We start from the raw sequence: 70,678 nt of genomic DNA on the forward strand, positions 1-70,678 counted from the left end.
TGGACCTCTTCCCAGGAGAGGCGGGCGGGGTCTGCGGGACCCCACTCTGTGACCCGGGAGCAGGGACCCAGAGGGAACCGGGGCTCGGAGGAGAAGCAGGGATAATTGATCTTCCTAGTGACTAGTGCGACACTCTCAGCGTCACTGAGTGTGGGCTCCACAACCCCAGACCAAACTGAACCAGCAGGCACTACAAGCGATTGGTATTGGTGAGTAATATTGATGCTTTTCTACGAACAAATACGTTCTACCAGCACGCATCTTTGTAAACACAAGGGGTAATGGTTTTCTGCGGTGCTCCCCATGGGGGGATTTGGGGCAGGCCTCATTCCATAAACGTGGGTAACCTGGGAGCCTCGAAGGGGTGTGGACAGAAACGGGTTGCATGCGAAGGCAGTGTTCTCCGGGCCTGGGGGGGCTCTGGCTCAGGGGTTAAGAGTTGTGTGATATTGTGGGCTCCAGGCCCTTTCCCCCGACCCTTGATGCCCCCAAGCCTCTGAGAGGCCCTCAGCCCTCTGGTCACTTAGGGGCCTCAGCAGAAGCTTGGAAGTTGGAAATGCTTTATGGGAGCTGCCCAGGGCCAGCCCTCAGGGTGTGCAGATTAATTCTCTCCGGCAGGGTGAGGCCAAGCACATCCATGGGGACCGAGGGCTGTGGGAGAAAGCACTTACAGATGTGTAGACAGAAGGGATTGCAATGCTTCCATTCGTGTGAAAGAAAACATCTGTGGCTCCCGTGTCCAGTCCCCTTGTCACGCGTGAGTGCGGATGTCCCTGCCCACACGCTGCCTGTTCTGCTCAGAGGGGGGCTCCGAGATCATTTAGGCGCTCTTCGAGTCTCCCGGGGACCCTGGCCAGGACACGGGGCTCCCTCACTGCCGGACTCAGGGACTGGGGACCTACGGAAGGGGCTGGGGTCCCCGCTGGCCTCCTGGGGAGCACTGGAGGGTGGCGTTGGGGGGAATGCCGTCAGTAGTGGAGAACCTCCTCGAAGTGGCCAGGGAGGGCTTTGTGGGTCCTGCTTCTCGGATTCCGTTTTGCGGCTGGAAGCTCACCAAGCTGTGATTGTCTCACCTCCGTGTAGATGACAGAACTGTCCTGTGGGAGAGGCGGGTCGGGATCAGGAGGCAGATGTAACACAGAGGGTGGGGGGAGGGCAGGGGGCCCAGCTCACCTGAGTCCCCGAGGCTGAGGCAGCAGGCCCGGCTGTGGGGGAGAGAGAAACACTCAGGTTAGGGTGCCTGGCACATCCGCACCTGCAGCCCGCCTCCTCCACGCACGGACCAGCCCAGGGAGCGCTGCTCCCCCTTTTGTCTCTGGGGACCCCTCGTTCTTCATCCAAACACAGGAGGTCTGGGTCTTTCCACCTCAACCACAGCCCAGCCATGTGACTGCGGGCCAGCCATTCAGCCCTGGGACCTCAGCTTCCCCGGCCAGGGAGAAGGGAGGGGGTGGTCACAGGGATTATAAGGAGAAGAAAGAGAGATGAGCCTATCAAACGTGCCTTTAAAACAGCTACTTCATTAGACAGCTACCATGCACCAGGCAATCCTTCTGGTGTGAGCATTATATTTATTATATTAATCTCACACCAATCCTGCAAAGTAGCGATGATTGATTCCTTCTCCAATTGAGATGAGAAAACGGAGGCTCAGAGTGGCTGATACTCCCTGCGGTCATGTCTGTAAGAAGGGGAACTGTAGACAAATATCAAATCTTTGCATACGTGAAGCATTCTTCCAATGATAGAAGATCCAGCGTCCCCTTCCTGTGAATCTTGGAATACAATGGCCTTTCCTGACTCTGGGTTTCGGAACCCCTCGCCCTCCCATCAGGGAAAGCTTATCGTGAGCTGGGAGGAGGCCACCCGGCCCTGAATCATGCCTTCGCCTCATTGCCCTGCTGCGATTAAAACGGCCACATTTCCTTATTGCAGCCAGTGAAAACCATATTTGGAGGTTGGCTTCTTTTTTTGTCTCTCTCGTGTTCAAGTCCCCGTTGTGACTCTCCTCTGAAATGACCCGTGTCCACGTGCGTGTGCCTTCCCGTCTACCCGGCCATGCTAGGGTCCTGGGGAAACTGCCCCTGAGTCCAAGAGACTCCTTGTCTGTCCACTTCCCCTGGTGCCCTTTATGGGAAGGAGCAGGAACCCCAGGCTGATTCAAACCCATTGTACAGCCCAGGAATAGAAATAGCAGCAAAACAAGAACCAGAAGCTTCCTGGTTTTGAATACCTGTGGCACAGCAGATAACCTGTAAAGTGTCGAGAACCCCGGTTCCATTCCTAGTAATTTAAAATAGTCTTGCAAAATTAAGCGTTATCTCCATTTTTTTATACATTAGAGAGCTTAAGAGAGAGAGCTTAAGTAACTTGCCCTGTAGCAGCACAGTGAATACACAGAGCCCAGTTTCGAACTCAGACCCGACTGACTCAGAAACCCATATTCTCCCCATGACGCCATGTTGCTTTCCACCCCCGTTGGAGGGATGACTTAGCCTTTCCCTGTCCCTGCCATCTGATTCTGGTGTCGGTGGCCGGAGCTCAGGGTCTCGGCTCCTCTAAGAGCTGGGACTGTCCTGCTGAGACTTTTACTCTGGGGCAAAGGCACACTGTGTTATTCTCTCTCTCTCTTTTCTTTGTTCCTCCACGGTGCTGAGAAAAAGGCGGAAATACTCCCTAGTTAGGGTGGCAACGGTGACGGAGATGATGTGGAAGACAGTCATTATGGTGGACGTAGCGTTTTTTGGGGGGGATGGTGGTGATGGTGGGGGTGGTGATGGGGGGAGGAGGTGATGATGATAATCGTGGTCATGGCACAGCGGTAATGTTGGTAATGATACTTCACTCCAGGCCCCAAACTTCCCCTTTACATTGGCAAAAATGTCCAGTTTCATCCGAGAGTACTCACCTTTACTCTTCTGTGAGGTTGTGCACACTACAGAGTAATGATCATCTTCATTCTCATTCTGCCAACGAACTGAAAGAAGGAATGGGGCTCGAATAGGACCCACCTGCTCTCCCACCTCAAGACCCCCGTGTCCTGAAGACACCTATGGAGGGAAGCCAGTCGGGGGCTCTGTCATGGCAGTAGCTGGGAGTGGGTGGCAGCCATTAATGTGGGATACCCATCTTGGCAGAAGGTGCCCGCCCCCACAGCAGGTTCCAGTAGCTTCACCAGCCCCAACTAGAGGTTTAAACTCTTTTTCTGTAAAAAAGAGTCAACCCTTGAGGCTTTGCAGGCCATACGGTCTCTGTTGCCCTCACTCAGCTCTGTAGTGTGAAAGGAGCCATCACACAAAACATATGCAATGTTCTTCACAAATGCAAAATTGTGTGGTGAACTAGATTTGGCCCATGGGCCAGAGTTTGCTGACCATTGGTCTAACCTCTCCACGCCCTCTCTTCGGAGGCCGGGCTTTCCCTCCTACCTCCTTGTGCCTCCACCGGCTTCGCGGCACTGTCCCCTCTAGCTCTCCCCAGAAACCATCCGCTTCCTTCCCCGATGACTGATTCCTGAGACTTGGGGGCTCCCAGGGGGCTCATTCTTGCTCCCCTTCAGAGGCCCTCCTCTGCCTTCCGGGACAGACCATGCGTGGTCCTGCTGGAGGGACTTACCTTCGCCATACAGTAGGTCCTGCTCTCCACCGGGGGCTGGGGGTAGATTCTGAGATGGAAGGGACTCTGGGAGATACAAAAGCACAATTTGTTGAGTTCCCTGAGAAAGTGTGCTGGAAAGTAGGGGGTAGAGAGTCTGAGAGAAAGAAAGTCGGTGGAGGCTGCTGGAGGTCTGAGTCTGGTTTGTTTACGAGGGCTAATTCACAGGTCTGGACACGGTTAATTTTTATGGGATGTTTCCTTTGAAAAATACCCTAGAGGGTAGCATGGCCCCATGGGAATCACAGACCGGGAGGAAGTAGGGTCGCCAAGGATGGGTCACGTCCCCTGCATGGAGAGGGCCCAGATTCACCAGTCAGGCTGCTTTACAGAAGAAGGAGAAGCTGATAACTGTGACCACCCACTATGTGTGAGACACTGGGCCAGGGGGTTCAAACACGATGTCTACTTCATGGCACAGTGGCTAACCCCGTGCCCAGCACGTAGCTGGACGGCAAAAGAGCCTCCCTTCCTAACCCTTCGGGGTCTGAGAGTCTTTTTACAACCGTCTTGCAAAGGTCGACGCTATGATATCATAGCATCGTATGGAGTATTATGGAGGAGGTGACTGAGGCTGGGAGAGGCGACTTCTCCAAGGTCATACAAGGTGAGGGGTAGGGACAGAATCTCAATCTAGGTTTATATGCTTTTTCTCCACTGGCGTGCTGCCTCTGTGAAAGCGGGTGCTTCCAGAACCTTAAAGATTAGCTCCTGGGATAGGAATTGGGCCACATGTGGATTTTAGAGCACCTGCTCACACCTGGTGCCCAGGAAATGTCCATTAGCTCTGACAGCAAGAAGGCACCGGAATCGCGGGCAGGACTGCCGGAAACAGAGCCTCCCGTAGAACCAAGAGTGCATTTACGGAGACTCCGAGAAGCTCTTGGTTGTTAAGCATCCCCTAACGCTCCCTCGTCAGGGGCTGTGTTTCTGAGTCTCCATTCACTGAAGAACTCCAGGAATTCATTGGGCCTCTGTTTTACGGGAGGCGTGACAACAGGCGATAAAACGAATGCTCTTAAACAAACAAACCAGGGCTTGCACATCGAGGCAAGGGCTGCTTTGAAGTGGGCCCCTTGCACAATTGCATATGGTGCCAGGGACACCATCATCGGCCAACATGTTTTGAAAATTGCCTTGCGAGATGCAGCCCGTTGGGCATCTTTGGTGGCGGCATGGTTTTTGCTTGTCGAAGAAGTGGCTAGGTTATCTGGAGATGGTTAAGAATCTTCCAGAACGGGGTGTGGGGGATGAAGCTGTTGATCTACAGCTTTTCTCGGGGAGCTTTGGAACTGGGCCCGGAGGTGGTCTTCCGTGTGATACTCTAAACGCTTTGTGTCGCCGAGCTTCTGAGATAGGAGGACCACCACCCGAAGCCCTATTTTCTCTGGCGACAGGTTCCTTAATACAATAGAACCCAGCTGCTCCCGGGTTGGCAGTGGGGGTCAGGGGCAGGGGAAGCGTGGACCGTGCAGGGGCAGAACCTCCACGTGAAGAGGGAGGCTTCTTCCTCTTGAGGACCCCTCCCCAGCGACTCCCCCCGCCCCCCAACTGCACTGCTTTGTCTTTAATGTTCTGACCCAGAGATGAGCGGACAGAAACAGAAACACCCGTGTTACCGACACCAGGTAAATGGCCGGGCCCTTTGCAGAGGGCTTTGTTGTAGACCCAGGGATTCTAGAAGTCACACATGCAGTGTTGGTCCGCTTTTCCAGCTGCCTCCCCATCTAGCTCTGGGCCTGCCTCCACCTTTCTCCTACCATCCGGGTAGATATACCTTAAAGCAAGGTAGCCTGCATGGAACCTTGACTCAGGACTAGAGGGAATGTTCGTTGGACAAAGACTGATAAGTCAACAAGGGGAGAGGAAGTTGGAGGCTGGCCCGAGCCCTACCTGGGGTGCTGGTAAGGCAGGGGAGAGGGTCCAGGGCTAGGGAGAGGCCCTTTCAGGTATCCTGGCTGGTGCTCAGGGAGGAATGCTTTGAGTGTATGACTGGGTGGTCTTTCTCACGGAGTGGTCTGGCCCGCCTCCCGAAAAACTCATCGCGAATTCCTTAACAGAAGGAGCTGCCAACTTGAATAAGTAAACCCAGCTTTGGAGGTCTGTGGGAGCAATCGCGTTTTCCCTTGGCAAGTGGAAAATAAGAATGCTGTCCCTGGGGAGGAGGGGGTGGGGTGGATTTGAGTCTCAGTAGGTGGGTTTGAAGGCCTAGGAGGAAGCTGGGATCAAACAGCTTTGGCACCGATAGGCCTTCCCTTAAATGTGGCCTGAGGCGAAGAAAGATTAGAATAGGAATAAGTTTGGAGCCACCCAAGGTGATGGCTGTGGGGGCCCCCATTCCTGCTTCATCGTCACGACCGGACAGGAGAGGAGGAGGGTCTCCCAACATCAGTGGGCTCCCTGGAAATGCCATTTATCTGATTGCTTTCCCTTTTTCTCTCTATGGGCCCCACGGCATCTGAATTCTAACCACGCTTCTTATTTTCAGCGGTTCCCACGGGAGAGACTAGGGGACGTGTGGCAGGAGAAGGGGTGGTCTGGGGAATCTGCGTCGACTAGACGGAGAATGTACTGAGCGCCCACCAAGTGCCAGCCCAACACGTCACCTGTCAGGTAGCTGTCATCAGCCGAAATGCTCACAATAACCCCGGGAGGGAGACACTTCACGAACTGGCCCGAGGTCACGGAATTTGTAAATAGCGGTGTTGGGAGCGGGCCATTGCTTGGCCCTCTCCACTGTGTTGCCTTCGGATGACTGAATGTCCCCTGGGCACTCACCTCGGGCTCGGCGCTGGACAAGAGGGGTGTGTGCGCACAGGTGCACAGACACGCATCGGGCTTCTCATTCTTTCTCTCTCCTCTGCCGAGCTTAGTGACAGAGGGTTGGAGGTCTGGGGTTTCCCTGCTATATTTGCAGCCACAGATTATCTTTCGAAAGTGAAAGAATCTGATGGAGCTTGCGTTTGGCGGGTGAGAATTCCTCTGCTTGTGCCTCCATTCATGCTCAAGCGTGCAGTCGTGTGTTGTGCACATCCCTGGGTGACTGTGTGTGTGTGCGTTTTGGAAGCTGTAAGGGTCCCTCCGTGGACTACTTTGGGTGACATGTAAAGAGAAGTCCCTCCTCTCACCCAACACCCCGGAAAAGGAAGCAGCTGGCCCCGGCAGGCCTTCCAAAGGCTGGGTAATGCCCGGCATAGGGATTCAACCACCAAGAAAGTCAAAAAGGTTACTGACCAGCTTTTCTCCAGGGTCTGAAGCAAGCCAGAAGTGCAGTGGCGATGACCAGCACACCAAGCAGGCTCGCGGACAGCCCGGCAACCAGCCAGTGGGGGCTGTTGGGGGCAGACAAGCCCCAGGTAGGGGTGACCATGAGTGCTGAGGATGAAATTCAGAATTGTACCCCAGATGGACAGAAAGAGGGAGAATGGCTGGCATCAGGGGGGATGGCGTGGCCTGGGGAGCTTTGCAGATGGAATCAGGGATGGCCCCGAGGACGCCAACAAGGACGGGCAGCCGTCTCACCCACCCCCCACCAAGGATCTCCTGTTTTCCCTCCAGGTCCAGTGGACGGATACTCTGAGCAGCGTCCAGGCTCCGTCATGCAGTGCCTGTTACGGGCCCAGCTTCGTGCAGGGTGTGGGTAGGGGGCACACGGAGGGGTGGGACCTGCCCCCTGCCAGCTTGCTGGGGCTCAGAGCCCAGCTCGGGGACAAGACGTACCATCCAGGGAGAGTATCTTGGGCTCACTGGTCTCTCCGGAAACATAATTCTCTGCCCGGCAGGAGTATCTGGCATCCCTCTCTGACGTCACGGTGACCGGGAAGCAGGTGGCTCTTCCATAGGGAGATGAGATGTTCCCTAGGATCTTCCCGTCCAGGTAGAACAAGTACGAGATTGGAGGGGAGCCCTTCTGGGCCTCACAGAGGAGCTCCACCATGGCCCCCACAGCGAGGCCGGTGGGGCCAGGTCTCAGGGTGAGTAGAGGCTGGGACACAGGAACTGGGGCAGCACAGAGAGGGGAGGCTCAGCTGTGCCACCCAGGCTCCTGGCCCCTCCTCCCCTGGGGATCCCTCCCCATAGGCCCACGGGTCCCGTTGCCCAAAGCCCAGGCCCCTGGGGAGTGTCTCCCCTCCCTCCCCACTCACCCTGCACCCTGACCTCCAGCTGGGGGCTCTGCTTCTGGGCCACACCACCCTCAAGGGTGGCCCGGCACCAGTAAAGCCCAGAGTCTCTCTCCTGGGCTCCTGGGAGGTAGAGCTCCGTGTGGGGGCCCCGGTCCTGCAAGGTGCTGGCATCTCTGTGGAAGGAGAAGAGGAGCCTCGAGGCCGACTTCTGGGGGTGAAGGTTCGTCTGGCATCTCAGGGTCAGCGGGCTCCCCTCACGGAGCTCGGGAGAGGGGACAGCGCTCAGCACAGGAGGCGGGAACGGCTCTGGGGAGACGTGGGCCCAGGCTCAGGGGGGGCCTCCTGAACCCTGAGTCCCCAGAGGCCGGGTCCAAGCCAGAGCGTATCCCAGGTCACAGCCCCACTGCCCCCGGGAGACCCTGTCATTGTGTCCCAGGACCCGCTTCCCAGCTATGACCCACACCGCCAGAGCCTCTCTGGAGTCCCGAGCCAAAGCCAGAGGGCCGTAGGGGTCAGCTGGTCCCCAGAGGGGAAGAGTCTGGCCCAGGCTGGTTCAGGGCACTTCCTTCCCCTGGCTCTAGACGGGGGCCCTGTGGTCGCCCGGCATCAGGGGCAGCCAGAGGGACAGCTGCTGACCTCTAGAGACCAGATCCCTGAGCAGCATTCCAGCCCCACCCCCGACCCCCCTGAGCTGGTGACTCACCTTGGACTTGAACCTTGACCAGCTCTGAGGTTTGTCTGCCCAGGTATGGGACGTAGGCCACCTTCCCAGTGCAGCTGTACTGGCCGCTGCTTTCCAGGGTAGCTGTCCCCACGGACAGGGACCATCTGGTCTTCGGGGTTTGGAGTAATCTTCCGTCTTTGTAGAACTTCACCTGGGACAGGGCCTTGTTCGTCCATCCATAACATTGCAGAGTCAGGGCATCTCCCTCAAACACGGGGTCTGGCCAGGCTCGGAGGTACAGCCAGGCTGTGAGACACGGGAACAGGGTGGCCCCGGAGCCACACACTGCGTGGGCGTTTTCTCCCTCTGTCCCCACCACCCCCCCAAGCCCGCCTCAGGCCTCCCCCTGGGGACACAGGCTGCTGGATGGCACCTGCTGAGCCGCCCGACCGCCAGGCCTTCCTGCCAGACCTGGGCGGGGCCTCTGCTTTCCTCTCCCCTCCCCTCCTCCCCTCCTTCCTCTCCCCTGCCTCTTCTCTCTCTCTACTCCCCTCCCACCCTCTTTCCCCTGCCTCTTCTCTTTGGCCTTTATCCCTTGCACTTCCCCTCTGCTCCTTTTACTTCGCCCTTTTGATGTTGCCAAGCTTGGGTCCAGTTGAATTCCTTCCATCCATTGTCCTAACTCCTTCCTTCTCACCCAATCCTCACCTCCCTAGACTGGTTACTTGCCCCCTGGCTCCCCCAGTCAAGCCTTTCTGCAGCGTCCACCTCTGAGAACAGCTGGCCCCGGACCGCCAGCCAGAAGCCAGATGGATGGATGTAGGAAGTGCCCGCCAGGGCTCATCCCTCCTGCCTTCCTTCTCAGGCCCCTGGCCTCCACCTCCTCCCCCAGCAGGGAGTTTCATTTCCACCACGGTCGTGGGGAGGGATCTGTCCTGTCTGTCCTCATTCTTAAAACGCGTTCTATGGCCTGATGTGGACAAGAGAAGAGCTCCCGGGGACCCCAGCCTGGGTCTGTCCCCAGGTCATGCTTCTTTGACAAGTCAGACACCATTGGTCCCAGAGAGTCTCAGGAGCCAGGCCTGATAAACTGAGAACAATAATGAAGAATCAGATAGGGACTCGCGGTATATCCTGCCTTTGCCTCAGTCCTCAGGACCCGCCCCTGGAGCCTCACGGGGTGACTGAATGACGAGCCTTGCTTTTACTCCTGTTCTGTCGCGCAGCACTGAGCATGGCTTTGAGTTCTGCCCAGCAGCCCCCATTGCCTCCGGAACCATAGAACATGTCCTTGGAGGTGAAGATGTTCATAGGTCAGGCTTCTTGCTGCTTGATAGAAAGCCCCATGAAGGTCAGGATGGACTAGAAGGCAGAAGGAGCTGAGGGTCAAAGCTGCCTTCTCTGAACATACGAGGGATGGAAGGGAGTCCGGGGCCTTGCTGAGTGGAGACTACAGGAGCGCCAGAGCCACCCTGAGAGGGACAGAGGCCAGTGCCACTTACAAGGGAATAGGATGAGCCCCAGAGCCACTTGCTGGGGCTTGAGCCACCTAGAATTATCCTCAGCCTGAGAACAGTGGAGTCCCAGGTCTCATTTCTGCCCGGGTATCAGCCAAGGCTCCTGAGGAAGGGGCCTAGTATGCTGTGCTGAAGATGCCTCTGGGGGACCCAGTGGCCCATCAACTAAGTTTTGGTCCAGAGACACACTTGGAGATGGAAGGGACATACACAAGACTCACCACTTTGCCCAACACAGGGAACTGTAAGAGAACAGAGTGATAGAATTAGGGTAAATAATAGGACCTTTTCACAAAGAGGCCTGTCCCCTCAGGCATGGGTGCTCACGTCCATTCAATAAACCAACCACCCAGCCCCCTAAGCACCTACTCATCCAACTACCCAGCCACTCAACCACTCAGCTACCTAGCCATTCAACCACCCACCCAGCCACTCAGTCCCTCAGTCCCTCAACCATTCAGCCATCCAAGCACCAAACCACCTAGCTTTTACGTTGGACCCAGCGCCTGGAATCCTCTGCTCCCTGTCTCTTTCAAATGTCGCTTCCTTAGGTGATTCTGGGGCCCCCCATTGAAGGACTTCTCCTCAACCCTTATTATAACACCCCACTGTACTATCATCAGAGCACTTACCTCTATTTTAAATTATCTTATTCTTTAAATTGCCTACTTGTTATCAGCTGCCTCACTCTGGGACGTAAGCCCCACGAGGGTGGAGACTTGTTCACGGTCTTGTCACCTATGTCTCGGACCCGTGCCCGGAAGGGTCAGTGTTCAACAAGCATCTACTGAATAAATGCTTTCCTCTGTGTCCAGCCACGTGGGGCAGGGCACGCGACGTGGGAGACACAAGAGTGGACTCTTGCACTAGTGGGTCTGAACGCCTACGAAGAACTCAGAGAGCAGACCTGGCGTTTCCTGCAGCCAGATCTGTCTACGCGGCTCTGGAGAGTAGAGCCTGGAAGTGACAGCTGAGGGAGGTGAGGAATCCCCGGATGGGCGGGTCAGATGGGACGGGTGAGGGGATAACACACAGGCCAGTGCATCACGCACTATGCTTGGAACTTTATATGTGGTATAAATGCTTTTATTTATTTTTTTAAATGTTTATTTATTTTTGAGACAGAGAGAGACAAGAGCATGAACGGGGGAGGAGCAGAGAGAGAGAGGGAGACACAGAATCTGAGGCAGGCTCCAAGCTCCGAGCTGCCAGCACAGAGCCCGACGCGGGGCTCGAACTCATGGACCATGAGATCGTGACCTGAGCCGAAGTCGGACGCCTGAGCCACCCAGGCGCCCCATGGTATGAATGCTTTTAAATGAATGAATATTTGAGGAGCATAGGTGGCCCGGGAAGAGAGGCCAAACCACGAAGTGATGACAGATGAGGTTAGACAGGTATGAAAGGCACAGGGGATGGCATGGGGGGCGGGGGGCGGGGAGGCTCAGCTGGGCGTGACGTGGTGGAGAGTGTTCTAGACTGCGTGACAAGGGGTGAAGCAGTCAGTGGCATTGGGCGAGCGTGGTCGGGCCAGCCGTCCTCAGGCAGTTACTGTGTCCTTCACACTGACATGTCCTAGGTGCTGTGTAGACAGGGAGGAACGTGGGAATGGCCTTGGGAGGGGTGGGTGAAGACCCTCTCACCAGGGGCTTGAGGTGCGGCTGTTTGGTGTGTTGAATCACTCGGTGTCACCCTTGCTGTCCACGTGGCCTGGGACCCAGACGGAGGTTTTTAGCCTTAGTTCTCCGCTCAGCTCGGGGTTAGCTCAGCCACAGGATCAGTGTGTGCAGAATTATGAGTCTTTCTTATCAACCCTCTATCTCTCACTGGGTCCATCTAAACATATCTCTTGGAAACTTTTTTTTTTAAGTTTATTTATTTGAGACGGACGGACATAGGACGAGCTGGGAAGGGACCGAGAGAAGAGGAGAGAGAATCTCAAGCAGGCTCCACGCTGCCAGCGCAGAGCCCGACGCCGGGCTCAAACCCATGGAACCATGAGATCATGACCAGAGCTGAAACCAAGAGTCGTGACGCTTAACCGACTGAGCCCCTCAGGGCGCCCCTAAGCACATGTCCTCCCTGGGCTTAGTGCAGTGGGAAACAAGCAGGGTTCGGAGTCATGTGACCTGAACTGGACTCGTGATTCCACCTCTTTCTATGTGAACTTGGACAGATCATTGAAATTCCAATAGCCTTGAATTCCTGGTCCTGTCTACACAGTGGGAGCCGTCACAGCCATTTCTTCCCTGCGGACTGTTTGCGTAGATTATTGTGACCCACCACCTGGAAAAGCGGTTACCGCATTGACTGAAAGCAGAAAGGAGGCCTGACCTCAGAGTGACTAATACCTCGCAGTATAGTGATGTCCCTCTTCCTTTTCCCTCCTCACCCGCAAAACACCTCTGCAGCTTCAAAGTGATGAGTAAACAGGAGTGAGGGCACTGAAGCCCTACAACCAGAGAAGGGGCATCCAGAGAGCAGAGAGACACTTCAGATGAGCTTGTGTCCCCAGACCCCATGAGACCTGGGAGCTGTGCCCACAAAGCCAGTGCCTGTAACGAAGGCAGTGGGCAGCGGGACGCGCAGAGGGGCAGTGGCCACGTTACAGCACTTCCTACAAAGAGGGCCATGGGCTGAAGATGAGGCGACAACACAGCCAAGAGCCGCTGTTGAATAAGCTGCACAACAGAGTCCTGGACAATGGAGGCCATAGCCCCGCTGACCTTGGCACTACTCAGGCCATGGTGGGGGGCGGGGAGGGGAAGGCACAGGGTCTGGTCCACTGACAAAGGGCATCGAGCCCAAGCAGACCAGGCTGATGAACAACGCCAAGAAACCATTCCCCACTCGAGGAAGACACAGCCAAGCAGGGACACAGTAGGTCTCCAAATATTTGATGGGCTAAGTGTAAAAGAGGGAAGAGACTTTCAGGTAGAAGTGAGACTAATTCAGAGGAAATGAGAGAGACCAAGGAAGCAGATTTCAGCAAAGTGCGAGGGACTTTGTCACAATCGAGGTCTAGGACATTGGAACCCGCTGCTTTGCCAAGCTATGGCTTCCGTGGTGCTAGGGGTGGCCGTGATGTGGAAGCCCAGAGACACCTGTCACGGACGGTGTGTGTGTCTACGGGTGGTGGGTTCCAGTCCTGGGGCTGAACCTGGCTGATGCTCAGCTCAGAAGGAAATTAAGTCTCATCTCCTAAACTTCAAATTACCTTTAACGTACGGCCGTGTCCCAGCACGTTCAGGGCCAGGGGCCCCTCGCCTGTCGAGTCCCTGATGGCCAGTAAGAGTAACGGGCACCATTTACTGTGTGAACATGCCCCACCAGACACTTTAAATGAATTTTATTTTCCAGTCTTACGTGATTAGAACCCAACCAGAGTCCTGCCCGAGGCATCCGGGTGGGATGGAGAAAGCATGAGTCTGGCAACAAGTGGAGTTGGAGTTGTATTTCTGTTTTGCTCTTGTTGCCAGAGCAATTCTACACAAGTTTCTTAACCTTTTTGAACCTCAGTTTCCTCAATTGCTTAATAGGGACAAAAAATACCCACCCAATAAGATTCGAAAGGTTAGATGAGATAATATGTGTACTACTGAGCAGGGTGTTTTCTCTGTCTCTCTGCCCACATCTAAGAGGAAATAGCAGCTGTGCACGTATGGTAACTCTGTTCCTCCACATCTAGCCATGGGGTCTCCATTTTAGGCTGGTCTTCTGGGGTCCCCAAGCATCACGCATGACCCTGTCAAATCTGGGTCCTCCACCACTCTGTCCCCTAGTCAGTCAGCTTTTGACTCTCTCCTCTCTTGCTTTGGTCTTCCCCATCCAGATACTGGGTTCCAAGTTGGGAAACGCTTGGACTTTATCCAGTCAAGTCCAAGGGCTGTTCCTCTTACAAGGTGGTGATTTGCCCATGATAACCTTTCTTCTGGAATATATCCAGGCACTAGGCCATCCTGACCTTGTCCAGTATGACCATTAGACCTTTTCCCTTGTCCAAATGGCCATTTGTAAGCACACAGGGTAACAATGAGGTGGGAGAAGGAAGAGCATTGGGCGGAACAAGTGTTTCTTTACAGGGTCAAATGCCTGCAAATCCTGTCCAGGAAGAGATCACATTTAGGAATGGTTTGCTTTTCTGGTTCAATGAAAACAAACAAACAAACAAACAAACAAACAAACACAAACTATTGGGAACAAGTTTAAAATAAAAAGTAAGTCAACTCAGAAATTGTAACGTGAAACATATGCCCAGAATTGTTCCTTCTAAGTGTGGCAGGGTGATAGTGGCTGAGACTGAGTTGAGTTGGGGAGGTCCAGTGGCCCTCTCCCCACTCTCATAATCCTCTGCCCTTAGAGGACCAGTCCCTTCAGTCTCTGGTGAGGGTGACGGGTGGCCCCTGGGGAGGTAGCTCAAAGAGAGAGATATAGATCAGAGAGAATGGATTTGATTCTTCAAACCATCCCCAAGGACCAGTCAGACCTGAGACAGACCTCCCCACCACAATCCCCAATAGAGAGAGGCAGAAGGAGGATGGCCAGTTTGTAAAGGGCTTGAACACTCTGGGCAAAGCCTCTTAATCAGGTGAGCAGCCTGGACATTGTAGAGTGGTTCTAAAAAAATGCGGAGGTTTCATAAAAATTTATCTTTGATTTCTCCCAAAGTTTATTGATGTATTTTGAGAGAGGGAGAGAGAGAGAGAGTTCAAGTGGGGAGGGGGCAGAGAGAAGGAGAGAGAGAAGCCCAAGCAGGCTCCACACTGTGGGCTCAGAGCCCACATGGGGCTCGAGCTCATGAACCATGAGATCATGTCCTGAGCTGAAATCTAGAGTCAGATGCTTAGCCGACTGAGCTACCCAGGTGTCCCCCAAAATACTTTTTGTAAAATCCCACCTTCTACTGCTGAGCAAAATGCACAGAACTGCGTTTTCCCATTTCCCTGGTCCTCCAGCCCACCCCTGCCCAAAGCCTTCCTTCTTCCATAACTTCATTTTCCTTTTGAGGCAGCCCAATGAGTAACTTAACCTTATTTCATGGGGTAAACATGTGGGTGGGCCTCAGAAGGTGATTTTCTGCCTCCTTAGTTTAGCTCTGATACACTGAAGGCCTGCCTTACCAAGGACCCAGGAAAATGCAATGGGAAACATCAGGGAAGCCCCCCACCACACCCCATGTGCACACACTCATTTCAAGCTCCAGCCATAAAACCCACTTGAACCTGGAAAGGGGAAATTAGGATTCCCATAAATAATTTACAGTTTTTGGTGCCCAGGAAGTAAAGCCCATGCTCGGTGACTTACCGAAAAACAGCAGAACCCTGCAGAGCAGCATGGGGCCTGGCCTGGCACAGAGCGGGGATACAGGTCCAACCGAAGGCAGACGAGAAGTCGGGGTGGAGGGGAGAGCATCTGAGCCACAGGCCCAGGGGTGGGTGAGTGACCCCTGTGACGTAGGTGGTGTTACTGCTTCATAGCCTATATAGAGGAAGTGGGGAAGAAACTTCAAAAGTTCAAATTTCCTCTCTGGTTGAGGGGGTATTATTTAAGTGAACTTTCTTCACCATGAAGCATGAAGGAGTCAGGGAATTTACTAGTAAGCACTTTTGAACATTCTCCATGGCTTCGAAAAGCTCATGCTAGTGAACAGGATGGGACACGGCTATGGGAAGATCCAGAGACTACCAGAATTTGTGTGATTTCAGCATCACTTAGCTTGCAAGGCAGCACAGTTCTGGATACACTAAGATCTGTTCTCTACCTTGAGTGACCTCCAGTTCTCCAAGCTTCCCTCCTATCCAAGGAGAAATGTGTTTGGACACTGCAATGAGGTGGAAAAGAGGAATCCTGAAAATGGTCCACAAGACCATCAGAGGAGCTCAGAGATCGATGAGGTCAGAGTAGATCAGGCTAGAGTTCCTGAATCTGAGGTTTTAAGACTGTCAGGCTATTATTTTGAGAACTATGCCTTAAAAAGACACCATTGAGAGAGCAATTAGGCAAGCCACAGGGTGACAAGATATTTTCAATACATATGACTGAAAAAGGATCCATATCCAGAATATAAGACTTTCTACAAGTCAGTAAGAAAAAGACAGACAACCCACTAGGAAAATGGGCACGATAATTGGATAGGTAATTTACAAAAGCAGACACCTGAGCACCGAATAAACAGAAAACGAAGCTTGACTTCATAAATCACTGTAGAAATGCAGATTTAAACTAAATGAAAACACTACATTCCCCATAAGAATGGCTAACACTGTTAAGATAGACAGCCAAGTGCTGGTGAGGATGCAAAGCAGCCAGAACTCTTGTAGACCTCCGGTAGGAGTGTAAATTGGTACAACCACTTTGGAAAACTGCATGGCAAAATCTCCTAAATGGGTTATACGAATGCCCGATGACCCAGCATTTTTGCTTCTAGGTACATACTGAACAGAAATGCATATGTATTGGCACCAAAAGACATACACAGGACTGCTCACTGCAGCATAACTTTTAATAGATAAAAATCTGGAGGGGCCCCTGGGTGGCTCAGTCCATTAAGCATCCAACTTCAGCTCAGGTCATGATCTCATGATTTGTGAGTTCAAGCCCCACGTCGGGCTCTGTGCTGACAGCTCGGAGCCTGGAGCCTGCTTGGGATTCTGTGTCTCCCTCTCTCTCTGCTCTCCCCTGCTCGCATACTCTCTTTCTCTCTCTCTATCAAAAATAAATAAACATTAAAAAAATAGATAAAATCTGGAAGCTACTTAATGAGCCCTCAACAGAGAAGGAGGCCATGAACACTCATCTCCTCTAAAGACAGAACATGTGAGTTTAAACTGAAGCATGGAGGGCCGGGTTAAATACCAGGAAGCAGTTTCTGAGAGTAAGGTTTTTCTCAGAAGTCTTTAGGTGAGAAGTTCCATAGAGTCTGGAAAGAATTCAATGTGCTTATTGCCAAAGACAGGAATGGAGAGTGTGACCTTTCTAACTTTTTGTGTTCTAGATTTTCTGATTGACTGGAAATGGGAAACCAATCCGACAATGACAGGCAATTCTGTCATGACTCTGTTGATCGGGAGAGAGGTGCACTTAGCGAGGAAGTAATGTAGGAAACCGGTGTCTTATCCAGTCTCCCTAAGATGTTAACATTTATGCATTTCCCTTACTGTTCTCTTTCCACCAGATCTCTTGGCTTGAGTTGTCTCCACTCCACCTCTGCTCAGCTGCAGGTCCAGAGTGTGGGGCAGCAGCTCTGCAGGGCTGCAGCTAGGGTAGATGGGGCAACCGCAAATGGTCTAGCTTGCAAGCACTTACTGTGCTTTGCATGCAGAACAGTTGAGGCCTCTACCCTAGCTGCTTCTATTTTCGCCAGGTTCTAGCAGTTTGGGCATGTGAACTCTCCCTGACTTCTCACTCTACCCTTGAAGAGTGAGATGTTGCTGCAATTTTATTTTATTTTACCTTATTTTTATTTTTTTAATATTTATTTATTTTTCAGAGAGAGAGAGAGACAGAGAAAGACACACACACACACACACACACACACAGGGAGAGAGACAGCACAAGTGGGGGAGGGGCAGGGAGGGAGAGAGAGAGAGAGGGAGACACAGAATCTGAAGCAGGCTCCAGGCTCTGAGCTGTCAGCACAGAGCCCAACGTGGGGCTCGAACCCACTAACTGCAAGATCATAAACTGAGCCAAAGTTGGACACTTAACCAACTGAACCACCCAGGAGCCCCAGATGTTGCTGCAATTTTAAAGGTGTTAGTGGGATTTGCTCTCCAAGCTGAGCTGGCTGCATACCATTGCTTTGGGGATGAAGGTGGGCTGCTGCTAGGTTAGGAATTATCCAGAACCCAGACTGACCTTGAACTGAGATGGAAATGGGTTGGGAGAGGGATCAAAACCCATAATACTAAAACTCTAAGGGAAATTCGGGGTTAAAAGGAGGTGGGGAGGATAATGGGGGCGAGGGAATTCTCATCCAGATGGGTTTATAGACTTCATAGATACATATCAAGCATTGCATCCCCAAATGTCAGAATACACATTCTTTTCAGGTGTGCATGGAACATTCTCCAGGATAGGCCACATGTTAGGCCACAAAACACGTCTTAATAAATCTGAGAAGACTGAAATCATATCAAAAATCTTTTATGACCATAATGGTATGATATTAGGGATCAGTTGCAAGACAAAATTGGAAAAAAACATAAACATGGAGGCTAAACAACATGCAACTAAACAGTCAATGGGTCAATGAGGAAATCAAAGAGGAAATAAAAAATACACTGAGATAAATGAAAATGAAAACAACCTTCAAAAATCATTGGGATGCAGCAAAGGCAGTTCTAAAAGGGAAGTTCATAGCCATCATAGGCTTACCTCAAGAGACAAGGAAAATCTCAAATAAACAATCTAACCTTATACCCGAAGGAACTAGAAAAAGAATAAACAAAGCTCAAAGTTAGTAGAAGGATTGGGGATAATAAAGATCAGAGTGGAAAGAAATGAAACAGAGACAGAAACATAGAAAAGGTCAATGAAACTAAGAGCTGGTTCTTTGAAAAGAAAACAAAGTAGGTAAAACTTTAGCCAGACTCATCAAGAAAAAAAGGGAGGGGCCAAATAAATAAAATCAGAAGTTAAAGAGAAGTTACAATTGACACCATAGATATACAAAGGGTCATAAGAATGACCAATTATATGCCAACAAATGGGACAACGAGAAGGAATGGATTAATTCCTAGACACATATAATCTTCCAAAAATGAATCATGAAGAAATAGAAAATCTGAACAGACTGATTACTAGTAAGGAGATTGAATCAGTAATAAAAAAAAAAATTCCAACAAAGGTCCAGGACAAAACAGGTTCATGGGTGAATTCTACTGAACATTTAAAGAAGTATTAATACCTACTCTCAAGCTATTCCAAAAAAATTGAAGGGGAAGGAACATTTTGAAACTAATTTTATGATGCAAGGATTACCCTGATACCAAAACCAGACAGACACCACAAACACACACACACACACACACACACACATTACAGGCCAATATCTCTGATTAACATTAATATAAAAATCCTCAACAAAGTATTAGCAAGCCAAATTCAACAATATATTAAAAGGATCACTCATCATGATCTAGTGGGACTTATTCCAGGGATGCAAAGATGGTTCAATATACACAAATCAGTCAACATGATACATCACATAAGCAAGATGAAAGACAAAAATCATGATCATCTTGAGCTTGTTCAATAGTCACAAATCAGTCAACTGTGATACACCACATTAATAAAAGAAAGGATAAGATCCATATGATGCTCTCAATTGATGCAGAAAAAGCATTTGACAAAATATAGCATCGTTTCTTGATAAAAACCCTGAATAAGGTAGGGATAGAAGGAACATACCTCAACATCCTAAAGGCCATATACAAAAGACCCACAGCTAATATCATCCTCAATGGGGAAAAAGTGAGAGTTTTCCCTGTAAAGTCAGGAACATAACAGGGATGTCCATTCTCACCACTGTTGTTTAACATGGTACTGGAAGTCCTAGCTTCAGCAATTAGACAACAAAAAGAAAGAAAAGACATACAAATTGGCAGGGAGAAGTCAAACTTTCACTCTTCGCAGATGACGTGATACTCTATGTGGAAAACCTAGAGGACCCCACCAAAAACTGCTAGAACTGATACATGGATTCAATAAAGTCACAGGATCTAAAATCAACATACAGAAATCGGTTGCATTCCTATACACCAATAATGAAGGAGCAGAAAGAGAAGTCAAGGAATAGATCCCATTTACAATTGCACCAAAACCCATAAGGTATCTAGGAATAGGCCTAAGCAAAGAAATGAAAGATCTGTACACCGAGAACTATAGAAAGCTTAAGAAAGAAATGGAAGAAGACACAAAAAAATGGAAAAACATCCCATGCTCATGGATCGGAAGAACAAATATTGTTAAAATGTCTATACCACCCAAAGCAATCTACACATTTACTGCAATCCCTATCAAAATAACACCAGCATTCTGCACAGAGCTAGAACAAACAATTCTAAAATTTTTATGGAACCAGAAAAGACCCCAAATAGCTAAAGTTGAAAAAGAAAATCAAAGCTGGAGGCATCACAATTCCAGACTTCAAGCTGTGTTACAAAGCTGTGATCATCAGGACAATGTGGTACCGGCACAAAAACAGACATATAGATCAATGTAACAGAATAGAGAACCCAGAAATGGACCCACAAATGTATGGCCAACTAATCTTTGACAAAGCTGGAAAAAATATCTAATGGGAAAAAGACAGTCTCTTCAGCAAATTTTGTTGAGAAAACCGGACAACAACATGCAGAAGAATGGAACTGGAGTACTTTCTCACACCATACACGAAAACAAATTCAAAATGGATAAAAAACCTAAACATGAGACAGGAAATTATCAACCTCTTTGACCTTGGCCACAGCAACCACTTACTAGATATATTTCTGGAGGCAAGGGAAGCAAAAGCCTCCCTCACTGGGACCTGAAGATAAAAAGCTTCTGCACAGTGAAGGAAACAATCAGCAAAACAAAAAGGCAACTGATGGAATGGGAGAAGATATTTGCAAATGACATATCAGATAAAGGTTAGTATCCAAAATCTAAAGAAGTTATCAAACCAACACCCAAAAAACAAATAATCCAGTGAAGAAATGGGCAAAAGATATGAATAGACACATTTTCAGAGAAGACAATTCAGATGGTTAATAGACACATAAAAAGATGCTCAACATCACTCACGATCAGAGAAATACAAATCAAAACCACAACGGATACCACCTCACACCTGTCACAATAGCTAAAATTAACAACTCAGGAAACAACAGGTGTTGGCAAGGATGTGGAGAAAGGGGAACAGTTTGGTACTGCTGGTGGGAATGCAAACTGGTGCAGCCACTCTGGAAAACAGTACAGAGGTTCCTCGAAAAATTAAAAATAGAACTACCCTACAACCTAGCAATTGCACTACGAGGTATTTATCCAAAGAATACAAAAATGCTGATTTGAAGGGGCACATGCGCCCCAATGTTTATTGCAGTGCTATTACAAACAGCCAAATTATGGAAAGAGCCCAAATGTCCATTGACTGATGAATGGAAAAAGAAGATGTGATACATATATGCAGTGGAGTATTACCTGGTAATCAAAAAGAATGAAATCTTGCTATTTGGAACAATGTGGATAGAACTAGAGTGTATTATGCTAAGTGAAATAAGTCAGAGAAAGACAGATACCTTATGATTTCATTCACATGTGGAACTTAAGAAACAAAACAGAGAAGAGAAGGGAAGGAGAAGGAGAAGGGAAGGAAAAATAAGATAAAAACAGAGAGGGAGGCAAACCATAAAAGATTCTTAAATACAGAAAACAAAGTAGGGGTTGCTGGAGGGGTGTTGGGTGGGGCGATGGCCTAAATGGGTGATAGGCATTAATGAGTGAGGGCACTTGTTGGGATGAGAACTGGGTGTTATATGTAAGTGACGAATCACTAAGTTCTACTCTTGAAAACAATGCTACACTATATGTTAACTAACTTGAATTTAAAAAAATAAAAAGATAAGCAAAAAAATCATGATCATCTCAACAGATGCAGAAAAACCATTTGATAAAATTTAACATCCATTTATGATTAAAAAAATCTCAGCAAAGTGGGCATAGAGGGAAAATACCTCGAAATAATAAAGACCATTTATAAGCAACCCACAGCTAACATCATACTCAACAGTAAAAAGCTGAAAGCTTCTCCTCTAAGATCAGGAACAAGACAAGGATGCTCATTCTCACCATTTTTATTCAACGTATTATTGGAAGTCCCAGCAACAGCTATCAGACAAGACGGAGAAATAAAAGGCATCCAAATTAGAAAAGAAGCAACACTGTCACTATTTGCATAGATGTAGAAAATCCTAAAGATTCCACCAAAAAGCTATTAGCACTAATAAATGAATTCAGTAAAGTTGCAGAATACAAAATAAATACACACAAATCTGTTGCATTTCTATACACTAATAAGGAACTATCAGAAAGAGAAATTAAGAAACCAATCCTATTTATAATTACATCTAAAAGCATAAAATACCTAGGAATAAATTTAACCAAGGAGGCAAAAGACCTATACACTGCAGACTCTAAAACATTGATAAAAAGAACTGAAGAAGACACAAATAAATGGAAAGATGTATTGTGCTCATTGATTGTTAAAATGTCCATGCTACCCAAAGCAATCTAGAGATTTCGTGCAAGCCCTATCAAAATACTGATGGTGTTTTTCCCAGAACTCGAAAAAATAATGCTAAAATTTGTATGGAACCACAAAAGTCCCTGAAGAGCCAAAGCAAATTGAGGAAAAACAAAGTGAGAGACATAATGCTCACTGATTTCAAATGATACTACAAAGCTACAGTCATCAAAACAGTATAGTACTCGCACAAAAATAGACAGAGGGCAGTGGAAGAGAATAGAGAACCCAGAAATAAACCCACGCTTTGTCAAGTTAATCTTTGACTAAGGAGGCAAGAACATACAATGGGGAGAAGACAGTCTCTTTAATAAACCATGCTGGGAAACTGGACAGCTACCTGTAAAAGAATGAAACTGGACCACTTTCTTATACCATACACAAAAATAAACTCAAAATGGATTAAAGACTTAAATGTACAACCAGAAACCATAAAACTCCTAAAGGAAAACACAGGTAGTCAGCTCTGGGTCATTAGTTTCAGCAATGTTTTTTGGGGTGTGTCTAGAAAGCTACACAGCAAAGGAAACCATCAACAAAATGAAAAAGAAACCTACAGGGAGAAGATACTTGCAAATGATATAACTGATAAGTGGCGAATATGCAACATATATAAAGAACTCGTACAACTCAATACGTAAAAGATACAAACAATCTAATTTAAAAATGGGCAGAGGACCTGAACAGACATTTCTCCAGAGAAGACATCCCGATGGCCAACAGACACATGAAAAGATGCTCAGCATCACTCATCATCAGCGAAACGCAAATCAGAACCACAACGAGATACCACCTCACACCTGGTTGGAAGGGCCTTCTCAAAAAGAGAAGAAATAGCCAATGTTGGCGAAGACGCAGAGAAAAGGAAATCTTCACGTACGGTTGGTGGGAATGCAGACTGGTGCAGCCTCTGTGGATGACCTGTAGGATGACCATCCTCAAAAAATTGAAAATAGAAAGACCTTACAGTCCAGCAATTCCACTTCTGGGTATTTATCTGAAGACAACCCACACGTTAACTTGAAAAGATACATGCAACGCTATGTTTATTGCAGCATTATTTACAAGAGCCAAACTATGGAAGCAACCTAAGTGTCCACTGACAGACGAAGGGACAAAGAAGCTGTGGTATATATACCCACTGGAGTCTTACTCAGCCATAAAAAGAAGGGACTCTTGCCATTTGTGACAACATGGATGGACCTAGGGAGCATCATGCTAGATGAAATAAGTCAGAGAAAGGCAAACGCAGTGCGTTTTCACTTACGTTTGAAATCTGAAAACTGAAACAAATGAACAAGGACAACAACAAACCTGAAACAGAAAAAAACTCAGAAAGACAGAGAAGCGTCCGGTGGCCGCCAGAGGGGGAGGAGGTGGGCAAGATAGGGGAAGGGGACTAAAAGGCACACACTTGAGGTTATAAAATAAATACGACAGGGGTACCATGTGCAGCATGGGGGATCCAGTTAACAGGTTGTAACAACTCGGTGTGGCAACCACAGATGGCGATCACTTCATAATGTCTAGGACTGGTGACTCCCTAGGTCGTGCACCTGAAACTAATATAATTTTGTTTGTCAACTACTCTTCAATTTGTTAATTTATTTTTTGAGAGGGGGGCGGGTGGTGATGAGCAGGGGAGGGGCGGAGAGAGAGAGGGAGAGAGAGAGAATCTCCAGCAGGCTCTGTGCTGTCAGTGCAGAGGCCGACGGGGGGTTCCATCTCACGAACTGTGAGATCATGACCTGAGCCGAAGTCGAGAGTCAGACGCCCAACCGACTGAGCCATCCAGGCAATCCCACTTCAGTTTTAAAAGTGGTGGTGGGGGGTGCTTAAACCTCAGTGTCCCTATCACTCAGGGTCAGCTGTGAGGGACAGTGGGTGTTGAGGACCAGAAGGTCAGTCCCACTCATAGGAGGTTGGGGGGAAAGAACCACAGCCCAGATTAGGGGCAGCTCTGGGTGCAGAGACAGCGTGTTGGGCCCTGGAACTACCCATCTGAGCTTAAATCCTCGCTCTGGACCCCAACCCGCTGAGGGCCGGGCAGCGATCGCAACCTCTGTGCATCTCCGGGTCCTTACCTCCGGTGGATGCATGGTTACCCTTGCATCGTAGGGTTGTTGTGAAGGTTCCGTGAGACAAAAACGTGAGAGGCCCCTGGTGCTGCCAGAGCTTTCTGTGGCCGTGGAGCTGTTCTCTGGGCTGTCTGACCAGAGAGGGAGCCAGCCCGGAAGCCTTGAGCCCCCGACCCTGCCTCCCCCGTCGGCTTTTACTAGCGCGTCCCAGAGAGGTGGGGTGATGTGTGCGAAGGTACTCAGCCACGAAGGCTGCCAGGATCCGGGCCGCATCCCTGGCTGCGACCGGAGGCCCAAGGCAAGACCAGGAGCCATTTCCTGAGTCTGAAAAACAGCAAGCTGCAGAAAGGGGTCGAAAGCCTAGTCCTTAGGACAGACCTGGGTAGACCAGGAGTCGATGAGGATGGAACCGGACAGAGGACAGAGGTCCGAGCTGGTCTGTAGGGGGAGGACTCGCCGGGAGGCATCTGGTCACCACACTCTCCCTCCCCGCCTTGCTCTCCTTCCTTCTAGCAGCTGCTGGAGAGAGGCCGAGGGACCCGTGGAGAGAGCGTATCAGGTCTGCAGCGACCCCTTGTGGCCACATGGACAGCAGGGAATTCGTCCTGGAAGGTGGCTCGCCACCCACCCAGCTTTCTTTGTTCAGCTCTTGGTCAGTGCGCAGCCCAGCCCTGCCTGGGGAGCTCGGGAAGAGACGGGCTTATACTCGGTACAATCTTTGTACTTCTTTACCTTTTTTTTTTTTTTTAACGTTTATTTATTTTTTGAGAGACAGAGCGGGGGAGGGGCAGAGAGCTAGAGGGAGTCACAGATTCCGAAACAGGCTCCGGGCTCTGAGCTGTCAGCGCAGAGCCCGACGTGGGGCTCGAACCCACAAACTGCAAGATGGTGGCCTGAGCCGAAGTGGGGCTGAGCCACCAGGTGCCCCTTTCAGTAGTTCCTAAATGCCTCCATTATTCTATTTTGTCACAATGCATCATGATTGTTTCATTGCCTTTCTCGACTTCTAGGCCGTGACCTCCTCAGAGGCGAGGCTAAGTCTACTTCCTGTCGGTGTCTCCAGGCCGCGCACGCTATGAGCTTCTAGACACATCGAAGTGTAACCGTCAGGAGTTCTGGAATCAGAAAGATCCGGGCTCTAATCCAGATTCTGCCGCTTCTTAAGTAGGGGACCCCGGGCTGCGACTTAGTGTCACTGACCTCCGCTGTACAACCGGTCAGATTTCTAGTATCACGGGGGGGATTACATTTCCACACACGCAGCATCTGGACTCCCGTCCCTCCGCCTGAGAGTGAATTCCGCCCCCACGTGTTCTTAGGCGCCGTGGACTTCCAGGGCCACACTAACTCTCTGTCTAGGCCTATCTGGCGGGCAGGTTCCCGTTGTGTTTGCTTGTGTGCTCCCATTGTTACCGCAGACGACCCCGTCCCTCCTTAAACACGGGGCACGGGGACACCAGGACGCCTGTCCTGTTTTCCTCCCCATTCCCTGGCTTCTCCTTCCCGCGCTCTCAGCCTCCCTCCTCTGGGAGCTTTAGATGAGTTCTACAGACCCAGGCCCCAGGGCCCTTGCTCTCTCTATGTTCTCTCCCTATAGCACAGAATAGCACAGATGCTATTCTCATCTGTGACCATGGGTCTGAATGATGGCCTCTAAGGCAAGAGTCCCAAATGTGTCTTTCCAGAGAAGGCGGTAACCCCGCTTCGGGACATGAACCAACTTACCTGGGGGCTAAGCTGTCATGGGCGCGCAGGACTTGAAAAGTACGGACGTGCCGATGGGATTCACACGGAGGCGGATCTCGGGGTGGCGATTCAAAGGAGCAACGCAGGCTAAGTGGGCCTCCTGCCCAAGAAAGTGACCGTCCCCTCCCGTCACGGAGGAAGGAATACGGGTGGTGAATTATTTGGTTGTCAGGCTAACTCAGAGTCAACCAAGCGCCTTTATGTCGGAAAATCTCGCCTAAGATCCGCTAGCGTAGGAATACACACAGCGCCGTGCTTCCCAGTCCGTCTGGCTGTGTGGCACCTGGAGAAAATCACATTGCAACGGAACACCGGGTGACGGGATATCACGCGTGGGGGGCTCGGAGGCTCCTTAAACTCCGCGTGTCAAGACCGCACCCAGCCTCTGCCTCCCAGCCTGGCTCTTTCCTGATGCTTCCTGCGTTGGTCGGTCAGCAGCACCACTCACCACCCTGCTGTGCAAGTCAGAAACCTGCTGTCACCACTCTGATTTGCCCCAAAGTGCAAATTAGCTCAGCAAAAATGTTCCCATGAATGGCACCTTTGGGATAGCAGCTATCGTGTGTGTGTGTGTGTGTGTGTGTGTGTGTGTGTGGAGAGAGAGAGCACATGCTTTGTATTTCTGTTGTTCGTACTTTCCCCACCGCCTGCCCCCACTGCCAGTCTGGCTAAAATCCTGGTAACGTTCCAGATTTCAGTTTATAGAACATTCCCGCACAACCCCAGCCTGACCGCGGTGCCCCACCCAGCTGGGTCAGGTGCACACACATCCTGTCCCCGCTTTTAGCACGTCCATCCCGCATGCGTGGCCTCTCACACGCATGTCTCCAGGACTGCCGGCTTGCCAAGGGGACGGCCGTGTTTGTCTCGTGCTTTTCTGTACCCTCAGCGTCTGGCACGGCTGTGGGTGGAGACTGAGACGGGAAGCTGACCCCGGGGAGCCCTGCTCCTATGCAGGTGCGATGGGAGGGCTGCTAACTGGGGTCTCACGGGCTCTCCTTCAGGCCTTCCCACCCTCTCCTTCTCTTATTCCCAAATCAGTGGATCTTAGGTGAGATTCCCCGGCATAAGGGTGCTTGGCTGACCCTGAGTGAGCCTAGCATCCAAACAATTCAATACCTTTGCTCCTCGCTGGTGGTTCTGCCACTCAGTCTGCAGCTTCTGTCTCTGCTCTGCCGTCCGTCGTGTATGCCTGTGACATTCTTCCCTGCCCGTGTGGTCCTGGCAGCACGTGACTGGTGTTCAGGTGTGCTCCAGGGAGGACAGCCCGGACCCGAAGCCTCGGGTCACCAACAACAGACTTAGAAAGTAGGTCGGGCGCCTGGGTGGCTCAGTCCATTAAGCTTCCGACTCTTGATATCTGTTCAGGTCATGATCTCATGGTTTGTGACTTCAAGCCCCGCCTCTGGCTCTGCGATGGCCTGCTTGGGATTCTTGCACTCTCTCCCCTTCTCTCTCTGCTCCTCCCCCCTCCCAAAATAAATAAAAACAAAGAAAGTAGGGAGGAGCCCTGCCCAGAAGGGGCTGGGAATGGACGGAGCTGCATTCTTCCCTGGAGATGGGAGAAGAAAAGCATACATAATTCAAGTGATGAATTGGATTGTTTTGGGTTCTCTGTTTACCACTGTCAAACATAATCTATTTCACGCATTTATACAGAATGCATAAAATAGGTCAGACTTCATGTTTTGCGGTTTGCTCATTTTCTTCTCCAGTTCCCTGGGCCGACGTGGCCCCCACGTGGAAGCGGAAAGGCCGGAAGCCGTGTGTGCTTAGAGGCGGTGGATGAAGGATTTCACACGCTGGGCCCTGGGCTGGATGCCGGTGAGCAGGCACAAGCTGTCAAGAGGCCGGGAGATATTTGGGAAGGAGTGTGGCATTCGGGGTCAGACAGGAACCCCAGCTTGGCTGCATCCATAGAATTCGGATCTCATCCTCCTCCCTCCCGCCATCCGTCCCTCTCGGTGCTGATGTGCGGGGGCGCCCAGACGTCATCCCTGATGAGACAGCCTCTCCCTTGGCCTCACTCGCTCCTTCCAGCTCCCACCCCACCTCACTCCTCCCTTTGTTGCCCGGCTTCCCCAGGTGGCCCACATCTACCGCGTCCTCTGCTGGAGTCACTCCCCGTCCCGTCATGGAGGGTCTGGCTCCACTGGCCACACCTCTCAACTGACTGTGCCCCAGTCCCAAGGCTTTAAACAACGCATGGTGGCCCCCAAATCCCTGACCGACTGACCTCGCGGGTGGACTCGAGGCTGGAATATACGGGAAGGCTCTCTTCCTCCCCTTGGGTAGCTCTCGGACACCTGCTGCACCCTGTCCTTCTTGGTGGCAGTGGACCAAGACGCCCACCGCCCTTTGCAGCACCCCTGCCCCCCTCCTCCTCGGTGGCCTCGCCTCAGCAGACACTGCCAGCAATGACTCCAACAGAAACTCCGGGGTCACCTTGATCTCGCCCCCAGTTCCACTGGCTCCTCTCCAAAGTGTGCCTCAGACCCCCCTTTCTCTCCCCGTCCTCGCCGGCCCTGCCTCCGGGGACCCTCCACGGTTTTTGCCTACGCTGCTGTGAAAGCCTCTTAAATTCTCTTCCCGGACTCTGCTCTGGCCTCCCATGCGTGTCACACACAGAAGAAAGAAGTGACCTACTCAGAACATAAACAGACACAATGTCAACACGCCTCTGCTTAAAACTCCCACTGTGCCTCCACCTCCAGAGCATCAAACATACCCCTTTGTGTCATGCCCCGCAGGCTGGACCCTGTCTGCCTCTCAGGCCTCCTGTGAGGCCGCGGCCTTCTCTGTCTGTGCGTCCGTGTGGGGGGTGAGGGGTGTGTGTCCTTCAGTTCTTCGAGCAACTTCCAGCTCCTTCCTCCTCGGGGCCTCCTCTTTGCTCTTCCCCTCGCCTCTGGGCTCTGCCGTGTGTGTGCACAATGGCATCGAACATTCTGGAAGGCAGAGCAGGTGACACAGACACCTGGGTACCCACCATCCAGCTCTATTACTTTAAATACAGTAATACGGAATCAGCCGAGGCCCCGCCCCCACGCCCGCTGTGCCTTCCAGAAGTCACCCCTGAATTTGGTATCTGTCGTTGCCCTCTCTCTTTTTGTACTTTCACGACACGTATTTGTCCCTCAACTATATCTAGCACGTGTAAAGTTGACGCAAATGGTGTTTTATTGTGGGAGGATCGGGTATGGCTCGGGAGGTGGGTCCGCGCTGACGCACGTGGCTCTAGCTGTCACCGCCACCTTGGCCCTCATTTCATCGGATACCTACGTCTAACTTTATCGATTCTCCTAATGATGGATAGCGGTGACAGTTTTCGATTTTTGGCCATCTTAACCGCAGCTGCAAAGAACATTTGTACACGTCTCCTTTGGCACGTATTTGAGTTTCCCTAGGGTAGACCCTTAAAAGCAGCATTTCAGAAGAAAAGCGGACGCGCCCCTCCAGCTCGGCCAGGCGGCGCCAGGTGTTCATCCCCGCGGTTGCACCTGCCCGGGCCTGGGCGCCGTCGGGGCTGCCGCGCTCGGACGCGCCGCCAGGGGGCGCAACGACGCGCGCCGCCGCCTGGGCCGCGCCTGCACCTGCTGGTGCCCCACGGAGGGCCCGATCCCAGAGAAGCGACGGCGGGCGCTCTGTGGCCCCGGGTCGCTGAGGGGGGGGGGGGGATGTGGCCTTAATCCTTCTTTCAACCAACTCTTTTCGAAAGTGAAAGCAATACAGAACAAAAACTTCCCCACCTTGAACTAAAACTGTATATAAAGGACCGAGGATGTGAAAACACACATCTGTGTGTTTCACACCCGGAAAGTACAATGCTAGCATCTTAACGTATATATTTGCTTCAGATGTTTTCTTTTTAGGAAATTTAACATTCCAGAGTTTGCTTGGAGTTCTCCTCCCTAGTCCTTCACTTAAACTCTCCCCCACACCCCACCCCTCCAGCAGGCAGCTAAGCCCCTGGGTTTGAGCAGTGGCTTAGCCAAAGCATTAATTTCATAACACAGGTATGTATCCATAAGCAATTATATAGTAGTGTTTGCCTTTATTCACACAAATGGTTCTGTACCTAATATTCTGCAAGCTTCTTTCTTTTTTAAAAAAAATTTTTTAACGTTTATTTATTTTTGAGACAGAGAGAGACAGAGCATGAACGGGGGAGGGTCAGAGAGAGGGAGACACAGAATCCGAAACAGACTCCAGGCTCCGAGCTGTCAGCACAGAGCCCCACGCGGGGCTCAAACTCACGGACCGCGAGATCATGACCCGAGCCGAAGTCGGACGCTTAACCGACTGAGCCACCCAGGCGCCCCTGCAAGCTTCTTTCTTATACACCCAACACTGGTCCCACGGCATAGCCACGTCCACGCCTGTGTATTCAGTTCAGTGTTCATCTGTTCTCCTAACGACATCTTTTAAAAATGTTTTCAGGTTTTGGCCATTCAAACAATGCTGTATATACACTCCGTGAGGGTGGAGATTTTCGTGTTTTGTTCACACTCGGTTTTGAGCTCCTAGAAGTGTGCGATCTGCTAGGTGCTCAGCACATGTGTATCGAGATTAATGAATAAACGAACAGCCTCGCACATGTTTCTAGGCTCACATGTAGAATTTGCCCAGAATATACATACCGACGTGAAGTGGCTGGAATTTCCAGGTGAGCTGGCCACATGACTCTCTGAAGAGTATTGGAGCAATTTACATACCCCCCCAGCAACTTGCAAGCTCCCATTCTCCCAGCCGTGCTAACTCTGGTGCTTTGAGACTTTGGTGTATGTGTGTCCAGCTTGACCTATATAAACTCATATCTTATTGCCGCTTTAATTTGCACTCCCCTAATTCCTTTCCAACCACCCCCCCCCCTATGATTTCCTCTGTGGCTTCTGGGTTATCAGATGAGCAGAAGTGGATTGGGGCGGGTTGAAGGTCAGTCACCCTCAAGCTCTCAAGGGTGCAGCCGGACGCCTGCATCGTGGGCCTGGAGGTCTCTCCACGCATCCCCAGCCTCCTTCCCTTCCCAGAGGGTTTTAAGTGCACCTGCCAGGCCAGACCCAGGACCCGCAGGACCCAGGAGTAAAGTGTGCAGACTTAGGCTCCCGTGTGGGGCAGGAGAGGGCTCCCTGGGTGCCCGTGCTGGTCTGTTCTTCTCCAGGCCTCCAGGTGGGGCTCAGGGGTACTCTGGTGTTCACAGCTGCCTCAACTCCACTGAAAATCTGCGTGTTCCTGCGCTGGGGGCGGGGGCGGCCTTTGGAGCGCCCGGCACTGCCCCTCCTTGGCAAGCACGGTGCCCTGAACCTGTGGGAGAACATACCATCTGGTCTGTTTGCTCGTCTATACTTGACAAATTGACCACCACTTGACAAAAGGAAGAAAGTATGAAGGTCAGGGGACAGACATCACGGGAGGGGTGGGGAGCAGGGGAAAGTTTGAGCTCATGGGGCACCCTTGGCCTTGGGGCACTAGGGAGACACGCCAGGGCACTGGACTGAATGCAGAATTGGGGCCACCACCAATGCGGACCTTAGAATAGGGTCAGTTGGCTTAGGGCAGCGGCCCGAGATTTAAAACGCGACACCAGCGACTTGGCCAGGGCGGTGGCTGCGCGGGAGCGGGTGCCAGCCGCCGTGGGAAAGACGCGCACCTCTAGCACGCGGGCGCGACACTCCCTTGAGGTCCTTTGGCATTTGAAAAGCATTAAAAGTCATAACCCGCAAGCCCAGAGGCTGGAACAACCCCTTTACTTTCTCTGGCAACGCGTTAACGTCATTAACTTTCAGCAAGCGGGGAAAGCGGGTTCTTACTTAACTCGCATCTTCTGAAACGTCGTAAGGATCAGCAGCGGTGAGGCCTTGTCTCTCTTTGGCCGGCGTGAAATCACAAAGCACCGCAGCGCCGCCCGGCGACGGGACCCTGCTGTCGCGCGGAACTGAAGAAAAAACGCGGAGCCTGGCGGGGTGGCCTCTGCTCAGAGGCCTGCGGCGCCTGCGCACTGGCGATCGGATGCAACCCACCCAGACCCTCCGGCAGGAGTGTCTGCGGCCCCTTCACCGACCGAATCTACCCACGTGTGTTCCGCCGCCCGCTCGGGGAGGTTTTAGCTCCTCGGCGCCAGTCGGCTCCCTGTGCACCGCCCTGTGCCCATCTTTGCGTCACACTTCGGGTCACGCGTGCCACGGATCCGCCACTAGATTATATGCCCTGGATTATTCTTCCCGGTTCTGCGTCTCGGGGCAGGTACCCGGTCAGTCGGTTGCCACGTGTTTACGGAGCACCCGGGTTCCAGGCATTGTGCTGGGCGCCGGCAGCATGGGCGAGGTCCCGACACTCTAGTAGGAGAGAGAGACAATGAAAGGAATCATAGGTGAGCAAGGGCCCGTGAGGGAGAAGGACAGATGCTTCGGGAATATGTGTGAGCGTATGTGGGGGCGCTTGGAAACCTTTTCCCAAGAAACGGTTTTAAACCGAGACCAAGGGGGGGGGGCGGGGGCGGGTGTTGGGAGCTGGGCACAGTTGGGGACAAAGCCTCGCTGGCAGAGGGAACAGCACCCCCCAGGCTGTCACGGGCAGAGCGCGGGATACCTGGTCGTGCGCAAGACGGGGTCAGCTCAGCAGGCAGGGTGGCCCAAACCTTACGCTTTTCCAAGGTCGTCAGGCCTGCCCCTCAACTGGCTCCTGTGAGGTGATCTCTGAGCTCTTGAAACATCCTGCCTCATAAGGACGTCTTTGGGCACCTGAGACCCCGGGCCGGGCAGAGGGTGTGTGCTGACAACGTGACTGTGTGGACGCCAGGCTGCTTGGGGCCGGGCAGCCTCACTCTGCCCTCTGGGGCTGCAGACCGAGCGAGCGGCAAAGGTCAGTCACACCGGGGCTGCGTGCCTTTGTGAGTGCCCCCTGCAAAACCCCTGGGCACTACTAAGGCTCCGGTGAACCTCGCCGTCAGGCAGTATTTATGCATTTTCACAATTCCAGGGGAGATAAATGTGCCCGTGTGATGCCATTGGAAGCCCATGCCTGGTTTCCCCGGGCTCTGTCCCTTGTGCCTTCCTCCTGTGCTGATCGTCATTTGTGTCCTCTCTCTGCAATAATATAATTGGTAATGTAACAGTTTTGTTTGTGAGTCCTTCTAGCAAGAGTGGTTCTGGGGACCCCGAAAAGGACTGGATTCTTTGGGGCCTCGTAGGTCAGGGTCAAACGTAGCACTGTCCTCTCTGTGCACTTGATCCCAGTGTGGTTACTTTATTCAATTCTACTCCACGCCCCAGGCTGCACCCAGCTCCAACCAGCCCTCACAACAGGTGCCTAAACACGCAAATCGGTGAATTTGCTTGGCGTGGGCCTGGGGAGCCCAGCGGCACAGAAGACGCACTGCAGGAGGTGAGCAGTGCGACACGTGGGGCATCTACACTGGTTATTCCCCATCTGTCCCACCCTGGGTTTGGAGCAGGCTCACTACTCAGCACGCATCGCCGAGGAGGACACAGTGATGTCTTTAGTATAAAAGGCAGGGGGGACATCCCAGAACTGTTGGCGGTGCTGAGTCCCATACACCGAAAGCTCAGAGGTGACATTGCCACTTTGTTTCGTGATCACATGTCCAGGGTGACAGAGCGAGTCAAGGGAAAAATAGGGTGAGAGGGTGGCCGAAGCAATTCAGGGCATTTGTTGGCACAAAGGATTCGGTTATCAAGGTTGCAAATAAGTCATCAACTTGAGGCATAGACGTGCACCAAGTGTTTCTCAGATTTCTGCTTGCTTGCACAAGCACAGGCCTTCTCGAGAGTACGCCTCGAGTCCATAATAGCGGAGACAAATTTTTCAGTAATGGCAGAGGTGCTTATGTGACTCACTTCTAAATCAATAGGGGACTATATTTTTGATGGTGCAGCAGGCTTGAGGCGGAAGCCGGCTGGGGTGGCGGCTGGTCAGGCAGGTCAACACTCCCAGGACAGAGCGGTGGTGCCCGTGGAGGGGGGGGTGCATGATCCCAGAGCTCCACCGGGAGCCTGTCGGTCCAAATACTTTGTTTCTGGGGAAACGCGAGATATTGCTGTGTGTTTTCTAATGAGAACATGTCCCCTCTCCACCCCTGAGAGACAAGGCATTTACAGTTAGAGAAACCCAGGTTTGAGTCCTGGTCTAGCTATGTGACTGGGCATGTTATTCAAACTCTCTGGGCCTCAGTTTACTCATAACGTGCACTGGTCATTATCATGACCTTGTTCGTAGGGTCGCTCTGCGGATCGACTGCGATAATGTCTGTCGGGCACTTGGCATAGAGCCTGGCACGCATTAAGGGCTCCAATAACGACAACAAAGCCAGAAAGGAGATTCGAGTTTTCAATAAATCATCGGATATTTTCAAGGGCTCAGTGACATTCACACGTGCCTCCAGATCGTCCTGCTGGGCGAGGACATCACAAGCTCCGAGTCCTGTAGTAGCAGCTGTGACAGAGGTGACCTGATGACCGGCTTCCCTGTTCGGGACTTAAACGCTGGGGCTGCATTTTAAGGAACAGCCACAGCTCGGATGCATTGGCTTCAGCGTCAGGTGCAGTGTCTTCTCTGACCTCCTCGGAGGATGGACAGAGGGACGTCAGAGGTTGTGTGAACACGGCCCTCGAGGCCGAGCTCTGACCATGAAGACAGACTGCCACACGTGACTGGGGCTGGGGGGAGGTCGGGCAGCGGGAGCAGGGTCCCTGTTTGATCCCAGCTCGGTCGCTGCAAATGTGGGCAAGTTAGCCAGCTCTGCACGCCTCAGTTTATCTATAAAAAGGGAAAAATACCTGATTCGCAGAGCGGTTGTAAGGAGAAGATGGTATAACACGATGTGTGTAAAACAGCTGCTACGCGGTCGGTGCTTCATAAATGGGACGGTTCAGTCACGACGAAGCGTGAGATGCATTCGTGGTCACTGATGCTGTTTTGCGACGCAACAGTCCCGTGAGACCAAATTAGTTTCCTTCTTAGGAAAAATGGCAACGCAGACAGCAGAAGTTTTGGTCTGAGGCTCGGCGCAGGAGTGCGGTTCATTCTGGGAAATGGTTCGAGATCTGGATCAAATCCCTGGTCCCCGTGACGTGCTCATCATTCTCCTGGGGAGACCTGGGGGCCCGGGCACGAGGAGCGGACTTCCTTCACCAGGGGGAGGAGGGGCCGCCCCGTGGGACAGGTCCCTACGCGGTGGGTGCAGGATACATGATGCAGACGGATCTCTGCACAGGAGGACGCATGTCCCCCCCCCCCCCCCCCAGGGCGGGGACACATGGCCTGGGAAGAGCCCACGGAGAAGTACCCCTGTGGAGCTTGCGGCAGGCGAAGCGGAGGAGGAAGAACCAGGGAGGAGTGTCTCAGAGAGCGGCCCGTGCGCCTCCTGTCCCGATTCTGGTTGCTCGCGCATCCGAACAGCTTTCCGGGAGAGGAACCGAAACGGCGCCGGCCGCAGAACCCGAATGACGTGGACGGATGTCTTCCACTTAGAACGGCCTCCATCGGGCAGGGATGGCAAGCCACCTGCCGGACCGTAAACGTGAGCTTTAAAGACACGGGGGTGTGAGTCCACATCACTGCAGACGGTGAAAGTGAACGGTGTCTGTCACCATCTTGGAAAGCCACCCTGGGCAAGGGGGCGGGGCTGGGAGCGGGCAGCAGGAAGCGCTGCAAGACGGAAGCGTTTGATGGCGTCTGGCCCTTTCCCCCCCCTCGAGACGCGTGCGTCCACGGGAGAAATGCCCGAGCACGTTCCTATAGGGAACGAAAGCTCACGGTTGCCTCTGGTGCTTTGCTGGGCCGAGGCACTGGTTCCCAACTGGGGCCAATTTTGTCCTCCTGGGGGACATTTGGCAATGCCTGGAAGCATTCTCGAGGTCCCATTTTGTGGGGGGGGGGGTAGGCACGCTACCGGCATCTGGTGCGTGGAGAGGTCACGGATGTTGCTAAACACCATACGGCGCGCAGATGGCCTCGCAACCAAGAAGAAGCGTCAGCCCCAGATGCCAGCGGTGCTGCTGAGCTGGAGGGAGCCTGGTTTGAGGGGGGGGCACAGGCTGCGTGTCGGCGGGGGTGGCCCGTTCCTCACACCCGTCATCTCAGTGAAGGTGGGATGGGGAAGGGAGGCCTGTAGCCCCTCCTTGGTGGTCACAGGAGAGGCGAGCAGGCCTCTGCTCCCAATCCCCAAGTATCTGGGGGTGGAGGTGCGCCCAAAAGGCACCTCAGGCTAACCTCCCCAGGTAGGTGAAAGGATACGGGCAGAGTTTTTCATCTCAAGTCAACTCTTACTTATTTAAAAACCGATTTCCTTAAGCACATAATTATATGTTTATTTCCCCGAGGAACTCTTGAGGCAGCAGAGATCTGCTTAAATTATGGGGACGGAGGCTGCATAGGGGGCTCTAATGGGGTTAGAAAAATGTTCCGTCTCCTCTGAAGGAGCCCCGGGAGGAAGGGAAGGGCAGGCTCCCCTCCTGCCGTCCAGAGGACAGGATGCAGGGGGGTGGGAGCGGAGGGCAGGAGTGTGAGGACTGGCTGTTCGACAGGGCACGGCAGGATCAGAGCAGACGTGAACCCTGGGGTGCAGCCTCGAGCCCCCACTTCCCTGTTCCCATCCTGGTAGGTGGAGGGGAGGGGTCCGGGGAGCAAGCCATCCACAGGCTTGCTCCCTTCACGCACGTGTGCACACACACACGCACGCGCTCCCCTGTGGAAGGGGGCTCTGGTGCACGCACGCACGCACGCACGCACGCACACACACACTCCCCTGTGGAAGGGGGCTCTGGCACGCACACGCACGCACGCACACACTCCCCTGTGGAAGGGGGCTCTGGCACACGCACACACACACACGCACACACACTCCCCTGTGGAAGGGGGCTCTGGCACATGCACACACGCACACGCACACACACACTCCCCTGTGGAAAGGGGCTCTGGCACACGCACGCGCACACACACTCCCCTGTGGAAGGGGGCTCTGGCACACGCACGCGCACACACACTCCCCTGTGGAAGGGGGCTCTGGCACACGCACACACACACGCTCCCCTGTGGAAGGGGGCTCTGGTGCACGTGGGAGAAACAGGCCCAGGCCTCCAGTGAGGCGGCAGGTGGAACAGGTGGCCGGGCTTCGGTGCATCGGTCTCCGAGCCGCTTCCGGCTAGGCTGCAGCCGGAGTGCCTGCAACTGTGGGTGCCTCTCACGTGCGGCCTGGCCGGGCTGGTGGGGACCCAGGGGAGCAGGATGAAGGACCGATTACTCGGCTCTGATAGTCCTCAGCGGAGAGGGGCCCTTAGTTAGTCCGCTGTAGGACTGGAACTTAACGGCCTGTCTCCCTTCCGGGGACAGCGGCAAGACTCCAGCCGTAACACTGCGTGAGAGAGCAGAAAGATGGGTCAGGAGCGGGCGGCTTGGGCCTGCCTCTGGCCTAGGCTATACGGGACGGGGTCCGCGGTGGGGGGGCTGGCCTCCTTCCTCTGTGTCCACTGCATCTGGAAGGCAGGTCTGTCCCACTGCCCCTGTCCGTCCTGCGGCCCTGTCCGCGCCCGTCCCTGCAGGAGGTGGTGAGTCATCTCACTCAGCTGGAGCCTCCGCACCTGACAAGGCCAGGGACGCACAGCACTCAGGACGTGGTTCAGGACCAACCTCTGCCTCGTGCAGCCCGGCCTGCCGCACAACAGGGGACGGGGATTCAGACAGAAGTTACAATAAAGAGTCCGTGTGGCTGGTCTACCCCATTCATCCTGTGCCTCAAAGGCTCTGGGCCTTCTAGAATGGTCTCCAACCGGGAAGGGAAGGGAACATCAGAGAAACACGCTAAGAGTCATGGCCCCGCATCCCTTCATCTAACCATCAAATAGCCCTCTCCACACAACCGCCCAGGCTGGCTCGGTTCCAGCCTCCCTGGGCCTGGGGCTGGGGGACAGTGTCACAGGCAGGGGCTCACGGGGGAGCCCAGAAGCCCACGGCTGGTAAGAGACGCCTGGTCCTGGGGAACTGGCAATAGTAGTTATCTGTGTGCACAACACCCAGGCCTTCTCCGTCTCGAGAGGGTGGACAGGATGACACAGGAGGGGCATGCGGGTCCAGACTGAGGGGTTGTGTCCACAGGACGCTTCCGGCCTGTGAGCATCAGAGACCCCGGGCCCCTGGGGATCTGTGACCTTTTCGCTGACCGGCTCCCCGGGAGAGACATCAAAGATTGTCAGAGAACAGACACATAGCGTCTCAGCATCTTTCAGGGGCTGAAGATGTGTGCTGTGGTCCCGGCCCACCCTTCCACTTTCTAGAAGCCTGGCCTTGGGCCTGGGCCTGAGCTACCTCACCCAAAGAACAGCGATGGCCCTGCTATCATTCCTGGGTCACAGGGCTAGCGTGAGGCTCCAGTTAGTTGGCATGTGGGAATGCTTTGTAAACTGCACGGGGCTATACACTGCGAGCTGGCTCTTCGAAGTTATTTATTCGGGGAAGCAGCGGAGGCCCCCCCCCCCCGCCCCCCCTGCAGTGCAGCCCCAGCCCTCTCTTTGGTCAAGGCCTGCCTGCAGGGAATGGCCACTCAGTCTCTCGAGCCAGCGGGAGGGCCTGGTGCTTCCAGTGCAGGTCAGGGCATGGGCCAGGCAGATGGGTGCCGGGGGCCCTTATTTAGTCCGCTGGTAGAACTGGAAGACGGCTTTCTCCTGTTCGTAGGTCTCGATGGAGCCGGGTCGAAGGCGCCGGAGTTCAGCAATGGCATCTCCCGCGGCCAGGCCCCTCTCTTTCACCAGGTAACAGGCCAGCATGGTGCCAGTGCGGCCAAAGCCCAGGGCACAGTGCACTCCCACAGCCTGCGAAGAAGCAGCTTGGTCGGGTGGAGCCTGGTGCCCTACCCACCCCTGCCCTTCCCTTACACCCCTCCCTCTCCCTGCAGCTGCTGCTTCTGGGTGAGGCCCAGGACCTCACAGGTCGGCTCAGGCTCTCAGGGGCCGGAGAAGTGACATCAAAGTCAGGGAGGGCTGTCCAGTCCCTTGTGGTTTGGAGGCTGCCAATCACACCCCAAGTAGCTGGTTCAAGAGCCGGGTTCCTGGCCTGCCCGCCCACAACCCTCTACCTGCACTGACCAGTGATACCCCCACCCCCCTGCCCGCCTCCCCCCTGTCCCGCCCCCCGCGGAGGGCGGAGCCGCTGCTCATCCGGATTGAGATACGACATAAAGTACAACCAGGTTTTGAAGACATGGTACAAAAAAGTATTAAAATATCTCATGAGGAATTTATATTGATTATATGCTGAAATGGTAATATTTTTGACTTACTGGGTTAACCTACATCATCAAAACGAGTTTCCCCTCATTCTTCTTTACCTTTTCAAAATGTGGCTGCTAGAAACTTTAAAATTGCAAATGTGGTTCCGTTATATTTGGACTAAGTGTGGCTCGGGAGAGCGCTCACGAGCCACTGCCTTCCACCCGCATGTCGCCCCAGTGCGGCCACCCTTCTGCCTCTCAGCTCACAACACTCGTTGCTTCCTTGCGGGCCCTACCCGGCACTGCGCGCCTCCGCCCGTCTTCTCGTCCTGGCCCCTGGGCGCTCCCTCTGCTCCCCGAGTCCTGCGAAGTCCCTCCCTGCCCGGCCCCGCCCAGTCCCCCCGCAGGCTCCTCCCTGTCCCTCCCCCCCGCTCACCCCCTGTAGGCCCCTCCCTCCCCAGCCCCGCCCTGTCCCCGCCCAGTCCCCCGCGAGCTCCTCCCTGCCCGGCCCCGCCCTGCTCCCAGCTGACGCTTGCAGGCTCCTCGGTGCCCGGCCCCGCCCCGCCCCGCGCAGGCCCCTCCCAGCCCCCCGCTGACCCCCGCAGGCTCCTCCCCGCCCACTGACCTCCCCGCGCGCGTTGGCCTCGTCCACTATCCGCACGAAGCGGTCGATCTGCTCGGGGGCCGGTGGACAGAAGTCCGGGATGCGCAGCCGGTGCAGCGTGAGGCCGGGGCAGGTGTCGCTGTGCGGGGGCCCGCGCTCCGTCAGGGACACCAAGTGCCGCACGCCCCGGTCCAGCAGGAACTGGTAGTGAGCGGGCAGCCGCGGCAGCGCCAGACCCGCCAGTCGGCCCGGGAGCACCCACGAAAAGTTGGGGGGCTGCACCCCCATGGCGGCGGCAGGGCACGCGACCGCGCCAGCCCCTCGTCCCCCGCCCGCCCGCCCCCGGGGCCCGGCACCACCCACCCGCGCCCTGGTACCACGTGGGCTCCGCGCCCCGTCCGGCGACGCCCCGTCCCGGCGCGGGGATTGGCCCACCCGCCTCGGGGGCGGGGCTGGGGCGCCGGACCGACGAGACGGGCGCCGCGAGCCGGCCGCAGTCCGGAGCAGCGCGCTCGTTGATTGGTTGGGTAGCCGGTAATGGGCGGGATTGCCGCAGCGGTGCTCACGGGGATTGGTGGAGCTACTCAAACAGCCGGAGGCAAACCTAGAGGCCGGGATGAATTGCTTTCTGCGCACGACGCCACCCGGGGTCGGGCTCTGCTGCTCCCTGGCGGCCGGTGGCAGTTATTACACCAGTGTCCCCTGCCCCTGCAACCCCAGGGCCTGGCCTCATGGAGTCTTCCTTCACAGTGGACGCCCAGCAGATCTTCCGCCTCCGGGGAGGAACCCCTTCTATGATGACCGACTGGTCTCTCCAGTGACTTGGTGAACCCGTCCAGCTGGGACGATCACCGCTGCGGGGACTCTTCTCATTTTCTATCGCTGGAATTCTTCAAAAAACTACGGGGCTGCCATCTGGTGCCCTGAAATCTTACCCGGGTAGGAATTAGAGTCCAATGATAATAACAACCCACAGCGTAAGAATTACCGTTTATTGAGCATTTGCTACATGCCAGTGTTCTAAGCACTTTACCTGTAGGAACTGATTTAATTGCTGCCATAATCTTACGATGTGGATAATCTAATGCACTCTGCTTTACAGGTGAGAAAACTGAGGCTCCAGAGAGGTTCAGGAATGCCACCGATATGACTAATGTCCGGGGATTTGAAACCAGACAGCCTGGCGCCGGCATCTTTAACGCCCCAGTTTTGTTTGCTCAGGTTAAATGAAAGGATGCTGCCTCTTCATATAACCGTCCTCACACTCCCAAATCATCTGCGTGAAGCAAGTGCAGCACTTCTTAATTTCTTTTCATATTTCATGACTTCCAGGCTGAGTCACCCTCCGGTGGGGAGACCAGAGTTCATCAGCCTTGCTCGGAGAAGGTGGGGACCCAGCTCTGAGCACAGCGCCTTCCCTGTGATCTGACCCGCCCACATCCTCTTTTGGACAATGCGCTTGCTAGTGATGCAGACTAATTATAATCGTGAAAATATTTAACCCTCCTTGAATTTGCTCATGTGCCAGGCCCTGTGCCAGGCGCTTTCTGGAAGAACAACACGCGGACGGTATTTTTATGTCCCTCTTGTACGGGAGTAATCTGAGGCTTAGACAAGTTGGTTAACCTGGTCAAGGACACTCAACCAGTATGTGGCTGGGCTGGCTGAGCCGAGGCCTCCCTGAGCCCAAGCCCAGGGCACTTAGCCATAAAGATGCGCTTCCCTCCCCCTGTCCCTGCCAGCCCCTGATGCACACATTGGGCCATTGAAAGCTCTGGTTCCAGCAATATGGAAAGGAACTTTCTTCCCCCAAAGTTCAGAGGCTCTGCTGACCCTGCGGAAGATGCACTTACCGTTCACCCAGACAAGGCTGAACATTGCCTCCCCCTCGCTCGCTGGGTGCCAGGAGCTGAGCCATTTCCCCTTTCCCTGCCTTCCCTGCAACCTGAGCCTTGATGAGGCCCTTCCTTTTGGCACTCACATTTCCTACCAACCCCTGATCACTCTTCTTGCCTATCCCCATCCATCCATCCCCTCCTTGCCTGCTGTGGCTCCCCAGGGCTTCTGGCTGCACTGACTGTGGAGAGAAGTCTCCAGGGCTCCTGGGGTTGAACATTTCTTGGTCTCCCTGTCTTGCTCTCCCGTCTTTGCAGCCCTCACTCGTCAGAGGAAAACTTCCCACATCCCTCCCCGCCACCCGGTGCCCCTTCCTTGTCTCCTTGAGATCTACGTCAAAGCCTATCTTCTCCGGAGCTATTTCTGGGGAAGACAGAGATTCCCTTCTCCCTTGAGCCCCTAACAGTGACTCTCCCCTTGTGCATCCTTCCACCTGCCTGGGCCCCCTTATGGAGAGCCTGTAGGAACTCCTTTCTTCTCTACAGCTGTGCCCTTCCCTTCCAACAGAGCCCCGGTGAAAAGGGCCCAGGGTCCCTGCCTTGGGCTGTGTCCCATGGCCAGGGGTGCTGTTTAACTTTCTGTCTTGGGCCTCGGGAGTCTCAGACTGAAAGGAAGACCCCTCTGTGATGGTTTCCTGGCCCAGACCTTTGCCACTAACCACGTCAGTGCCTTGCACGCCCCGTATGATACTGGTTTTCCTTCAGGTGTTACCTGACGCTCAGGAAGATTTAGGCTTTTTTTTTTCTTTTTTCTGGGCTCGCCTCTCACCTTATATAAATATGTAGTCCCAGGCAACAGTTATTTTATTGCATTGTGGTTACCTCTTTGTGTTGAAGCCAAGGCTGCATCATTCCGTCTTTGAATTTCGTCTTTGAATTCCACAGATCTAACGTGGAGTCTGATACGCAGTGCTCAGAAGTGTGCAGTGAACCAACGAATGGGGGAGAAAAAAGAGTGCATAGGCCAGACTGAGAAGACACACTTCTCGGAGCATACATGAGTCTCCGGGACTCTGTGACAACGCGTGATCGCTTCTTAATCGCGTGGATTTGAGGACCGTATTGGGTGTCCTGTAACACCTTCTTACGGTGTGTTTTTTACCTGTCTGTGCTTTTAAGGAAAGAACACCTGTGTCGGTATGATCCTGGCTAAGTCTAATTACTAGTTTTGTTAAAGAGGATAAATAACCCTTGGTTTTTTTTTAGAGCTCCTCTCCTGTTGTGCGCGCGTGTGTGTGATTGCGTGTGTATGTGAGTGTGTTGGGGGGGGGACATATTTCCGGAGAACGTTCTGTTGACACTGATGGTGAGCTGAGTAAGAAGCTTAATTTCCCCGACTTGAAGGAATTTACAACATACTTGCGAGGATTTAGACTCAAATGTCATTGTTCTCATATAATGAAGCACTAAATTCCTCATCAAAGATAATCAGTTAATATATATTAAAACGTTAATTGTGTAGTAAAAATAACAAGCACAAAGAAGTCAGCAGGGGAAAGATAAGCCTGGGTTAGAATCACCAGAAAGTCCTGTGACCTTACATTTTGTTCCCTCCATTGCGAAATCCTACAAGTCACTTTTCATTGGACCACCTGGGTGGCTCAGTCGGTTGAGCGTCCGACTCCTGGTTTGGGCTCAGGTCATGATCTCGAGGTTTGTGAGTTCGAGTCCCATGTTGGGCTCTGCGCTGACGTTGGGAAGCCCCCTTGGGATTTTGTCTCCCTCTCTCTCCGCCCCTCCCCCACCCTCTCTCTCAAAAATAAATAAACATTAAAAAAAAACCAATAAAAATAAAAAATATATTAGAAGTAACTTTTCATCGACAAGCTCAACAGAACAGTTTGGGGGCATCCTGTACCATAGCTCCCCCTTCCCCAGTCCATACAAATGTTTTGACCTACTCTTACACGTTGTCTGGACTGCTTGGGCTGGGTCCCTGTGGCCCCTGGATTGCAGTCAGAATTCTCAGCATCTTAAGTATGCTGCTCTTCCTTTGTGTAAACGCATTTCATATCTGGAACCTGAGGATTTGGCGATTGGGCTTAAGAAGGGATGGTGTGATGCCGGCCTCCAAGGTGGCCCCCGTGAACCACCTCCTGCCTTGCCTCGTCCTTTCCCACAGTGACAGAAGTGTAGCCGGCAGGATTCTGTGGAAATGATGGCGGGTGACTTCTTAAGTCATGAAAGACATTGTGGTTTTGCCTTGGAGAATCCAGCTGCCATGTTGCGAGGACTCTCAATGAGCCTTATGCAGAGATGAGGTGAGGAACTGAGGCTTCATGGCCATATCACTCGAGGGAGCTAGCTGCTGAAAGTGGATTCTCCAGCCCCATCAAGACTTTAGATGGCCAGCATCTTGACAACCTCATGGATTCCCTGAGCCAGAACCACCCAGCTAAACTGTTCTCGAATTCCTACCCCATGGGAACCGGGAGATAATAACTATTTCCTATGCCATCAGATTTAGGTGTGATTTTTCTGCAGCAGCAGGTAACTAATACGAGGGGGGAATATCCAGATCGAATCAGATCGAATCAACTCAAGACGTAAAATAAAATCAGATTTGTTTTTACAAGAAAAAGTTATACCATAAACAGTTGTGGTCTAAGTGTGTCGTACGTGCATGTTTGTCGGGGCTGAGGTGCCATGGTAGATCAATGCCAATATCCCATTTAGAGAGCCGGGCTGTGTACAGGATCGAGGCTGAACAGCTTGAGTGTGGGTTGTGTGTGTGTGTGTGTGTGTGTGGTGTTGGAGGTATGGGGGTTTACGTGGTATCCGTATAGTTAGGGATGATATACAAATTATTTAATTACTGCCCATGGCAAAGGAAGCAAGCTATCAGAACAGACCCTCCACCAATCAGCTCCGTGGCTGTAAACAAAGAGTGAAGCCACCCTACTCTCTCTTGGATGCTCATCAGCACTGAGTGTGGAGGCTTCCACACGGTCTGGGTGTGGCCAGATTACCTTGGACATTTTAATACAGGTCTTTCCACAAGATGGCACTGATAGCTTTTCCTTGTTTTTCTTTGTCGTCTTGTTGAAAAATTTCTGACTCGTATACTGTTACAGAACGTTCCATGACTGGACCCTCCCAATTCACCAGTTGATGCCTTGTATTCCCGACAATTCCATCACCTTCATGACACTGTAAATTTTTCCTTTAGAGCATTCCAGAAGTTCACTGAGACTCTAGGTTGAGATGTTGGGGCACGGTGTCTTATACCAGAAGCTGTGATCAGGAGCGTTGGAGGTGGGCAAGGGCAGGGGATCGGGCTTTGGTCCTTGGCAAAGCTACCAACCCAGGCAGGTGAGAGAGCCGAGTCAGAGGAGTGGGAATGCTCACGTAGGTAAGAGCCACCTGCGGGATGGAAACCCTTTCGGTGAGCTCTCTCACATCTACGGTTCATGCTGCTACAGCCTTGGTTTTGCCTTGAATCTGAATGGAAGAGATTCCTGAAAACCTCCACGTTGCAGTTTTCATGGCATAAAGGTCAAAACTGGAAGGAAACTCAGAGCTCTCCTGGGTTTACCTCTCCATTTCTAGGTGAGGAAACTCATGGGTGGTCCAGACTGGGGACCCCATCCATTCTATCAGAAGTCACTGGGTCACAAAACTGTGTAGCTAGACCAAGTTACTTAACATTTCTAGGTCTCAGTCCCCTCGCCTACAAAATATAGATGTCTACAATAAAACTGATCATTAAGGATTATTGAGAAGGCTGAACATGCTAGGAACCTGTAAAGTACCTAAGCAAAGTGCCTGCACATCATTGGTGCTCAGAGCATGGAGGGTGATGCCACCATTATCCCAGGTGATTCAGAGCCTGATGAGAATAAGTGAAGTAATCACACTTATGCTGAAATAGCTCCAGTGTGGAACACACACTCGTGAGATGCTGTGGTGGGCAGAGTTCTAAGACAGGTCCAAAGGCCCACACCATTTGGCGAGAGGATGTGGCTCCCATGATTATGTTCGTTGCATGGCCAAAGGGGCGCACATGGCAAGGTGGCCTTGAGGAGCTGCGGCAAGGTCTCGGCTGATGGCTACTGAGAATGCAGGGACTTCAGTCCTACAGTTGCAAGGAAGTGAATCCCGTGTCTGAATGGTCTTGGAAGAGGACCCTGAGCCTCCAATGACAGTCACAGCCCGTCTGGCATCTCAATTTCAGCCCCATGAGACCCTGGGCAGAGGATCTAGCTAAGCTGTAATTGGATATCTCTTTAGCTCCCAAGTTTGTGGCGGTTAGTGATGTAGCAATAGACCACGAACGCAGATGCCCTAATTGACTTTCTTTCTTTTCTTATTGTTAGTATGCTGGTTGCAATAGTAGATCTTTGAGGCTTTGGAATTGCTGTCTTATTTCTTGTGTCTTGTCCCCTTGTTTTAAGTCTCCCAGTGTCCAAAACTGTAAACTGCACAGGTCCGTTGTCCAGTGCAGAGGCAGCAAACATAGTGAATCAATGGAACTCAGGACCTGTCAATATCTTCTTCCCTCTGGTCGCCTTACCAACCTCCTGGCCGTTCTTCTGAACGCTTTGGAACCAGTCCTTCTCAGAGTGGGGCCCACAGTTGCGTGTCACCTGGGGGGCTTTGAGAAGTACAGACCCAGGTCCCGCCCCAGACCTGTGGGATCCCCAGGTGGTTCATATGCACATCTTCGCCTAGAAGTCCCGGTGTAAGTCCGCTTTGTTCTGTGGCTCTGTGGACCTCTTCTGCTTGACAGTCATTGATAGCACCTAAAACATGGCTTGGTCACGAGGGGACATCTCTAGGTGTCTCCTCCCTGGAGCTGGGAAGCTTTGACCGAGCGGGTCTGTGGGCAGAGGAACCAACCAGTGCAGACAGAGGCCTCAAAGAGGCCCGACGGGCCTGGGTAGGAGCCCGAGGTCATTTAGTAACACCGAACAGTCCCTAATGGAAACAATCTATTGCTTTCTCTACAAGTTAGGCAGATGTCCAAGAAAAATATGCTTAGATGTACATTGTGGCTTTCCTGTTTTGTTTCAAGGAAGGGCTTGGTTCTCAGATTTCCTTTCTGGAGGCATTCTTGAAACATCATTTTCCACTCTCTCCACCTTAACAGCACATTCCAGGCATGACAGAAATTGCCTGATTTATCATCCCCCCCCCCCCAGCCTCCCTGCAATTTGGGGAAAAGGGGAAGAGAGCCACGGACCACCATCTGTCACATCCCGCAGCCCCCCAACAGACCCCTTCCCACCCAGACCCCGTCCCTCTGGCATCTTCTTAGGACCCATCAGCCCCGTGGCTGTCTGGACTGGCCTCCACCATTCCAGCCTCTACACGTTTCCCCTCTGTGCAGCTACAGTGACTTTCACAGAACAGAGATCTGACGTCTCCAGTTCTCCGAGAACGCCTGACTGCCTTCAAGACAAATCCCAATTGTGGACTGGCCTAGAAAGCTCTCTGGGATGAGGCCTCTTGCTTTTCTCTTCAGCCCCACCTTAACCTCACTCTCTGCAGCAATGTGTCCCTGTCAGGCTTCATAAAGTAAGGGTCACTGGAGAAGCAGAGCTCTCTCCCCGTCTGTGCACCTGCTGTTCCCATTAGCTGTCCTGCGCTCACCTTGCAACTCCTCACCTCCCTCAAGGTCCACTTTGGAACACAGCACCCTGTCTAGGATGCCTTCCCCGCACCCACACGATCGTGTTTTGTAGCTCTCTTTGAGCTTCTGCAGTTATCTCTATCAAAACTTTTATTATGTTACTTATCTAAAACATCTTGAAGCATTTATTGCTTTACCATACAAATGACATGTTTTTAGTCCAAAGGCATTAAAAATATATATGCACAAAAAAGAAAAGAAACGATCACCTCTTACCTAATTATATTAGTTGGTGTTCAAGGAGAAGCCGCTGTACGTTTTCCAAGTATAAAGGGAAGCAATACAAAGCCTCTAGAGGTTTACATACCTGTGGGATGGGATGTCGTCCCACATGATTGATCTTAGCCTGGGACATGTGCGTGAGAGGCTCTCAAAGACCTTGCCTGGAGGCCACTCTGCTATGAAGCTGAAGAATGTCTGGAAAATTCCCACCGATGATCTCAGTCTGCAGCACGAATGTGGAGAGTCTCAAGAGGTTCACCTGGATGCTGTGTGGACCCCTCCATGCATCTGCCCACCTCTGGAAAATAATGGCCTCTTCTCTCCTTTGGAAACATTGTTCCCAGCATCTCCTCTGTGGTGCAGAGGCTTTAATAATGAGGGGCATTGCTGGGAGGTTTACAACAGACAGTTCACCTAAAGATAACCACACTTTGGTGAACCACCTTTCACAGGTATTTGTGTGCGTGTGTATATAAGTGAATAATAGACATATAAAGCCCTCCCTTTACTGTGCTCTATCTGTGTATCTCTATACATTTCTCCCCTCTGGCTCCTTGAAGGTTTAATGAGCTTGCTTCTCTACTTTTTAGAGCAAGGATTCCCAGCACTGCTTTGATGACACCCTGGAGTGTCTTCATTTATCTCAGGGGGTGCCTTGAAATTCACAAAACAAGATTAATTTAAATTCATTTTCATTTAAAAAAAGTAAACAGACATTATATAGTAATTACAGGTACAAGTGTGTGTGTTGAAATCAAACTAATAAATGCTTGCCTTAGAGAGAAATCAGCAGGATGGGGGTAGGGTTGGAAGGGACCACAAAGGTGGTGTCGTTTGAATCTTTTTAAAACATCCCCTCCGATTACTTCCAGGTTGGTATTTCCTCCAATTAATCGTGTTTCTCCAAGTGGGAGTCACGGCTGTGGGGGCCGAGAGCTTCCGGAGTGCAGGTCTGTCTGTCTGTGCTGGCTCTGGGGCGGGGCATGTAGGAAATCCTCAGAAAAACATTTTGATTGATTGAGGAGGGCACCTGGCACTGGGGTCCCAGCTCTGGGTAGCAACTCCATTCAAGTCCCGGGAGACTGTAGACGGCCAGACAGCCCAAGGGAAAAGGACCCAGCCTGAGATTCACTGCCTAACGCGACCGGTGAGAGCTTCTGTAATCGTCTTTCTGTCAACCATTTGTGCGAATCAGGAAGTTGGGTCAACGAACATCATAAGCGTATAAATGTGACCTGCCGCCGAAGGGACGGTCCCCAAGGTCATGGATGCGGGAAGGAATTTTGGATTCTTGACAAGACTAGCATCTTTGAAGCCGAGGAGCTGGTGGTGGGTTCGAATCCTAGTGCTGCCATTTAAAGCTAAAGGCATAAACTGCTTTCCCCCCACAGCACCCTCCTCTATTAGGTGGAGATAATCATGGCACCTACCTCATAGGATTGTGAGGATTACACGGGTTAATCCACGCAAAGTGCTTTGAACGACATTGGGCACAGTGAGAAATCAATAAACGCCGGCTCTTGTTCTCATCATCATCACAGGAGGCTCTAGGTACTTACCAGGACTAATTGGTAGTAGGAATGATGTCCGTTCCCCTCCGCCCCCATCTGGTCCCAAAGAATAGGTTCAGGCACTCTCCCTGTTGTTCCCCAGATGGGCGTAGGAGCATCGTTTGCAGAGCTGGGGTCGGAAAAGTAGGCAGAGAGTTAATTACATAACAAGGACACAGACAAAAAATGAACACACACACAAATAAAACAAACAAACAAAAAAACCCACCCCAAAACAACAACAACAAAAAACAGAACAGAAAACCAGCACAGGCAAGTCTAATTCTCATGAATCCCTTCGTCACACTTTGAAGGGATATTCTGCTTCATGGGGAAAAACAGTGCAAACATACTTAGATTCTTAGAATCACAACTGGTAGCAAGGGAAGAATGTGTCTTTTAGCAGCATTTTATGACCTATCAATCCAGGAACGCAAGACATCATTAATCAAGAGGCAGTTTCAAAATGTGTTCATCATTACCCACTACTGTTGATGGAAACCTCAACCTATTCTAGAGAAAATGATTGATGGAAAGAGAGCTTGTGAGGCCATTGAGACACGTTCACTATTCTCTTTATTTTAGTGAAAAACTAAACATACCTTTTCCTTAGATGAGAAAGACAAATCAAGTCTCATGTCTGATCTTAGCAAAATTCAAATACTGGCTTTGAAATGCCAGTAATTGTATTCACTTCCTTTTCTCTTGTCCAAATACGGAGGAATAGACATTGTGTGATTATCGAGATGTTCAAACAGTTATGTAGGGTCAGAAATTTTTCAAATTCATATAGAATTCATTTCTAGGCTTGCCTCTGACCATTACAGAAACAAGGTCGACGAGTTATTTCTTTGAAATTCATGATACCCAAAGACCCTCAGCTAGAAAAGGTATCTGGTTCACAAGAATGTTGGAAAGATGGTGAGAAAAAGGTCTTGTGATGGTTACCATTGTTATATAATATTTTTGGACCTCCAAGGCTGTAGTAGCCCTAGCCTTTCTGGCCCTTGCATTTTGAAAACTCTGTGCTTCTTCAACTCAGTTATACAAACATATACCAAATATGCCTGGGTGCACAAAATATTGGGCTATATACTTAAATGACGATACAGAGAAAAACACAGAACTTACATTTTGGTGCTCTGCGCATCACAGCCACAAGTCCAGTGAAACTCACCTCCCAGTAGCCACACCCTTATGTATTCCTCTTCTGTGTTAAGACCGGGCTCAGCCACACGACTTGTTTGGCCCGTGACACATAGACAAGTGTGACAGAGGCAGAAGATTAATAAGCACTTTCACAACGAACCCTGTCCACCAGGAACCCTGAGATCACCGTACTATGAGGAAGCTTGGATTTCAATACCAGGTGTCAGGAAAGGGCTGTTGGGTCCAGCCCCCAAGAGTCCGTCAGCTGAACGCAGCTGCACGAGTGATCCAAGACGCGACCTGTGGAAGAGTGACCCAGCTAACTCACAGACTCATGACAAGTAATGAATTGTTGGGTCACTGCGTTTGGGGGTGGTTTATTACACAGAGATGGAAAGCAGCTCTAAAAATCGGTACCCAGAAGTGGCTTGTTGCTGTAATAAAAACCTACACTATGTGGAATTGGCTCTGGGACTGAGTGGCTGGCAGAGGCCGTAAGGGCAGCACGAGCAGACTTCTGGTGGAGCCCAGAGCAGCACGCTCACCGCCAGAGACCTGTAAGATAGAAAATGCACACCATGAAGTTGTGGCTGTTGCTTAAGGTTTCCATTTGGGAGGCTGAAGAGGTCAATTAACTTAAAAAGTTGTATTTAATAGGGTATGGGAAGAGAGAGATGTGCACTCAAGAAAGAACTGCTTTGTTCAAAAGCAGAATTTAAGTCAATATGCAGGGTCCAGGATATGCTGGGCTGGGAAATAAAACCACTTCACGTTTCCAGTCTCTGCAACTGGCAAAAGATTCTCAAAATGAGGAATGACCTCAGGGTATAGATCAAATCAAGAGTGGCTTTAAGACTTTGTGAGGACCACAGGAAGATGTAAAGTGATGTCCACTGCACTCTGTTAGCAAGACAAAAGGGCCTCTAAGAATCTTAAGGGCATTGTTTTTTTTCATAGCACCTTGACATGCTGACCAAAAGTAGTTGTTGGTATAGTCTTTGTGTAATGAAATGGACCACAGCTTGTAGAAAGCCCACAAAGTTTATAAGGGAATTGGATGAGCTTAGACTAAATGGTGCAGGGAGACAGCAGAGAAAATCAGTTAGCTGCAAGCTACAGGCTCTTTCTTATTACAAAGGAAGACCATTTCAGAGGGCAAGGTCAGACACCTCCAGGGAGCAGAACCAGCTCTATGCAAGAACGATTTCCTGCACTCAGAGTAGGAGGTCCTGCAACAATTGCCTGGCTAGATTTCAAAATCGCTATGGACCAGTGACTGCTATGTGGCTCCCCATTCCTCCCCCTTTAAAATGGGAGTGTCTATTGGGTGTTCCATCTTAAAATTGCATGCTGCTATGTCTGGAACACATTACATTTCTTTTAGTCCAGGGGTTCTGAGTGATGAGAAGTCACACCCAAGAAGCTGCAGGAAGAAATGCACCTCAGGAGCCTCAGGCACATCTGGACCTGAGACAGATCAGAAGAAGGAGATACTGGACTGGAAGCTTGACGCCATGATTGGATGAGATCTTTGGTGGTTTGGGAGGGGGAGTGCATTTTTCAAATGAGGGAAACGTGAATCACTGGGGCCAGAGGGGAGACCATGGCACATGTTACAGTGATAACCCTCAATGAGTTATGCCTTGTGGTATCCATGCTGTGTGTAGCCCCCTCCCACACTGGCTCTGGGCATGGCCACAAGTCTTGCTTTGGTCAATGGGACATCAGCACCTGTGATGCAGACAGGCTTGAAAAGCGCTTTCATTCTGGCCTTGTCCTCTTGAAACTGCCCTGAGATCACCATGCTGTGAAGAAGTCTGATGAAATACCACATAGGGATAGAGGCCCTGTCGCCCCAAACAGTCCTAGTTTAGCCCAGTACCTGGCTAACCCATCAGCTAAATGTGGCTTCGACTCACAGCATCACAAGATATCAAATATTGTTGTTTTAAGCCTCTCACTTTGGGATGGTGTATCATGCGGCAATAGATTAGTGATACAGGTGTCCCCTCTTAAGCTCCCAGTTACACCTAGGAAACGGTAGAATAGGAGGATGCTATCCACTTGGGACATAGGGCTTTCTGAAAGTCATTGATGTTCTCTTGGCAACTTTGTGTACAGAGGATTGATGATGGAGTGAGGGTAGGTGTTAAAAGTCTCAGTTGTAGGCAAAGATGCTGAATAATGGGTAGAGTGCCCGATGAACACAGGGTAGAAGGGAATGGAAGTGGTCTAGGAAACAGGGAGACCCAGTGCAATTGTAGTTCTGTGAGTTAACTTTGGGCAGGTTACTGAATTTCTGAGTCTTTGCTTCTGTGCCTGTGAAACAGGAATGTAGGTGATCGCTATCAAGATTAACTGTGATAATATGTACAGAAACATGTTTGCAGTGCCTTGGGCGTGGAAGGTGTGCACTGTATGGCGATCTCTTTCTTCTTGAGTTTTCTCTGTTCACCACACAGCATTTCATTGAGGAGTCCACTGGGACCTTGTCCTTGGGGATGATGGAACACTAACTCCAGGATGAGGGGAGCCGGGCCATGATGGCGGGATTGGGGATCTGCAAGCCAATCTAGGGACAGAGGAGAATTTCTGAGTTGACTTCAGGATTCTCTCACATGTGATGTTCTTGGTCTTCTTGACATTGTGCGCTGGCTCAGTCCCTGGAACTCTATTCCTCTCTCAGATGTCAAAATACTCTGTCCTCAGTCCCGCTTCCTTAGGGTCCTGCTGAAGTACCTCTTTGTCTTATAAATTACTGTCAAGATATGAATTCCATCTAGAAATAGAGTCAGTAGCACGTCTCTGATACAACCCATGGCATATAAAGGAAGATATCCCTTATATGAGACAATGAGGAGCTTACTTCTGGGTCTGGGTTGTGGTCAACCCAGGCAAGGGCAATGCTGCCATCTCAGATGAGCTGGTCCCCCAAAACCAAGCAGAAGACTCAGTTGGGCACTGCATTCAGGACATTTCTGGAATAAGGTGCCAGGGGAACCCCTGGCCAACTGGAAGAACACTGTGGTTACCAGTGGTTGTCGACTTCAGTCTAAATCCCCTTTTGACTCTGCTGGCCACCAAGAGAGTTTGTGCCAGCAAGAAATGATCACTCTGGCACAGTGGGGAAAAAGTGTTAATTGACTTCAAAACATAAAATGGTGGAAGAAGAAAAATGTTGCAGCCCTTCTGGGGCAGGGAATGAGAAAATTCCCTTAGATTACTATTCCTTACAGTCCCTTTGCGAAGGGAAATCATCAGGAAGGTCTTCAAAATGTACATAACAGTAGATGAGGGATACATTGTCAACCTATTCCTCCCCACCTTTTTTTCCCCTGATCTTGCTGATTTTTAGACTGGTATCAGGAAATAACTCTTTGGTTTCCTTTTGTTGGTTTTGTTTTTGAATTTCCATTTGTTGAACAAACTTAAATGCATTAGATATTGTACTAGGCATTTTACATGTGTTCTTTTCCTGAATCCTCATACCTACCCTACAGTGCAGGTATGATTTTCTCCACTTTATAAATGATATTGACTTGGAGAGATTTGAGGGCAGATCTGCCTGACTTTGGGGATCCTGTTCATTCACCGCAACATGGTGGTGGGGCATAGGGCAATAACAATGCCTTTTTTAAAAGTCTTTTATTTTAATTCCAGGATAGTTAACATATAGTGTTATATTAGTTTCAGGTGCACTGCCTTTTAAATTTTTTTAAATGTTTATTTACTTTAAGAGAGAGAGAGAGAGAGCGAGAGCGAGAGAGAGAGAGAGAGCGAGCGCACACACATGCATGAGTGGGGAAAGGGCAGAGAAAGAGTGAGAAAGAGAGAATCCCAAGCAGGCTCCATGCTGTCAGCACAGAGCCTGATGCAGGGATCAAACTCACGAACCATAAGATCATGACCTGAGCTGAAATCAAGAGTTACATGCTTAACCAACTGAACCACCCAGGTGCCCCTGAGGTGCACTGCCTTTAACTCAAGAAAGACTGCACTTATGTCTGGGAGAACGGGTCTCTTCACTGATTGGATTCTGGTTTTCCTTCGTCACATAAGTCCTGTTGATTGCAAAGTGCCTTCTGGAGACTTCTCACTACCAGAACTGCTCAAGTTCTGCTTTAATTCAGAGCCGATTTGTTTACTCTTATTAATGTTATCTGGTTGAAGCCTTCCTTGCTCTGCCTTTTTTTTTTTTTTAAAGGACAGTATTGTTCTATCAAATCATAGAACCATTATTTTGGGGGACTTCTCACTTAAATGTTGTGCTGGTGTTGTCTTTCATAAATTAGAGTCCTGGATTTTTTTCTGACTGATATTTTCTATGAGGAATGGGTTGGACTTAGGTATAATGTTCCATCATTAGCCATGTTACACTATCATGTGTTGGAAAATTTTGTCAGGAAATCCTTGAAGATTACTTATAAATGTAATCGACCTTGCCCTGGTCTTTGTGCATAAAGCTAGTAATGGACTAGCATATCAGGGCTTGTCAGGAAATAGCCCACACAAACCGGAAACTGAAGAGAGGTTAATAAAAGGGGCTCTCTACAAAGGTGTAAGCAAGGTTGAGGAAAACCCGCAGGGGTTGGTATGGAATCTTGGAAGCCATTGCATCTTGCGGCTCGGGATAAACTTGGCATTCAAAGAGTGCCACTCTGTGAAGACAAGAGCTGCAGCCTTGGTGGCCGGGCAGGGAGGGAGCTGGCGGACAGAGAACCTAACTTTTCTGTCCTCCCATCTTCAGTCTCCTGCGGGTATCACCCATTGGCTGAGTTCCAGAAGCCCGGGGGCAAGGGAGCCTGTTTACACAGCCCACAGGGCCAGCCTCCTGGGGCACAGAGCAGAGGTGGGCCTGGGGTATGGGGAGGCTGAACAGAAGACTTCCTGCACAGCTGGGGTGCAAGATCCAGACCCGACAACTAATGCTCATGTTCAACCTGAGCTTTAGACCAAGGAAAGCCTTCCTGAGAATGGCCTCCTAAAAGATCAGATAATAATTCCAGCCTTTAAAAATGGGACAGTGTTCCGCTTCGTCCGATGCTTCTTTCTAATTTGTTTCTTAATGATTTTAACAATTTGCGCATGATCTGGCTGTGCATACCCCTGTTATGCAGAGTCTAAAAATAATTATTCTCGATGCTGGGGAAATATTTTTATTGTCACTAACCAGAAAAGGCCCCTCCGCCTTACCGCAAGACAGAGCGGCTTCACTTCAACTTTTCTAAATCCCAGATCATCGTTTTGGCAGTTAGCATTTTCAATTTAATTGGCTTATCGCTGATGATTATATATAGCCGGCCAACTCTTTCAGCTACTAAGGGGTATATTTTGCAGCCATTTTTCTCTGGTGGTTTCACTAGAAAATTATGCTATTAAAAATAGATATTTCAGGGCGCCTGGGTGGCTCGGTCAGTTGAGCGTCCGACTTCGGCTCAAGTCATGATCTCACAGCTCGTGGGTTCGAGCCCCGCGTCAGGCTCTGGGCTGACAGCTCGGAGCCTGGAGCCTGCTTCGGATTCTGCTCCTCCCTCTCTCTCTGCCCCTACCCACTCTCATTCTGTCTCTGTCTCTCTCAAAAATAAATAAACATTAGAAAAACATTTTAAAGTAGATATTTCTTGGGTGCGTTATTGACGTTTGTTTGTTTGTTTGCGTGGCCTAGGACATTAATAAAATCTGTTTTGAAAATGTTCTCAGGTACACAGGGTAGCATCCACACGTGCTTGGTAAATGCTGGCTGAATGGGAGAGTGAGGGAACTCCCTCGTAGCTCGGATTGTATCTTTCTCTCCTCACTGACTTCAGGAGACGGTTTTTGGAAACGGTCTGGAGGAACGTTTTGGTCTTGCTGGCCTCTCCTGAAAACCCCCACTTGAAGGAGGGATGGCTAGCAATCTGGGTCTTGGCTAGGAGCTTTTATTTACTTTAAAGGGAGTGAAACTATCTTTTGTCCTATTGGCTTGCAAGCTGTGTGGGAGTCTCCTTCATCAGCGATACAGATTTCATGCAGTTCATACGCCTGTCAGATGTTAAAATTTGGACATTTCTGCTGCCCAAGGCCTACAGGCCCTTAATAAGAAGCATGAGCAATTCTGATTGGCGGCCAAAGGATGTACAGTTCTTTCGTTATTCCAGACCAGCAATATCCAGGAGAACTTTCTTCAGTGATGGGAACGCTCTATAAATGTGCCGTAAAGAATGACAGCGCTAGCCACCGTGGTCACCGAGCATTTGAAATGTGGCCATTAACACACAGAAGAATGGCATTTATGCTTTTTAACTTCATCTTAATTAATTTAAATGACCAGGTATGCCACTACCCCATTGGACAGTGCAACTCTCGATAGCCTAGATTTTATCCCTCGATTAAATCGGACCGTCTCTTCTTTGGCTTTCAAAAGAAAAGCATTTATCAGACTGCAGATTTCTGTTTTTGGGAGAGAGTGGGGGGGGGGGAGGGGCAGAGGGAGAGAAAGAGAATCCCAAGCAGACTCCTTGCGTGGAGCCAGACTCGGGGCTCAATCCTACGACCCTGGGATCATAACCTGAGCCCAAATTAAGAGTTGGACGCTTACTGACTGAGCCACCCAGGTGCCCCCGGGCTGAAGATTTCTACCGTGTAATTTATGGTGGTTTTAAAACATGTCCTCATATTCTTGGACACGCTTCCATGAAACTATGGAGACTCATCGCCCTTCCCTTGAGTGGGGACTGGCCCTAACGACTTGCGTCTGGCCCTCTCCCTCTCAGCCTGAGCTTCCCTGTAGGAATTCTGGCTGCTCAACGGCTACCATGCTGAAGTCTTGTGGAGACACCACCTACAGTATCTGAAGAGGCGCAGCTGTTCTAGCTCCTTCTTAGGCTCCAGATGATTCCAGACCCAGCTTTGTCTGACTGCGGCTCTGGAAGAGACCTTGAGTGAACACTGCTTGGCTGAGCCCAGTCAGTCCGCAGTGAGATAATAACAATAAATGATTGCTGTCATTTTATTCACTTGTTTTCTAGCTGCTATTTTTGGGGGTTGTGGCATAGCACTGGATCACTGGAGCACCCTTGCACAAAAGAATGAAGCAGGGAACTGTTCTATTAAAATCCTGGGCGTATTCATTGTTGGCTTGTTTTGAGGACAAAGTCTGCTGTATCACTTTCTCTTAGATCTCAGTATCAGCGAGAGCTGCCCTTTCTTGGACGACGAATATACTTTTACTTTAATACCTTTTTGCTTTGGTTGCTAGGAGGCTCAAAGGTGAATTCTTGCCCCACCTTTATAACTAAGCAGGGCTGTAGAGAATTTCTTTCTGTGTATTTACTTTTCCTTTGGCCTCATCTTATTATCCCCTTTCCCCTTGTTTCTTTTAAAAAATTGATTGATTGATTGATTGATATAATTTATTGTCAAATTGGCTAACATACAGTGTGTAAAGTGTAGTCTTGGTTTTGGGGGTAGATTCCCGTGGTTCATCGCTTACATACAACACCCAGTGCTCATCCCCACAAGTGCCCCCTTCAATGTGTCGGGCATTTGTTGAACCGACCTGAGCTCCAAGCTCAGCCCGTGGGTTAGTGATGATGGCGGGGAGGGCCCTGGGGGTTTATAACTCTCAGGCGGCCTTAGTTCCTAGGAAGGAAATGAGGGCCTGATGGCTGAGGCGTACGGGGCTGGTGGGCAGCAAAGCCTCAGCTCAGGTGAGGCTGTCTTACCACCCCGTCACCCACATGGCGCTCACGGTCAGACGCTGGTTCCTTACCAAGGGCCCGCTCTGGAGTTGGGACAGTGGTACAAAGATAAAGAAGACCTCCCTGAGGGATTGACCCTCAAGATTGTGCCTGGTGGGAAATAGCACACATGTGTAGACATAAAGTGACATGCCTCGTGAGGAAAGTATGGATTCAGAGTGGTGAGAGATCACTGGCAAGCAGGGGACCATGGGAGGCTCCACGAAAGAGCGCTAGGAGCCAGGCGGGGAACGGGGGTGTGACTCATGTGTAGATACCCGGGGAGAGGGTGGGGTGAAGGGCAGACAGGACTAGCGGCGGAGGGTTTAATGCTGGGAATTCGAGGCACTGCGGCATTTGGCAGGGAAGATATTTTGGGCAGCAGAGACGGTGACACATCTCACATTATGCTACGTGAGGACTTGCTTACTCTTGTGTTTACGAAACCAGCTCTGTCCAAGGGCATGCGACCTGCACACGTGGACGGGATGGACTCAGGGCGAGAGACAGATGCTAATTAAAGCTTCCACAGAGCTGAGTGCTCAGAAAACCCAACAAAAGCCATGGGACTTTGTTCTGAGGGAACTGCCTAAAACCTTTTATCAGCAAATAACATGTAGACTTCAAAATGGAGAGAAGGCTGGAAGAGATCCTCCAGCATTGAGTAACCCTGCAAACGGGACATTTCAGGACACGTCTGAGGAGTCCAATGGTGTGTGCTTGGCTGCTTCTTTGATTGCCCTTCGTTTCTTGGAGCCTCCTCGTGACCACGGGAGCCTGGTGTTCCGTGGGCAGGACGCCCAGCGAGGTTCCCAGTGGGGCTCCGTGGGGATGAGTCTGAAGTCCTTTCCTGTGCCTGATTGATGTGTTTCAACTAGTAATAGGCGGCTTTCCTGAAATTCCACAATTGCCTTTTGAAATAGGAAAACCCCGGGGTCAGATGGGTAGGAAGTTACTAATGGTGTGAAAACTTCTCCCGGCCATTATAACCAAGATCCTTCCCCCTGCCTACAAGTGAAAGTTTAAACAGACTTCCTTTCTTGGGTAGGGAAACGGCAAAAAAAAAAAAAACCCAATGTCTGATTACGGCAAAGTTGAATGCCATTCTGCCAGATTCTTCTGGGCACACAAAACCCTGAAAGGGCAGCGGTCCACAAGCGTCTGGACTCAGAATCCAAGTTCTTGGGGCGCTTTCCACAAAGTGCTTCCAACAGTGTTAAAGCATCAATAGTCGTAGAAGCTGTCTTCACTTTGCGCCGAGCCATACGGCCGGTAGATCATTTTCATACGCAGTATCTCATGTAATCCTGTTCGCAGCCCAGGGAGGGGAATATCACTCTTCTACTTTTGCAGAGGACAAAACTGAGGACCAGATGGTTTAAGAAAATTGTCCTAAATCTCAGGGCAGTATCAGCGGAGGGGTTTCTAGCTGGTCTCTGGGGTTGAAGTCTGTTTGTGTTCTTGAGCAGCGTCTGAAGATGAAAGGCAGGGCTGGAAAGAGCGTGTAGACGGGTGACTGCAGAAGTACGCCGGCCAAACACCCGATCACGTAAGGTTACGCTGTTTCCAGAAAGGGACAGCCTATGGCCAGCTTTCTCTCTGCCTGGGAATGTCACGTGCTGGGGTCACAGACCCCCAGATCCGGAAGTGACACAAGTTATCACGTAGTTCAAATCCTCTGTTTTTCAGGGACGGACTCAGAGGCCCCAGAGAACATAAGTATCTTGCAGAGACTTCCACAGCCAAGTGGTGAGAAGCTGGGATTGCTCCCCGGTTTTGCCGATCTTCTGTGGGACTTTCTCCTGCTTCGCCTTCCTGCCACAGTGTGTCCCTGGGACGACGTAGAAAGCTGTTTACGGTGGAAGGCAGTTGGGCATCCCCTTAGGCAAGTGAGCTCATATTAACAATCGCTGGGATTCATGAGTGTGCCGGATACTTGCACACGCCTGATTTGTAATCATCACAAGAACTCTGCAAAGTGTGCATCCTTGTGTCTGTGAGGAAATGAGGCCAGGGATGAGGAGGAGGGACTTCGCGGGGACAAGGCCGAGTTCATGCTCTTTCCGCTGCACAGTGTGGCCTCTGTAATGATTTATCTCTTGTTCTAGAAAACAGAAATGTTTGATTTTTTTTTTTATATGGCCAAGTATCGTTTTTGGGAAACCATTAAAATTCGAGTTGTCTGCGTTTAGTCCTAGAACTATATTTGATTAAAAAGGGAGATAAGGGAGACGAATCAGTTATCGCTTTCAGACAGTCCTTAGACGTCTTGATTTTTCTTTTTATTGTGAAGGAAAACCAACAACGTTTTAAAAAAGCTGTAATTCAAGTCATATGCTTACGTAATTCTTCTTCTTTTTTTAGAAGAGAGACTTTTTTTCTTTTTTGTTTAACCCATATTCATCTAGAGTGCTGGGGGCAGAGCCCCAGAGACTCTTCTGTATTAATTAGTTCTTCCCTTCATGTACGAATACCTTCAGGGGCACTAGGCATATTCATCATTTATACCTCAGTTAGAGTTTTCTCTGACACACCTGCTTCCCTCTTAGCATCTGTGACTTGCTTTCCAAGTTTAAAAAAAAAAAAAGCGGTTTTTTTTGTTTTTTGTTTTTTTTTTAACTTGGACAATGTTGAGGGATGGAGAGATGTGACTTCCATGCCTTCCAGGAAGAATTTGGAACCACAGTTGGGCAGCATGGATTCGCTGGAACCAGAGAACCAGCAGGGAAGGGAGCCAGAAGGTGGGGACACGGAACCGGTAGAGAGGGAGTTGGGACAGTGTCAGAGTGACATTTCTCAATTTCCATTCCACCCCCACCCCCCCGCCCCGACCCCTCATGGCTGTTCCTGGCCAGGGTGCCCCCAAATCCTGATACAACATTGTCAGCTGAACACTGTCTTTTTTTATTTTTTATTTTTTTTTAATTTTTTTTAACGTTTATTTATTTTTGAGACAGGGAGAGACAGAGCATGAACGGGGGAGGGTCAGAGAGAGGGAGACACAGAATCTGAAACAGGCTCCAGGCTCTGAGCTGTCAGCACAGAGGCCGAGGCGGGGCTCGAACTCACGGACTGCGAGATCATGACCTGAGCCGAAGTCGGCCGCTTAACCGACTGAGCAACCCAGGCGCCCCTGAACCCTGTCTTAACAGTCCCGACCGTCACCAGGCACTGCGCTGGGGGGGCGGGGGGGGTGGTTCACGACACATCTTTCAGTGTGATTCCACACACGTGCCTCTGTCGTTTCACTTCATCCCTTTTCACACGGACCCTCTGCCTTTACCTGCACGACCCAGAAGGGTCACATGCTAGATTGCCCCCACAGAACTGGGGCAGGTACCTCAGCGTCAAACCCGTCGTGAGGATGACTCTGAATCTGTTGACTTTTCACTTGGTTTCTGGCCCTTGGACTTGTATTGCCTGGCTCTGGTGGCTGTGGGTTTCTTGGTCCCTAACTGCTGGCTTCGTTTATAACCTACACGCTTAATCTTGACTCTTGATAGGCACGGGATGTCTGAGTGGTCATTTGGCTTCCGAGCCCTATTGGCTTTTCTGATGCCCAGCTCCTACCTGTAATTCTTAGATTTGTTTTTTTTTTCTGCCTGGCTTCCCACCCTGGTTCAGGATGCCTTCTCAGCAGCTATCCTGACCCAGTGGGGAGATTCGATATCATTGAACAGCTAGGTATACAAGAGGACCACGGAAGGGTCGACAACCTTCACGTTACCATCTCGCAACTGGCAGAATCATCACGGCCTTTTTGATGACGGAGCCGTTTTATATGTAACAAGAGTTCACAGACCGCTTGAACAGGAGAAATGTTTTGTAATCAAGGAGCAGTAATTGTTATTCTTTCCAGTTGTTGAGTTAGCTATGCCTCTATAAATTATAACGTAGTGTTCCAAATTTATATTGAGTTCCTGTGGTGTCCTGAAATTGGGGTCAGCCCACCTCTCCAAAGAAGACCAGACATGTTCCTGTGATGCGGGTTCATGAATGATAATTTCGATTGCTTCTTCCTCATTCTAAAAGCGAACAAAAGTCAGCGTCCCCACAGAGCCTAGATTTCCGAAGTAACTTTACCTGTGTGAAATCCCAACTTATCTCGATAGGATATTATCAAAGGAAGGGAAATTTCCCATCCAGGATAAGTAAAAACAAATCAAAACAAAACAAAACTCAATATCTGATTCCCAGCAAAGCTCTGGCACTTTGTCTCACAGGTTTGTTGAGAATTTATAACCATGGTTGATTTCTTGGGCGTTAATTTCTTACCACTTTCTGGGAATCTATTGAGGCAAATGCAAATTAGGATAGGGTGGGTCCTCAAATATGGATTCTTTCAGACTACTGTTCTTAAGAATTCACATTGAGCTTATTTCGAAACTTATAACATTATGACAGAGAGGTCAATGAGTCAACTCTGAGTTCGTGACGACTTTAAGGGCGTGCCATCGACCACATTTCCAACTCAAATCAAGCTGTTTTAGGTGTGGCTCTCAAAATCATCGCTCTCCGCAATGTCGCACTCGACTGCTCTTGTACCACGTTTTTGAGCTGCAGGGTCCCTGGGGCTGGAATGCTGGCCTCGGGAAGGACTCTGGACAGGGTTTTGCAATCTTGTGAACCACCAGGGTTCCTTCCCGCAATCAGCCTGGCATCGACTGGATCAACAGCAGAGCCCTATTCCCGGTCCATGTTGAAATTCTCTGTTGTCCTTTCAAATCCTAAGTAAAGGTTTCCTCCCATTGTGTAAATCGAGAAGCCTGACAGAGAATTGTGTTCGGCATTCTGTTTGTGGAAACCTCTCTCGCAGAGGCCACCCAGAGGTGTTCGAGAGTTACCCCAGTGATGGTCGGCGCTGATGATGCAACAGAGGCTACTAGCCAAGTCTGTGTGGCAATAAAACTCATCCTAGAGGTACAGAGGCAGAGATAAGCAGGGGCAAATCCAAGAAGGATGTAGCAACAGCTCAAAAGATCTATCACTCAGACAACCAAGGTTGTAGGGAGTAGAGCAGGAACAGCGAGCGAACAGTCCTGATAAACCAATGCGGTAATTGGAAGTGTTTCTGGTGATGTGAAGGAGGACTCTGGAGGCCTCCGGGGTGAGATAAGGCAAGCAATCAACATGTCAGGGTAATTTGCTGGCAGTTCTGGCTTTGGGTCAGGGGCATAAACCTGCCTGCTGTGATGTATGAAGCCTGCTAGCCTGAGGAACTTGGTCACAGAAGGACAATAGCAAAGTGGAGGCTGCTTGGGACTGACAAGAGGGGCCACCTGGCCCTGCGAATGTGACATCCAGGCTGAGGAAGGCGGACCTTGATGACAAACTGCTATTGTAGGGGGAGGGGAGGGCGTGGCCTCCCCCTAGGACGGCAGGGCCTGTCTCACAGCTACTGAGTGGTCCTTGAGGACGATGGTCTCAAAAAGCTGCAAGATGGGTAGAAAGGCTTTTGTGAAAGTTCCTCCATACGGGCCAAAGGGACTCTACGTCAGCTGTCTGACCACGCACCGACTTTGCACACCCTTCCCTCTCGAGAACCCACCCAGATTACGCACCGCTCCTCACTCTGTCGATCTCGCACCTGACTCTGCGCGCTTCCCACCGTCCTACGAAGTTCCCACCATCAGCGCACACCCCTCGCCACTTGGACGGCTTCGCTTCCCCTGGGCTCAGTTCAGATCCCATCACCCAGCCCACTGACGCCACACAGATTACGTATTGCCGTGAAACCACTTGCGTTTTGCCCAGTCGGTATCTATTCTTCCATTCTGCCTCGAAGTTAAACCCTGGTTCTATTTCCCAGCCTCCCTTGCTGCTACATTTGGCCATGTAACCAAATCTGGCCAATGGGATTTAGACAGAAGTCTTCAGGGGGGACATCTGGGAAGGGTCCTTGAAAGGGGGCAGAAGGCTGGGGCATAAACTTCTGCCCTTAGTCTTCATATTTTTCCCACCAGTTTTGAAAACAGATATGATGGCTCAGATCTCGTCAGTCATCTTGTGCTTTTGAGAACAGAAGCCAGCGAATACGAACGCTTGGTTCACAGGTTAGAGGGAACTTGGGTTCTTGATAACGTCGTGGGACTCGAATACCTCCTCTGCACCTTGTGTCTTTCATCGCTTTTGCATGACAAAACGAACCCTTCATGTCACTTAGGCTGCTGTATCCGGGTCTCCGTTACTACAGCTGAAGGTGATTTCTCCGGGCACGGTGCCCGCCGTGCTTCTGAGCCCACGCTGTGCACACACTCACTAGCCTCCTTGGCCAATGTGCGTCCTCTGCATGGTATCATCCGACTATGATGTTGCGTGAGTGGAACAACTAACTGTCTTTTTTTTGTTTTTAATGCCAAGAGGAGTCTGTGCATTTTCCTTTCGACTTCTCTAGTTGTATAGAGGAGAACGGATCAGACTCTCTGAGGTACACAAATCGCATTCTATAAATGTTCACGGGGCGGGGTTACCAGTGGCAAACGTTATCATTTCCTGGAGTAAAGCTGAGTCACGCCCACCACACTTCCCAAAGGGCTATATTTGGAAAAAAAAATGCACATTCATCTCTTTGCCTTGTCTTGAATCTTTCCCCCTAGAAAATCCAGAAGAAATAAGAGTGAAGGATATTACACCTGGAAGGCAGGAAGTGGGGGGGGATGGGCTGTCCACCACAGGGCCCTGATGTGAGTGGCTCCCCAGAGGGGTGAAAAGCCGGGGGCTGGCCTGGTCCCACTGCTCAGCTGCCGGCAGGGTCCTGGGGGCTTTGCTATGGTCAAGCTCTTACTCTGTTCCAGGGCCTCCTTTGCCTCTTGGGAGAAGCCCCTTCCCCAGGCTCCAGCACGGGGGGAGGGGCAGGGAGAGGGGGTCCTCCGAGAAGCCGCGTGTGACAGTGAACGATTCCTCCACCGAGAAGCCTTCAGGCTGCAGAGAGCAAGGTGGAGACGGACGTGACTGAAATCTGCAGGTGGGAAGTGGTTACCTAGGGCACAAAACCTCCTCGGGGTCCCCGCAGAACGAGGAGGCGCGGCCCGAGGCTCGCAAGCAGCAGATCTGGGAGAACAATGAAAAGACACGACGTTACACGGGGCGCCCGTGGGTGTCCGGACCCCCCACTGCTCGGCCTCTACTCTTCTCACGTGGTCGAAGGGCCTAGAAGAAGCGGGGGGTGGGGGGTTGTGTCTGCACCCTTGTCTTCACGAGGCGCATCACCGTCAGCTGAGACTGGCAGGCGGGGCCCGTGACGCCTCGGTGGCCTCAGGTTATTTGTGAGACCTGGGGTCCTGGGGAGTCACACGTGTGAGTCATGGTCACGCGCTCATTCTGCTCTTTACCGATTCCGTCGGCATTGGCATTCGCAGAGTCATTTCTCTGAAAACCTAACAAGGGGAAAACAATAAGCCGTAATTTTTCAGTGATGGATTTCCCGTCGTTTTCACGTCAGGAGCCCTCCGTCCGGCCCACGCGGCCCACCTCGGCCTCTGGACGTCATTCTTACGTTGGGACCCAGCCCGCGATGCAGAGGCCGCAGCTGCGGGCCCTCGTTCTCTCCAGTCTGTCCCCGGCGCTGACCTGTTGGAAGAGACCAGTCACTTATCCCACCGGAGCGTCAGCTCCCTCCCTCCTTTGCAAAATGAAGTGACACTTGCCCTGCGGACAGGCCACCCACGCAAGCCACCTGCTAGCACGAGGGGGAGTGGGGCCTGCGCAGGTGTCCCGGGCCCCCTCGCTTCTTCTCCGGTGGCACCGATGACTCACAGCTTGTCGTGCAAGTCGGACGGGGCGAGGATCGGAGAGGGTTTCTGCTCTGAAAGGTGGCGGGGGGTGGGGGGGATCCGTGCGATCGTTGCTGGGGACTGAGGCTCCCCAACCCCCGGGGCGGACAGGCTGAGGCCTCAGCCCTGGGAGAAATTTACTTTCCTTCGGCGCTTTCTTTCTCCCACAAACCTCCGGCGAGTGGCTTCTGGGCTTTTTAAAGAATCAACTGATACTTACGAGGCTCAAGCTACAGTTAACGAAGCTTCTGCTGGTCTTTTCCAGCGGGCGAGTCTTCTGCGGCCTCACCGTAAGCTGGTTCGCTGTCCTCCGCCGCCAGGCACCGCGGTGTTGAGCCCTTAGGTGAACTGTGTGCGTGCCGGTGCGTGTGTATATGTGTGTGCGTGTGTGTGTGTGTGTGGAGGTACGCGTGGGCATGTGTGTGTATGTGCGTGTTCTTATGTGTGCAGGTGCACGTGTGTGTGCCTGTGGAGGTACCTGTGGGCACGTGTGTATGCGCGTGTTTATGTGTTTGTGTGTGCATGTCTCTGCGTGTGCACGTGTATGCACGTGGGTGTATGTGTGAGTGCGTGTGGGTGTGCGGGTGTGCACTGTGTGTCTGCGTGTGCACGTGTGTGCACGTGGGTGTATGAGTGCGTGTGGGTGTGCACTATGTGTGTGTGCACGTGGCTATATGTGTGAGTGCGTGCGGGTGTGCACTGTCTCTGTGTGCACGTGGGTGTATGAGTGAGTGCGTGTGGGTGTGCACTGTGTGGGCACGTGGGTGTATGTGTGAGTGCGTGTGGGTGTGCGGGTGTGCACTGTGTGTCTGCGTGTGCACGTGTGTGCACGTGGGTGTATGAGTGCGTGTGGGTGTGCACTATGTGTGTGTGCACGTGGCTATATGTGTGAGTGCGTGCGGGTGTGCACTGTCTCTGTGTGCACGTGGGTGTATGAGTGAGTGCGTGTGGGTGTGCACTGTGTGGGCACGTGGGTGTATGTGTGAGTGCGTGTGGGTGTGCGGGTGTGCACTGTGTGTCTGCGTGTGCACGTGGGTGTATGTGTGAGTGCGTGTGGGTGTGCACTGTCTCCGTGTGTGCACGTGGGTGTATGTGAGTGAGTGTGGGTGTTCACTGTGTCTGTGTGCACACGTGTGGGTGTGCGGGTGTGCACTGTGTGTCTGCGTGTGCATGTGGGTGTATGTGTGAGTGCGTGAGGGTGTGCACTGTGTCTGCGTGTGCACGTGGGTGTATGTGTGAGTGCGTGTGGGTGTGCACTGTCTGTGTGTGCACGTGGGTGTATGTGTGAGTGCGTGTGGGTGTGCAGTCTCTGTGCACGTGGGTGTACGTGTGAATGCGTGTGGGTGTGCGGGTGTGCACTGTGTGTCTGCGTGTGCACGTGGGTGTATGTGTGAGTGCGTGTGGGTGTGCACTGTCTGCGTGTGCACGTGGGTGTACGTGTGAGTGCGTGTGGGTGTGCACCGTGTGCGTGTGGGTGTGCACTGTCTCTGTGCACGTGGGTGTACGTGTGAGTGTGTGTGGGTGTGTGGGTGTGCACTGTGTCTGCGTGTGGACGTGTGTGCATGTGGGTGTATCTGTGAGCGCGTGTGGGTGTGCACTGTCTCTGTGCGTGCACGTAGGTGTATGTGTGAGTGCGTGTGGGTGTGCACTGTCTCCCTGTGTGCACATGGGTGTACGTGTGAGTGCGTGTGGGTGTGCGGGTGTGCACTGTGTGTCTGCGTGTGCACGTGGGTGTACGTGTGAGTGCGTGTGGGTGTGTGGGTGTGCTCTCTGTGCGTGCACATGGGTGTATGTGTGAGTGCGTGGGGGTGTGCGGGTGTGCACCGTGTGTCTGCGTGCGCACGTGTGTGCATGCATGTGTAAGTATGTATACACGTGCATGTGTGCGTACATGTGTGTCCCTCTCCAGAGTCACAGAGATCCCGTGTCCCCGTCTGCTACCTACGTGGCTCGCAGCCAAGCTCGGACGGACCCTGTGGCGGTCCCTGCGCCTGAAAACCCTCCCGTGAGGAAGCCCCTCAAGAGGCGCCGTCGCGGGGAGTCGTAGGCGAGCTGATCCCGGAGGCGGAGCAGGGCCCCTTCCGCGGGCTCTTTGCCAAGAGCCAGTCTCTGGAGGGAGGTGATGGAGACGCGGACGCGGGGGCGGTTCGTCCCAGAAGCGGCTAACGCCGTGCACGCGGGCTGCCTGTGGTCCTGTCGCCTGGTGGCCCTGGCGTGTCCCCACGTCCCGCGGTGGCCCGGGCGCCGGCTCCTCGCACTGGGGCCCCCAGGCTGTGTGGATGGCCGTCCACACCGAGGGCGGCCCCTCCCTGTCCATCCCGCCCGGGAAGTGTCCGGGGGACAGGTGCGCTCCTGAGAAGAACCAGCTTCTTTGAGAGGGTTTGCTCTCCAGAAGCGATGGAAGTGTAGGATCGTTGAGACGAAGGAGGGTCTCGCAAGCCTTGCGGGGCAAAGTCCCTGTTTTCTAGACGGGGACGCTGGGGTCCGGAGAGGCTCAGTGACTCACGGCCGGGTCTGCCGCGCGATAGCATGTGGGGGCGATGATGGTGCAGGTTTCTTGGTTTGTAATTAAATGATCGTTTCTACTGAATCTTTTTGTAATCAGGAAGAAGACAGTCTTTTGACGCATACCTCCAGGAGGGTTAGGGCAGATGCGAGAATCGGCGGATTTATCGTCTGGGGGCAGTGGCCACTCTAAGAGAAATGGCTCTGAGTTAGCTTTAAGAAGCGGTCAGGGTCCCCGACACGCACAAATAAACTGTAACGTCCCGTCCACATCTCCCAGGGCTCCTCATTTCTCCTTGTGTCTATGGTTCCAACTCCCTGTGTCCTCTGTCTTCATAAACCGAAAAGCAGAGAGGCGCCGGTAGGAGCTTCTAGAACAGTCTGCCTTTTCCCTCCCCTTCCTTCCTCCTCCTCCTCCTCCTTTTCTCCTCCCCTCCCCCTCCTCCCCTCCCCCTCTCCTTCTCCCTTCTCCCTTTCCCTTCCTCTTCCCCTCCCCTTCCCCTCCTCCTCCCCCTCCCCCTCTTCTTCCTCCTCCTCTTTCCCTTCCCCTCCTCCTCCTTCTTCCCTCCCCTCCTCCCCTTCCCTTCTTCTCCCTTCTCCTTCCCCTCCTCTTCTTCCTCCCCCTTTCCTTCCTCCCTCCTCCCCCTCCTCCCCTCCCCCTCCTTGTGCACAAACACAAGGTTCTTTCGAAAGCCCGGAAAGGAAGAGAATAGGAAGGACACATTTCCCACGTCTTGATCCTCGCTGACTGAGGGGCCGGGGAAAGGGGTCCCAGGCTTATTTCCGAGGCTACATGTCTGGGAGTAGAACACTTAGCGGTGGTGTTTAGGAGTTTTCTTCTCCAAACGTAGGTCCAGAGGCACCGGCTCAGGTGCAGTGTGTCAGGCAGGTGGATGGGGAGGCCCAGGCGAGACGGTCGGCAAAGTGGGGGCAGGTCCCGTTTACATCAGGACCCAGACACCGCCCCAGGTGTCCCTGGTTTACATGTCTCCTAAATCTCTTCGTGGTCTCCCTGTTTGTCTGTCACCTTTCCGCCTTGCAATGTGTTTACTGAAGAAACTGGGTTACTTCAGTGATTGAATTCCCGTGACATAATGCACCACGTTCCTCCATATGCTGTATTTCCTGTACGTTATTGTTAGGTACAAATTTGTCCCTGTTTAGTAATGATAATAAAATAATGATAGATATTCTGGCTGTTAAGCTCCATTCATTTTTATTATTGCTATTTTTTTCCTAATAGACTTTATATCTTAGAAGAATTTTAGATTTACAGAAAAATGGGAAAGACCATGCAAAGAGTTCCCCGTCTACTCCCAACTTCCCTTATTATGAGCATCTTACTTTAATCTGGTACATTTGTTACAGTTAATGAGCCAATATTGATGCATTATTATTACCTAAAGTCCATGGTTTATTCAGATTCTCTTAGTTTTTACTTAATGTCCTTTTTCTGATGGAAGACTGCATCCAAGGAATCACATGACATTTGCTCGTCCTATCTCCTCAGGCTCCCCTGGGCTGTGACAGTTTCACAAACCTTCCTGTGTTTTTTTTTTTTTTTTTTTTTGTAATGTTTTAATGTTTATTTATTTTTGAGAGAGACAGAACATGAATGAGGAGGGACAGAGAGAGAGGGAGACACAGAATCTGAAACAGGCTCCAGGCTCCAAGCTGTCAGTACAGAGCCCGACGCGGGGCTCGAACTCACGAACTGCGAGGTCACGATCTGAGCCAAAGTCAGACGCTTGACCGACGGAGCCACCCAGGCGCCCCAAACCTTCCTGGTTTTTGGCCAGTTGTAAAGAGTGCCAGTCTGGTGTATGGATGGTAGTGCCCTCACCAGCTAGAATTCCTGGGACGTTTTTCTCGTGATGAGACTGTGGTTATGGGTTTGGGGAGGAAGATCACAGAGGAAAAATGCCATTTTCATCACGTTCAGGAGTGCAGACGGTGATGGGATTTGTGACTGTTGGTTTCTTGACTTTGCCACCTGGCAGAGGTGGTGTTTGTTGAGTTTATCACTGTGCCTTTGCCCTCCTCGCCTCACCTCTACTCCTCCATGCTCACTAGAAGGGAGTGACACCTCTGGGGTGGGGGGTCACACTCCTCCTCCCCGCTAACCCTCCCTGCCCCAGCCGTGGAGTGTGTGTGTAAAATCATTTGGAATTCTTCTGCGTGAGATATTGGTCTCTTCTCCTACATATTTATTTACCGAATCCTTTATTTATATCAATATGAATTCATAGGTATTTATTTTATGCCTTGGGCTCTAATCCAAGGCTTTTTAAAAAAAAGTTTATGTATTTATTATCTTGAGAGATAGAGAGCACCCATGCAAAT

General features: G+C 51.4%; 2 protein-coding genes across 2 annotated transcripts; both read right to left on the reverse strand.

Moving 5' to 3' along the window:
• Window positions 1–6,880: 6,880 nt before the first annotated feature.
• Window positions 6,881–31,046, reverse strand: LOC102964140 (Fc receptor-like protein 6). Its single transcript, XM_042975722.1, has 10 exons — window positions 31,011–31,046; window positions 29,567–29,726; window positions 24,563–24,647; window positions 17,164–17,216; window positions 15,325–15,437; window positions 10,181–10,244; window positions 8,482–8,748; window positions 7,800–8,084; window positions 7,375–7,653; window positions 6,881–7,029 (listed from the first exon to the last, which is right to left on the reverse strand). The coding sequence occupies exons 1-10, from the start codon at window positions 31,044–31,046 to the stop codon at window positions 6,881–6,883; spliced, it is 1,491 nt and encodes a 496-aa protein (XP_042831656.1).
• Window positions 31,047–38,513: 7,467 nt separating this feature from the next.
• On the reverse strand, window positions 38,514–40,239 carry DUSP23 (dual specificity phosphatase 23). The gene is made up of 2 exons (XM_042976791.1): window positions 39,914–40,239; window positions 38,514–38,890 (listed from the first exon to the last, which is right to left on the reverse strand). The coding sequence occupies exons 1-2, from the start codon at window positions 40,178–40,180 to the stop codon at window positions 38,705–38,707; spliced, it is 453 nt and encodes a 150-aa protein (XP_042832725.1). The 5' UTR covers window positions 40,181–40,239; the 3' UTR covers window positions 38,514–38,704.
• Between the last annotated feature and the right edge of the window lie 30,439 nt (window positions 40,240–70,678).

Source organism: Panthera tigris, chromosome F3 (genome assembly GCF_018350195.1).
Source record: "Panthera tigris isolate Pti1 chromosome F3, P.tigris_Pti1_mat1.1, whole genome shotgun sequence".
Taxonomy (NCBI): domain Eukaryota; kingdom Metazoa; phylum Chordata; class Mammalia; order Carnivora; family Felidae; genus Panthera; species Panthera tigris.

What these genes read in the sequence shown, in the direction of transcription:
- LOC102964140 (XM_042975722.1), bottom strand. Translation starts at nt 31,046, where the DNA reads ATGCAGGCGTCCGGCTGCACCCTTGAGAGCTTGAGG. An exon ending in GGTCAAGGTTCAAGTCCAAG is followed by an intron (nt 8,085 to 8,481) that starts GTGAGTCACCAG and finishes ACGTCTCCCCAG; the next exon opens with AGCCGTTCCCGCCTCCTGTG. An exon ending in CAAGATACTCTCCCTGGATG is followed by an intron (nt 7,030 to 7,374) that starts GTACGTCTTGTC and finishes TTTCATCCTCAG; the next exon opens with CACTCATGGTCACCCCTACC.
- DUSP23 (XM_042976791.1), bottom strand. Translation starts at nt 40,180, where the DNA reads ATGGGGGTGCAGCCCCCCAACTTTTCGTGGGTGCTCCCGGGCCGACTG. An exon ending in AGGCCAACGCGCGCGGGGAG is followed by an intron (nt 38,891 to 39,913) that starts GTCAGTGGGCGG and finishes GCTTCTTCGCAG; the next exon opens with GCTGTGGGAGTGCACTGTGC.